Below are 72089 nucleotides of genomic sequence, written 5' to 3' on the forward strand. Positions count from 1 at the left end.
ATAAACCAAATAAAGTAAACATTGATAGCTTCTGGTTTGATAACTATCTTAGTGATAGATCACAAAGAGTGCATATGCATAATACTGTTTCCTCTGATGTAAAAGTGGCATATGGTGTCCCTCAAGGTTCAATCCTAGGCCCAATACAGTTCAATATATACGTCAATGATATGGCACAAAACTTTAATGACTGCACACTGGTCCAACATGCTGATGACACACAGTTCCTTCATAGTGGTACACTAAATGAACTAAATACTCTAATCAGTAAGGCAGAAGAAACTCTAAATAATGCCAGAAGATAATTATCAAGAAATGGACTTATGCTTAACTCAAACAAGTCTCAGTGTATCTTCATAGGGACCCGTCAGCTAATTGCAAAAATACCACCAAACACTACTGTTAATTTTGGTGATAGTCATATTAAACCAAGTAATTGTGTCAAAAACTTAGGAGTGTACATGGACAGCTACCTTATATTTGACACCCATGTGAACGAGATAAGCAAAAAGGTTACAGGGGCCTTAATGTATATTAACAGAATAAAAAATAGTTTTGATAGTTCGACTCGGCAAGTCATTGTTCAGTCACTTGTACTAAGCCTTCTAAACTACTGTATTACAATATGGGGCTCAACAAACAACACTTTACTCAGTAACGTCCAAAAACTACAAAATTTTGCTGCTAAAATAGTAGATGGGAGAGCTAGAAAATATGATCATGTTACCCCTATCTTAAAGGAACTAAAGTGGTTAAATATTCCTAATATAATAACCTTCAACCTAGCCGTCAAAATTTTCAAACAACTACACAATCAATACCCAGATTATCTTCTATCTCTCCCTACTGTAAATCGTGTAACTCAAAGTACTACCAGACAACAAAATGACCTGTATGTCCCCAAAGTAAACTCTAACACTGGTGCCAGATCCATCTCTGTAATGAGACCTAAGATATGGAACCAACTTCCATTAAATATCAAAGAAGCCAGTCATATATATTCATTCAAAGCAAAACTAAAGGAATTCCTTCTGACTTAGGCACATCAATTTATGCAGACAACTGTACACTATTGTATATACCATTGTCAATACTATGTATGAAGAATAACCACTCATGTGGAAATAAAATTTATTATTATTATTATTATTATTATTATTATTATTATTATTATTATTATTATTATTACTCTCTCTCTCTCTCTTTCAGGCAGTATTAGTCTGTGCTGTTGTTGACTTAGGAGTTTCACAAGCACCTCCTGTGCCCAACCTGCTGTATATGTTTTTTTATGCAATTTGTTAATATTCTTTTACAGATGATAGACAGATAGATAGACAGATAGACAGATAGATAAAGTTGGTAAGAAGATAGATAGATAGGTAGATAAATACTGTGTATAGGTAGGGAGAAAATAAATACGGATGTTATTTATGGAAGTATCAATCAATCAGTCATGAAGCGGTAAACGCTGCGAGGCGCTTAGCTTCACTCACTCTCCGACTCCATCCACGCGGTTCCCTCCGTGCAACCCTTCAGGCAGTGATTTTTCCTCCTCTAAGTATCTCCTGACAGGAGTGATCGGCCTGCTCCAGCCATGAATTACGTGGCCTTCCCCTTGGCCTCTTCGACCCTGGGTTAACACGTTCAGAAATCACCCTGTGATCAGGATCAGCCTCAGGAAAGCGGGCCACCTCCCCATATGGCAGGATTTGGGTTTGACATATTATGTGGGTAATAGACCTCTATTCAGTCTCACGAAGTAATCTTTCGTTACGCACCCGGTTGTACCAACGATATCTCATGATCGTACGAAGACACTTATTACCAAAGGAGTCAAATCACCACCTCAAGTCACTGTTTAGTGTCCATGTTTCACAACCATAAAGTAGGACAGGGAGCACCAGCGCCTTGATGAGAATTTTCGTCCTTCTACACAAATAATGACAGCACCGAATACCCAAACTGAGTGAATCCATAAACCCGTAGGCCAGACCAATGCTACGAGAGATCTCACTGTCTGATCTACCATTGTTATGGACCACACTACCAAGAAAAGTAAATATTTCCAAGACTTCCATATCCTCACCACGGGCTTGGACAGACTGAACCGCTTCATCCAACAAGGCACCAAATGCCTGGACATTGGTCTTTGCCCAAGAGACCTTTAATTCCAATAGCTTTGCATTCTCGTGAAATCTCTCGAGGGTATTCAGTAGTGTCTCCAATGACTCTGCTAGGATAACTGCATCATCAGCAAAGTCAAGGTGGGTGACCCTGAAATTGCCAACTGATACCCTACAGTGACTTCTACTCACAGCTCAGTCCAGTACCCAACCCAAACATGTGTTGAAAAGTGCAGGGGCAAGGACACATCCTTGTAATGCACCAGAACTTACTGGAAAGAAGTTGGATGTTCTTCCCCCGCACTTGACAGCACTCTCAGTGTTTGAGTACAAGCCAGCAGTCAGTCGGATTATCCCTGTGGGGATCCCAAGGAGTTACAAGGGTTCCCATAGTACCTCCCGATTTAATGAGTAAAATGCCTTCTTGAGATCCACATAGGCTGCTAACAGACTTGTCGAAACTGAAGATGGCATTTCAGAATATCTAGACGAACTAGGATATGGTCAACAGTAGACTTCTTGGACGTGAATACGGATTGCTCAGGTCTCTGAAACTTTAGCAAATTGTCCCAGATACGCATCGGGAGATTGTGAACAAGAACTTTGCAAAGCACACCAAGCACTGTAATACCATGGCAGTTACTACAGTCATGCTGGTCTCCTTTTCATTTACAGATAAAGGTGACCAAACCTTTGGTCCAAGGAGGGGGAATGATACAAGTCTGCCAAATGGCTTCTATGACTGCATGTAACCCCCTGATCATGGCCTCGCCCCCAGCTTTGATCAATTCTTCTGGGATGTTACAAACACCTGCTACTCTACCACTTTTCAACCAAGCCACTGCCTTCTTGATTTCCTCTAAAGAAGGCACGGCTTCGTCAATTGGTGGGGCACCAGTCAATGGTTGTACATCAGTTGATGCAAGCTCTTCACTGGGAGGTTCAGCCATGTACAGCTGCTCAAAATACTCAGCCCAATGAGCTTTTTGCTCATTTGCCCGTGACACAAGCCATTCATCTGCTGTCCGAACAGAGTTAACCTAAGAGGTGGGTCTGGAGTGCGTATTCTTCAGGGCTCGTTAGGTGGATCGAAGGTCATTTGCATGAAAACAGCCTTCCACCTCGTCAGTGATTTTCCTCACATAACTCTCCTTGTCCCTTCTCAGAGAAACTCATGCCCATCGAGACAGAAGTCTGTGCTGTTCCCAATCTTCAGCCAGTCTGGCAGCATGACTTTCCTCAATTGTGGTTAGTGTTGCCCGTGAGATGAATCCCCTCCTTGATCACAGGTGGTCTCCAGTACACTCATCAGCTGCTGCCAGGATAGCACGCTTAAAGGTATCCCATCATTCAGCAGGATCCTCAGCGGTACTGAGCACTTCAAACCGATATGAGATTGCCACTGCATACTCATATGCACACTCCTCATCCTAGAGTTTCTCAAGATGGAACCTTTTTTCGTGGCATCTTGAGAATCTCTCAGTTTTGATTTGTAGCCTTAGAGTAGCAACAACACGTCTGTGATCAGTAACAAAGAGCTTTGCACTCCTGAAACCTCTGTAGTTCCGAAGGATTTTCCACCAAGTACCAAGAAGAATGTGATCAATCTCCTCAGTAACCTCTCCTGTATTGGGATACTAAGTCCAGTGGTGAAGATTTGGCCACTGGAACCAGGATCCAGTAATTTTTAACTTACGGGATTTTGCGAAGTCCAGAGAGTAAGAACTATTGGATTCCCTGGTTCCAGAGCCAAGGAGACCTACATAATCCCTGAAGCATGCCCTCTCAGTGTCAGTAACTGCACTAAAGTCACCCAAAACCAAGAGGGGCACTGATCCACAACAGTCAAGTCTGGTGTAGAATAACTCTTTCTCTTCAAGATCACTCACCTCAGTTTGAGCTCACACTGCAAGAAGAGAGATGAAGCCCAAGGAGTGCTTCAGTCTCACCAGCGTTATACGCTCATCAGCTGGAGTAACTCTGTCGACACAAGACACAGTGAGTAGCAACTGCCACAGCGACACTCCTTTGATGGGCACCATCGTCACAGCCAAACTGACAGTGTGTGTAACTATTGCTACTGATTTCACCATGCCTGGGTTACCATACTTCAGAGAACAGCTATGTCGACCCCCAATCGCTCTAACTCTCGTGACAATAATGGCAGTCGATCATCCTTTGCAAGGCTTAGAACATTCCAAGCCCTCACCTGCAGCGCCTTACGAAAGTTAAACCTGCGCTTGGAGCCTCGGGCTCAAGCATCCTCTGCACCACCACAACATGATTCAAAAGAAGGGTTGGGGTTAGGGGGTCCGCCTCCATCATCTGGTTGCTGAGGTTCTGTAGGCTTCAGCAGCAACCGTCATGGTGGGCGCCAGCATTTCAGGGTCCAAAAGGCCCTGCCAAACCATCACCTGAGGAAGAGAAAGGACCCCCAGCAAAGCTGGGTCAGGGTCAGGCAACAAGCACTGACTCCTATCCCTCTTCCTTCTCTTGTTACACTCTTGGTTGTTTTTTACAGGGAGTGGATGCTAACCCCACCCCAACCTCCCAAGTCAGGAGACGGCTCACCACTAGCCTTCAGAGAGAGGCATAACATCACTGACAATGGCTCTCTAGATGTTAACTCAGAGTTTTTCTTCTCCTACTTGGATTGCCAATCAAGGCTAACGAGCTCCACCTACCATATTAGATGACCATTGGCATAAATTGCTCATCTGCCATTTGACAGGTCTTGTTTTTCATCCTGCAGGGGGGGTGCCGGTTTATTTGCTGATGATCTGACCATGAAGCAGGTAGTAGTGGATTACACTGTCCCAGTAGCAGAACAGTGAACCTGACATATGGAAATATGCTGCCATTATGAATCATAAAATGTGCCCAAGAAAAATAAAATAAATTGTGTAGTTTCCACAATCTAGGGTTCAGGAACACATGTAGATGATCCATCTCAGAGAGTTCCAACGTACTTGACCTTTTCCTTCCAACTAATCCTTCTGCTTATGGTATTAATTTTTTTTTTTCTCTCCATTGGGCTCCTCCAGTTACAATCTTATGACTTTAACCTGCCTTATTGCTCCAGTGGGGCCTGTGGACCCTCTCACGAAGCAACAGGTTTGGCACATTGGAGCAGCTGATTGGGAGGGTTTCAGACAGTACTTCTTTGATTATCCCTGGAAAGAATTGCTTCCATGGCCGAAAGCCATCTGAGTGTGCCTCGTTCAATTCCAAGATTATTCTCTCGGTCATGAAAGCAGACATTCCTTTCTCTTGTCGTGTAACTAATACAAAAAAAAAAAAAAAAGTTTAAATTACGCTTATCAAATTCTGTCCACAATAAAGGGAAAACCTTCAAAAGGTATCATAGCCAACCCACCCCTGAATCACATCTTTTTTAGGCGTCTGCCTAGAATCGTGCTAACTCTATCCTTCGCTCTGCTAAAAATAATTTTATTCATACGAAATGCTCTGAACTCTCCAACTCAGATTCTTCCAGCACCTTCTGGCACCTGACCAGAAGCCTTCAACAAGTTTACTTCATCATCTTTCCCCCTCTTTTTCATCTCTGATGACTCCGTAGCTGTTTCTTCTACTAATAAAGCAAACTCTTCGTTGAGATTTTCTCCTCCAATTCCAACCTACAGTAGATGATTCCGGTACTGTTCGTCCATCACTTCCCCCTTCTGACTTCCTCATGGCTAACATAAAACTTTCTGCATTTGATTTACTTTCTGCCATCACTGGCCTCAATACTAACAAGGCATGTGGGCCTGATGGGGCCTATCCTTTTGTCGTCAAGAACTGTGTTTCAGTGTTTATATCCTGCCTGCTTAAACTCTTGCCTTGGTCTGTAAACTTGTACCTTCCTTTCTTGTTAGAAGTTTGCTTTCATTCAGCGTTTCTCAAAGAAGGGTGACCATTCCAAGCCCTCTAACCCCATTGCCCTAACATCCTGTATTTCTAAATGTTTTTAATGTACTCATTAAAAAAAAAAAAAAAAAAAAACATTAAAGCAACTTTCCTAGGACGATCTTCTTTCCGGCCGTCAATATGAGTTCCACCCGAGATGCTCCACAGGCCATCATCTTACCTCTCATTCAGACTCCTGGTCATCCTCGTTTCGGGGCTTTGGCAAAAGCTTTGCCATTGGACTTGATATCTCAAGGGCTTTCGATCGAGTCTGGCATCAGTCATCAATTTCTAAATTGCCCTCTTATGGTTTCTACCTTTCAATTTGTGCTTTCATCTGTAGCTTCCTTTCTGGCCGTTGTATAGTTGCTGTTGTAGACGGCCACAGTTCCTCTTGTAGGGCTATCAATTGTGGTGTTTCTCAGGGCTCTGTCCTATAACCATCTATTCATAAATGACCCAATCTGTACATCTAACCCTACTCATTCATATGCTGACGACTCCACCCTTCACATTTCCGTCGGCTTCCAGCAACAGGTACTTCAACAAACAAGGGATGACACTATGGTACACGTAATGTCTGATTTGGCTCATATCTCTGATTGGGGTAGAAGTTATCATCTTGTATTTAATCCATCAAATAGTCATTGTAACAATTTTTGACACACGAAAATCTACCACGGGAATATCTAATATTTAACAATACTCTGCTCAATCGTGCATCATCTTTAAACATACTGGGGGTTTCATTCTCTCGGGATTTATCTTGGAAAGATCATATTGCCTCTAGTAAAATCTGCTTCAAAGATATTAGGTGCGCTAAGCTGACACCGGGCCTTCTTTGCCCTTGCTTAGTTGTTGATTTTCTACACGATTTTATTCGCCGGTGTGTAGACTACACCTCTCATATGTGGGACGGCTGCCCACATACAACTCTTTTCAACAATGTGGAGTGAAAGGCTTTTCGTATCACTGACTGTCCTTCTCTTACTGGCTCCCTTCAACCTCTCTCTCATCGCCACGCTGTTCCATATTTATCACTTCTGTCACCACTTGAATGGTCACTGCTCCTATGAACTGTCTGATAGCATCTCCCCACCACTGAACGAGGCACGTAGCACTAATCTAGCAGCAAACTCTCATCCCTTTTCTAACCAGCTCGCTAATGCATGATTCAACCTTTACTCCTAGTCCTTCATGTATGCAACAGGTCAACTCTGGAACTGTCTTCCTCTGTCTGCATTTCCTACTGCCTATGTCCTCCAGTCTTTTAAACACAGTGTGTCCAGGCATCTCGAAATGAACGGACCTTGAATTTGGCTCTCCATTATTTTTTATTTATTTTTTTCTGGAGGGAACAACTTGCGGGCTTGTCTCCTTTGGTTCCTTCTTTCTTGCATAACATAACGCCTCCGAGAATATGGTCCCTATTATCAAGCTTATCCTATGTTGGCCTTTTCTTATGATGCGAAGTATGTCGATACTACCCTTTTTAATGGTACAATTTTTCCGTCTCTGAGCATAATTGCCTGGTTCCTGTCAGCTAAGAGATGGTCGAGTAGATTGTTACAGGTTCAGTCGTAACCTGTAGCTCATTAGCAGTAAATAAATCAGTTAATTAATAAATAGTCAGGGAGCCCCGATAGTCCAAGGACAAGAGGTGGTACAAAAATATAGAACTCAGGCTCCCGTGACTCATTCTCATCTGAATAAAATTGTCTGGCATTAACTAAAGTATAACACTGCTGTTGCCAAACTATCGGAGGGTTAAATGTCGTATATGTAATAACAAATCGCAAAAGAAGACTCAGTGAGCCTGCAACTCCCACGGGAACACTGCACTTTATTTCTCTTCCTCCATTAGTCATTTCGTCGCTTCACTTCCTCATTAAAGGTGAACGTATTGCCTTAGTCCCGTCATGCTGCTGTTCTCGCTCCATTTATACAATGAACAATTACCTTTCAAATATAGGACATTTACGTCTATGACCCCTGATCTTTTGTTTTCATTATATATTTTGTTTTTATAGCTCTCTCACATCTATTTGTGCGCGCGTACATGCGTGTGTGCGTGTGCGTGTGCGTGTGTGTGCGCGTGCGCGTGCGTGCGTGCGTGTGTGTGTGTGTGTGTGTGTGTGTGTGTGTGTGTGTGTGTGTGTGTGTGTGTGTAGTCCCATTATATCTCATGAACGGCTTGTGCAATCAACATGAAATCTTGAGGGTAACAAGATATAGCCAAAATCGTGGACGAGGTCGAAAATCTGCTCTCCGGGTCAAGGTCAAGGTCACCAGAATGACTGCCAAAGGTCAATTAGTTTTTATCGCCCGCCTTTAGCACCATTATATCTCACGAACGGCTTGAGTTATCAGCATGAAACCTTCAGGATATTAAGATATGGTCTAAATCTTGGACTTGGCCAGCAGCATAGTCTGGCGGCCGATTAGCATTCGGCTCCAGATTGCTCTTCTTTCATTCTGTCTGAATGCTGGATTGAAACAGGGATGGTTCATGTCTCCATGGTTATTCAGTCTATATATGGATGAGGTTATAAAAGCGACATAAGGTAGGGCAGTAGATGTTGGAACGGCCCGAGTGAGTAAGGGCAGCGTTTCGAAACTTCCTATTTTGCTGTTAGGAGATAATACTGTATTGCTATATGAAGACGAAGGAGAACTGCAAGGCTTGGTGAATGATTTAGAGAGAGTAATAAACAGAATCTAAAGGTGAATGTAGCGAAGAGTAAAGTTATGGTCTTCGAGAGAAATGAAGTCACTGAATTCACAGAGAGGCTGGATGATGAGGAAATGGAAAATGTGAATGCATTAAAGTACGAGTTCTTGGGTAATGTGATGAGTAAGGATGAATGTTTGGTAGATGATGTGGTTAAAGGGGTGCAACAGGGAAGAAAGGTTACTGGTTCTTTGAATGCAGTGATAAGAAATAGGGAAGTGAGCAAAGAAATAAAAAAGTTGCTGCGTGACAGTAGTGTGATACCAACACTAACGCATGGAAGCGAAGATTGGACCATGCTGGAAGGCCACTAGTCAAGAGTGAGAGCCGTGGAAATGAGTTATATATTTGAGAGAAGCATGTGGAGTTACATGAAAAGAGAGAGAGAGAGAGAGAGAGAGAGAGAGAGAGAGAGAGAGCCTGAGACTGACAAATGAGGAAGTGAAGCAGCGTTGTGGCGTGGATGTGGATGTGATAGAAAGCGTTAGGAGAATTACACTGAGGTGGTTTGGCCATATACATTTTGTGTGTGTGTGTGTCCGACTCTGGGCCTAGACTTCACAGCCTGCTCTTAAGGCCCAGTAGTCCTCCTACATACATACACCTCTCTACATGTCACCACTTCGGCGCTAACACCCACCATCCATATTGAATACATGCTAGGGCTGTCTCATACAGGACTGGTTATTGGTATTAGCGGGGATATTTTTACGACATGTCGGCGGGTCTTCTGGTAGATCGGTAAAGTCTGATTTAATGAAATTCAAATCCTTAAACTGTTCCCTGCCCCAGCGAGGATTTGAACCTGGGTCCGGTAGGACTCCAGGTCACCTCTCTACCGATTGAGCCACCGATTGAGGGACAGACTAGGGAAAATAGTTTGTGTCACGTGAGGTGGGTGAGAGGGAGGGAGAGGCCGAGGATGAGATGGAGGGATGGAGTGGAGAGGGATGGAGTGGAGAGGTACTGTATATGAGAGAGGGAAGTGTGAGCTGGGGGGAGGGCAGAGAAATGGCAGGGGACAGTGAAACATGGAGGAGATTTGTTTGTGGCCACCCCTTACCGGATGAAGGCTTCTGGCAATAGACAGATAGATTTTTTTCCTTGGAGGGAACAACTTTCCTGGCTTCTCGCGTTTGGTTCCCTCTTTCTTGCAATTAAAAAATAAAAAAAGCTGAGACTTTGTATACAAGGAAACTAAACATTTTCTCATTGAGAGTCTAATGGAGAAGCAACGAATAATAAAAATGAATTGGTCAAAATAGGAAAATTTTATACCAAGGGTTACAATAGCATTACAGTGGTAAAAGAGTCAGTTCAGGATAGAGAAATAGTGGACACGGCCATCGCTAGCAATACATTATTTCCAAGCGTTTGAAAGAATTCATCAGAAGGTTGCTCGAATAAACTAATGTAATACGTCGTGAGTAATTATACACGTTACATCATCATGAAATGTGTGTCCAGGCATCTCGAAATGAACGAACTTTTTTATTTGCAGTTTTAAGAGAGCATCACAGCAGTTACATGGTTAATGAAGGCTGTATCTGTTCCAGACAGTGTGAAAAACCTGTCACAGGCTGAATACAATCGTATGTACGCAAAAAGAATAAGAAAAAAAAAAAGAAAAAAAAAAAGGGGTCCTCGGATGAAAGGCGTTAAAGCAACATCAATTAATGTTTTCAGTATCCTGCTTGAATATTAAATTAACTCTTCCTAACTCCAAGCTTTTCTTTCAGATACAGGGAAAGCTGTATTATCATTCAAATTATGGTTTCATTTTTCATTTCAGTCTTGCTAGTCGTAAACAATTTTATTCACGTCAAGGAAAGGAGCTTAGAAATAATCTCCATTATGCTTTGGAGTAGATATCATATAATTTTCCTTTTACCGCCACGTCCCCTTGTCGCGAAAGACGCTTCTCATACTTCAGAGAATAAAATAAAATGGGTCCCCCCCCCCCCAACTCTCTCTCTTACTCTCTCTCATATCAAAGCCTTATCTTACCCCAGACTCGATTCTGTTCATGCATTCACTTCTCCCACATTCTCACTCTTGAGCCTAGTTCATTTTTTTTTTTTTCAGTTGCGCTAAGAGTTCTCCCTCATTTATTTTTTTTATCATCCTTTTACCTTCTAACATTCCTTCCTTCCCTATCTTTTTTCCTTCTCTCTCTCTCTCTCTCTCTCTCTCTCTCTCTCTCTCTCTCTCTCTCTCTCTTCCTTTTCTCTCTTCTTCTCTCCCTCCATTTCCTCGTCGTTTTTGCTTTCTGTTTACCTTTCTCTTTCATTCTCGTCTCCCTCTCCCTTCTCATTCCCTCCCATAAATGCTTTGCTTGTGTTTCTCTCTCCTCTTTCCTTTAGTTTTCTCCTTTTTTTCCTTTCTCTCTCTTCCTCCCCACACTTGGGTTCTCTTCCCACTCTTCAGTCACGGTCATTCTTTCCGTCGCCTCCTTTCCCACCGTCTGATCTGTTCCCCTCCTCCTAACATCCTTTCCTACTTCTCTCGTTCACGTTTAGCTTCTCATTCTCGTACATCAGCCACATCACTTACTTTCCTTCCTTTACGTCCTCTCCGATAATCTCTTTCCCTTCCACGTTTTTTTTTCATTTTCTTCTTCCCTCCCGTTGGCTCCTCTCGCATCTCTCTCTCTCTCTCTCTCTCTCTCTCTCTCTCTCTCTCTCTCTCTCTCTCTCTCTCTCTCTCTCTCTCTCTCTCTCTCTCTCTCTCTCTCTCTCTCTCTCTCTCTCTCTCTCTCTCTCTCTCTCTCTCTCTCTCTCTCTCTCTCTCGTATAGTGGAACTTACTTTGTAGCTTACGATAAAATAAAACAGACTGATCGTAATACAGACATAAACACACACAGAGATAAACGTATAGATAATGGATATCTAGATAAATAGCTGTCTTTCCATCTGCTAGTTTAGTAAGCTAGATCTACGTCTGCCTGTGTTAGTGAAGCTAGCTGTCAGTCTGCCTGCTGGCCTGTCTGTCTGCCTGTCTCTGTGTTTGTCTATCTCCCTACTTCTCTATCTGTCTTACGGTGTGTTTGCTCATGTACATAGCAAGCTATATTATAACAAATGAAATAAGTTATGATATCTGGTAGATGACTGAGAGAGAGAGAGAGAGAGAGAGAGAGAGAGAGAGAGAGAGAGAGAGAGAGAGAGAGAGAGAGCCAAGTCAGCGCTATTTACCTCAATTCCTCCTAGTGGATGTATTTTCGTTGGCTTAGGAGATTCCCTGGCACCTCCCTTTTACCAGTTTGTTTCTGTTGACGGACGAAATTTATGTATTTATCTTATGTGCATCCGACTCTGGGGATAGACAGAGAGCCCTTTTTCTGAGACCTAGCAGTCCTCCCATTGGCTGTACACTTTCACATATACTTACTTTACATTACTTGGCTTATACTTAGTGGAAATGTATTCTTTCGTTTCACATGATTAAAGTTATTTTATCTATTCATTTATATACAAATGTATTTTACTGATTATAAAACAAAACATTGCTTTATTTACTCGTATGCCATGATGTTGGTCAAAGTGTATTTCAAGATATCCTTATAATATTTTGTATAATCGTGACTGGAATAGTCTTGTCTGATATATATATATATATATATATATATATATATATATATATATATATATATATATATATAAGGAACCTCTGTGGTACAGTGGTAGAGTGCGTTTCGTACACGGGTGGGCAAGGGTTCGCGCCCCGCCAGGGTAATAAACTTTGGGAGTGTTCACCCAGCCACGTACTGCACTGGCGGACACAAGGGGTGCTGTGGTTGAACCAGTGTCGCTTACTGTAAAGTATGCTTGCACCCAGTCGGCTTGCGCGGGCCGATTACACTTGGTTCACAAACTACACACACATCCAAAGCCACTCCAACATTACAGTTACACTTACAAGCACTTCTCATCCTACATCTCTACCAAACAGCCTAAGCCACTTGGTAGAGATACATTGGCCGTATCGTTCCGACTTCGGTCGGGATAGGCCGGTCCAGCAGTGGATAATCAAGCGACTGATGATTATATATATATATATATATATATATATATATATATATATATATATATATATATATATATATATATACGTGTCCGTCTCTGTGCAAAGGCTTCAGGGCCTGTTTCTCCTACACCTCCACTTGTCACCTCTTCGGCGCTAACACCCACCATCCATACTGAATACACGCTAGGGCTGTCTCATACAGGTCTGCTGTACTGGTATTAGCGGGGGTAGTTTTACGATATGTCGGCGGGTCCTATGGTAGATCAGGAAAATCTGCTTTTAAACAATTCTAATCCTGAAACTGTTCCCTGACCCAGTCAGGATTCGATCCTGGGTCCGTTACGACTGCAGGCCGCCTCTCTACCATATATATATATATATATATATATATATATATATATATATATATATTATATATATATATATATATATATATATATATATATATATATATATATATATATATACATACATATATATATATATATATATATATATATATATATATATATATATATATATATATATATATATATATATATATATATATATATATATATATATCCCGGTGACGACTCGAGGTGCCTGGAACCACTGTCTCTCTTCTTCATTTCTGCAACATTCGCGGCCTCTCCTCTAACTTTCGCTCTGTTGACCTCACCTTCTTTTTCTAACTGAGACTCAGCTGTCTCAGGCAACTGACAGCAAACCCTTTTCTGTATCCTCCTACTTTCTCTATACTCATTTCAAAGCCAAAAGTGGCTATTGTGTATATATACGCAACGACTTATCTTGCTCTCGTGTTCCTGAACTCGATTCTTCTGAATTCTCTACACTCTGCCTTCGCCTTTCCTGTCATTCTCTGACTAAATATATCTGTGCTGTTTACTTATCCCCTAATTCTACCGACTATCAAAAATTCTTCGACTATCTTACTTCTGCGATGGAACACATTCTATCTATTTCTCCTTTCTCTGAAATCTCCATTCTAGAAGATTTCAATGTTCACCACCACCTTTGGCTCTCCTCTTCTTTCACTGATCCACCTGGTGAACAAGCCTACATCTTTTCTATCCTTAATGACCTAGAGCAGCTTGCACAGCACCCTACCCGTATCCCTGACCGCCTTGGAGAGAGCTCCAACATACTTGACCTCTTCCTCACAACTAATCCTTCTGCTTACTCTGTTAATCTTTTCTCTCCGTTGGGCTCGTCCGATCACAACCTTATCACCTTAACATGTCCTATCACTCCGGTACATCCTGTGGACCCTCCAGGGAAACGTCGTCTGTGGCATTTTGGAGCCGCGGACTGGGAGGCCCTCAGGCAGTACTTCTTTGATTTTCCCTGGAATGATTATTGCTTCCATGGCCGTGAGCCATCTGAGTGTGCCTTGCGTATTACAGAGGTTATTCTCTCGGGCATGGAAGCATACATTCCTTTCTCATATCCTTTGACTAAAGCAAGAAAGCCTTGGTTTAATCACGCTTGTTCCAATGTTGTCCGCAACAAGGAGAGGGCCTACAAAAGGTAGCGGAGCCAACCCACCTCTGAATCACATCATCTTTACCTTTCTGCCCGGAATCGTGCTAAGTCTGTTCTTCGCTCTGCTAAAAATAATTTCATCCATACTAAATGCTCTCAACTCTCCAACTCGAATTCTTCCCGCTCCTTCTGGCACCTTGCCAAAAACCTTTCTAACAACTTTACCTCATCATCATTCCCTCCTCTTTTCTACTCTGATGGTTCTATAGCTATTTCTTCTACTGATAAAGCAGATCTCTTCGCACAGACTTTCTCCTCGAATTCCACCTTAGACGATTCCGGTGCTGTTCCTCCATCACTTCCCCTCTCTGACTTCCTCATGGCTGACATTAAAATTTCGTCAGCTGATGTATTTTCTGCCATCGCTGGCCTCAGTACTAACAAGGCATATGGGCCTGAGGGGTCCCTCCTGTTGTTCTCAAGAACTGTGCTTCTGTGCTTACATCCTGCCTAGGCAAACTCTTTCGCCTTTGTCTGCCAACTTGTACCTTTCCTTCTTGCTGGAAGTTTGCTCTCATTCAGCCAGTCCCAAAGAAGGGTGACCACTCCCAACCCTCCAACTATCGTCCAGTTGCTTTAACGTCCTGTATTTCAAAAGTATTCGAGTCAATTCTTAATAGAAAAATTTTAAGGCATCTTTCCTATCACAACCTTCTTTCCGATCGTCAGTATGGGTTCCGTCAGGGACACTCCACTGGCGATCTTCTCACCTACCTTTCAGACTCCTGGTCATCCTCCTTTCGGGACTTTGGCGAAAGCTTTGCCATTGCACTTGACATCTCAAATGCTTTCGATCGAGTCTGGCATAAATCTTTAATTTCCAAACTGCCCTCCTATGCTTTCTATCCTTCTATCTGTGCCTTCATCACTAGCTTCCTTTCTGGTCGTTCTATAGCCGCTGTTGTAGACGGCCATCGTTCTTCTCCTAGATCTATCAACAGTGGTATTCCTCAGGGCTCTGTCCTATCACCAACTCTCTTCCTTTTATTCATCAATGATCTAAGCTGTACATCTAACCCTATCCACTCATACGCTGATGACTCCACCCTTCACCTTTCCATTCGGTTCCCGCAACGCCCATCTCAACAGTTACTTCAACAAAGGATGAGGCTATGGCACACCTAATGTCTGACTTGGCTCGTATCTCTGACTGGGGTAAAGATAATATGGTTGTTTTTAATGCATCTAAGACTCAGTTCCTACACCTATCAACCCAACAAAATCTTCCACAGGTATACCCACTAATGTTTAATAATAGCAGCTTAATCCTGCATCATCCTTGAACATGCTTGGGGTTTCATTTACTCGGGACTTATCTTCGAAAGATCATATTACATCTCTTGTAAAATCTGCTTCCAAGAGATTGGGTGTGCTAAGCCTACTCCGCTCTTTCTTTACCCCTGCACAATTGTTGACTCTATACAGGGGTTTTATCCACCCCTGTGTGGAGCACAACTCTGATGTGTGGGGAGGCTCCCCACATACAGCTCTTCTCAATAGGGTGGAGTCAAAGGCTTTTCGTCTCATTAACTCTCCTCCTCTTACTGACTCCCTTCAACCTCTGTCTCTTCGCTGCACTGTTGCATCTTTATCTCCTTTCTATCGCTACTTTAATGGTCACTGCTCCTCTGAACTGTCTGCTTGCATTCCTCCACCTCAACGACGGGCGCGTAGCACCCGTCTGGCAGCAAACTCACATCCCTTTTCTGTCCAACTCTCTAATGCAAGAGTTAACTGTTACTCCCAGTCTTTCATCTATGCAACAGGTCAACTCTGGAACTGTCCCCCTCTGTTTGTATTTCCTGCTGCCTATGATCTCCAGTCTTTCAAACGCAGTGTGTCCAGGCATCTCAAAATGATCGGATCTTGAATTTGGCTCTCTATTGTATTTTGTTTTTCTCTTGGAGGGAACTGTTACTGTGGGCTCATGACCTTTGGTTCCTTCTTCCTCGCAGAAAAAAAAAATTTATATATATATATATATATATATATATAGAGAGAGAGAGAGAGAGAGAGAGAGAGAGAGAGAGAGAGAGAGAGAGAGCCTCTGTGGTACAGTGGTAGAGTGTGCGTTTCGCACGCTTGTGGATGAGAGTTCGCCTCCCGTCAGAGTTGTAAAAACTTTGGGAATCGTTCACCGAGCCACTTGCTGCTTTGGTGGACATAAGGGATGCTGTGGTTGAACTAGTGTCGGATACTAGTATGCTTGCACCCAATCGGCTTAAGATCGGGCCGATTACACTTGGTTCACAGACTACACACACATCCAAAGCCACTACAACACTACAATTACACTTACAAGCACTTCTCACCCTACATACTGTACAGTTTCTAACAGACAGCCTAAGCCACTGGATAGAGATACATTGGCCTGTATCGTCCCTGCTTCGGTAGGGATAGGCCGGTCCTGCAGTGGACCTCAGCGGCTGATGATGATGATATATATGTATATATATATATATATATATATATATATCATCATCAGCCGTTTGAGTATCCACTGCAGGACCTGCCTATCCCGCCGAAGTCGGGACGATACAGCCATTGAGTACCTCTACCAAGTGGCTTCGGCTGTATAGTAGAGATTGTATGTAGTGTGAGAAGTGCTTGTTAGTGTAATTGTTGTGTTGGAGTGGCTTTGGATGTACGCGTAGTCTGTGAACCAAGTGTAATCGGCCTGTGCAAGCCAACTGGGTGCAAGCATACTTTATAGTAAGCGACACTGATTCAATCACAGCACCCCTGGTGTCCGCCAGTGTAGTACGTGGCTGGGTGATCACTCCCAAAGTTTATTACCTTGGCGGGGCGCGAACACTGGCTCACCCGTGTACGAAACGCACACTTTACCACTGTACCACAGAGGCTATATATATATATATATATATATATATATATATATATATATATATATATATATATATATATATATATATATATATATATATATATATATATATATATATATATATATATATATATATATATATATATATATATATATTGGGGGAGGCGGTTGCTGAATCGGTAGAGAGGTGGCCTGCAGTCCTGATGGACCCAGGTTCGAATCCCGGCTGGGGCAGGGAACAGTTTGAGGATTTGAATTTCATAAAAACAGACTTTCCTGATCTACCAGATGACCCCCGACATGTCATAAAAATACCCCCGCTAATACCAATACACCAGTCCTGTATGAGACAGTGCTAGCATGTATTCAATATGGACGGTGGGTGTTAGCGCCGAAGTGATGACATGTAGAGAGATGTATGGTATGTAGGAAGACTTCTGGGCCTTGAGAGCAGGCTGTGAAGCCTATGCCCAGAGTCGGACATATTAAAAAAAAAAAAAAAATTGATTAACAAGATGCTAAATTATTTCTTTCGACTGAACGAATCATTAAGTCATACAGTATTTACTTTTCCAAGGGCCTTCTTTAGCCCAAAAGGCGACTTTTTTTTTTTCTTGATAATGAATGGAGGAAGAAAAAATAAAGGAAAAAAAAAAAAAGTTCATGTGCCTAAAGGCATTCTCCATTCATAAAATACTTATAGCAATTGGATTTAAAACTAGGAGGATTAAATATATGTGGGAAGCAACTCCCAGGAAGTGAATTCCAGAGAGTAGTAGTTCTGGGGATAAATGAATTGTGATAAGCAGAGGTTCTGCATTGTGGGGGAGAGAGTGTGAGTTTATGGGCGCTCCCAGCTGCCCGAGTATTTCGGGAGTAAATGTGAAAGGGAGGCACAATTGAAGCCAGTTCGTTAGAGCACTTACGGTAAAAATATCGATAAAATAATGCTAAAGAAGCAACATCTCTACGTACCGATAACGGAGGAAGGTCCTGTGTTATGGCAGAATTTTTGATTAATCTAATGGTTTTATTTTGAATTTTGTCCAACTGCTTCAGTACAACCGCTCCACATCCACTCCACAGTGGTGAACAGTATTCGATCTGAGAATGCACATGACTTGTATATTGTGGCCAACTGCTCGTCAGTGAAGAACTCACGAACTCTGTACGTAAGTCCCAGTTTTTTAGAAACATTTTTAGCAAGGGATTTAACATAAGCTGTCCAGCTTAGGTTGGGGTTTTGAATAACACCTAGGATATCAATTGTAGTGGATATTGGAATACTGACATCATCCATAATTATGTGAGAGTCTGAGGGACTCCTTCTATTGGAGAAATTAATGTATTTAGTTTTCTGAGCATTAAATGAGATCAGATTTTTTTGTCCTCATTGATTACTTTTAGAAAGGTCCTGGATCAGAGAAATTGCTGTGTTTATTTGGGAATTTATAATATCAAACTGTGTAAAGGAGGTACTAAATGTAAAAGAACTATGAAGGGTCGAATCATCAGCATAAGAGTGTATTGGGTCGTGCGTGACAGATAGGAGGTCATTTATATGTATGAGAAAGAGGGTTGGCGCCAAAACTGATCCCTGAGGTACTGCAGCATTTATGGAATGAAACTGAGAATAAATTCCATCTACCATGACCCGTATTTTTCTACTATGAAGGTAAGAAGAAATTATAGGAACCAGTGATGCAAGGCCATAGTGTGACATCTTAGACAATAAGGCCTGGTGCCATACTCTGTCAAATGCTTTTGAAATATCAAGTGCTACTGTGTATGTTTTACCATGTTGGTCTATTGTTTTGTTAATCTGATGGGTAAGAAGGCAAAGAATATCTACAGTTGAACGTTCCTGTCTAAATCCATACTGCCGATCATTGATCAATTTATTGATTTCTAGATGCTTGACTTTGTGTTTGTTAATTAGCGTCTCAAAAACTTTACCGAGAATGGAAGTTATTGCAATTGGTCTATAGTTTGATGGATCAGAAGTTCCCCTCCTTTAGGAACAGGATGGATATTTGCTTCTTTTCAAGGGGGTGGAAAAATTGAGGTACGGATGCATAAGTGGAAATATTTTGCTAATACAGGAGCCAACACTGAGGAGCAATTTTTAAGTACTATTGAAGGAATTTCATCTGGACCAGTGGCTTTGTCTGCTGATAGATTCTGTAATATGGCTTGTACGTGTCTGGTGTGAATCATCTATCTATCTATCTATTGCCAGACGCCTCAATCCCGTTTGGGGTGGCCACAAACAAATCGCCTCCAAGTCGCCCTGTCCCCCGCCATTTCACTGCCCTGCTCCCAACTCACACCCCCCTCTCTCATATACCTCTCCACCCCATCCCTCCATCTCATCCTCGGCCTCCCCCTCCCTCTTCCCCCCTCCACCTCACTCACATACACTCTCTTCGTCAGTCTCTCACCCTCCATCCTCTCCACATGGCCAAACCACCTCAGTGTGTTCCTCATAACGCTTCCTATCACATCCACATCCACACCACAACGCTCCTTTATATCCTCATTCGTCAGCCTGTCTCTCCACGTGACTCCACAGGCTCCTCTTAAATAACTCATTTCCACTGCTCTCACTCTTGACTTGTGTCCTTCCAACAATGTCCAAGCTTCACTTCCGTACGTTAGAGTTGGTATCACAATACTGTCATGTAGTAACTTTTTCACTTCCATGCTCACTTCCCTGTTTCTTATCACTGCTTTCAAGGAACCAGCAACCTTTCTTCCCTGCTGTACCCTTTCAAGCACTTCACCCTCCAAACCTCCATCCTTACTCATCACACTACCCAAATACTTAAACGTACTCACATTTTCCAATTCCTCACCATCTAACCTCGCTGTACATTCACTAACTTCACCTCTCTCAAAGACCATCACTTTACTCTTCCCTACATTCACCTTTAGGTTCCGTTTCTTACACACTCTCTCAAACTCATCCACCAAGCCTTGCAGCTCCCCTTCGTCTTCACTCAACAATACAGTATCATCTGCAAACAACAGTACAGGGAGTTTCCAAACACTATCCTCTCTCACCAGGGCCACTCCAACATCCACTACCCTACCTTGTACCTCTTTTATTACCCCATCGATGTACAGATTGAACAACCATGGAGACATGACACATCCCTGTTTCAAACCAACTTTCAAAGAGAAAAATTCACTTAGTTCACCATCCACACGCACTGCAGCCTTCGCACCATCGTACATACTCTTCACAGCATTCAACAACTTCCCATCTACTCCATATATTCTTAACACTTTCCACAATCCTTGTCTATCCACCCTGTCATATGCTTTCTCCAAATGGTGTGAATCATGAAAGGAGGTATTTGAGGGGAATCAAAATCAAGTACAGGAATATTATGATTTTCTGAATTTAGGGTTGAGTTTGTTGAAATAATGTCAACAGGAAGGTTGGCTTTTCCGCTTGGGTCACTTACTAGATTTCCATCGGGGGACTGTAACGGTGGAATGGAAGAAGTGGTAGTGATGTTAGTTTTGAATGAATTAAGGCTTGACCAGAATATTTTGTTATCATTTGGATTGTTTAGTAGTTTGTTAGCTTGTCTGTGTAGAAAGTTTGATTTAGAAAGATTGATAATTGTTTTGGCATGGTTTCTGATATTTTTATAATAGTTAAAGGCTTCTTTGGTTTTGGACCTTGTATAAGTGTTACAGGGTATTGTTTTATGTTCTGTTACTCTAGCACAATTGTGGTCAAACCATTTAGGAGAATTAAATCTTTTTTCTGTAACTATGATGGGGTATGAATGTTTCCATGCCGACTTTAATGAAATCCTGTATGTTGCCCAATGTGGAATTTGCATCATGGGAGAAAAAGGAGGTCCAAGGAACATCCATGAGAAAATTTTGAAGCCCCTCCCAGTCTGCCCTGTCGTAGTGCCATTTAGTCATCACGACAGGTTCAGAGCAGGAAGGTGTGGTAGGTATGAAACTGGTGGCTTGAATCAGAATATGATCCGAGGATCCGAGGGGGGACTTCACTTCGACATTATAAGTATCAAAATTGGTTGTTAGAAACAAGTCCAATAGGTGGGGATTTTGATCGGGGTTGTCTGGTACACGGGTGGGTTGACTGGCTAACTGGGTGAGATTAAATGAGTCTGCAAATAGCTCACATTCAAGACCAGAGTCATCAGTTCTGGGTGAATAAGTAAGCCATTCGACATTATGGACATTAACCCCTAGGGTACGCAATTCTCCAGCCTCGACTGTCCCCCAGGACGCAAGAACAGGCCAATTTGTCGACTTCCTCAAAGGTTAAAAGTTTTATGCCCGATTTATAAAGTTTGAATTTACACACCTGAAAACGCAAACCCCACCCTCCTAGACCCAATAGTTACCGAACTATGGTCCGTCAAAGTTTATAATCGTTACCCGTCGCGGCCCCGGCGAGAAAGAAAATACGCCGCTCGCACCTGTTTTCATCGCAACAATACGTACAAAAATCACCAAAATCAATTTTTTTTGGTGTGTATAGATGTTATAAACCATTGTAATGTGCTTAGGAAAAAAATGTAGTAACAAACCTCCCAAATAAATATGATAAATAAAAATTATCCTTCCCTCCTCTCCTCTCCTCATACCTCCAATCCCCTCCCTTCCCTTCCCTTCCCTAACCTCCCCTCCCTTTTCCTCTTCCCCTTTCCCTCCCCGCCGAGCTGTCAAATCTAGCAAGGGAAATAGGTCATGAATCCCCCAATAAAAATATGATAAATAGTAAAAATTATCCTCCCCTTCTCTCCCCTCTTCAAACCTCCAGTCCCCTGCATCCCCTTCCCTTCCCTCCCGTCCTCTCTCCTCTCCTCTCCTTCCCTCCCCTCCTCTCGCCAAACCTCCCCTCCCCCCTTCCCTCCCCTCCGAGCTGTCAAATCTAGTTTTCGTTTCGTTTCGTTTCGTTTTGAATGCTCCAACATGATTCCATGCGTCGGCATAAAATAAAATGTCTTTTTCAAGTGGGTTTCGACTAAAGACAGCTAAAGTAACTGTGGTGTGGATAATTTGTATGCAGGCACCAATAAATTACAGGTAATGATTAAAAAACACGTGCCGTAAAGCGTAAAAAATACGCAAAATATTCGAGGCCGGGGAGGTGCTAGGGGGTGCGGGTAGGGGGTGGGGGGTAGGGGGAGCTTGTAAGGCCAGGAGGGGGTGGATGGGGATCGAGGGATGGGAGGAGACCACCACAAGACACAAAGGAAGGGCCAAAGTGGAGTACAGGGACATGGATGGAGGGTAGGGGGGAAATACCCTCCCCCCAGTTGACTGGGGAGGGGGACGTGGGGGGGATCCACATGGGAGGGGGGGATTCATAAGGAGGGGGTGGGAGGGGTTGTTGTGGTAGTAAGAACAGTGGGAGGTAGGGCAGTAACAAGGTAGTGGAGCAGAAGGACGTGGCGAGAGGGAGGTGGGGGGTACACCCCCCACCGCCTGGTTACGGGCCTGGGCCCCCCTCCGGTGTGTCCAACACCTAGTTCTGATTGGTTAGAAGCCATCTACGTCACAGCTGGGGTGGAACCAACTTCCGCCAGTTTTTTGTGGATGTTGTACGATCGGTGTTGCTCGTCCCCTTACGATTTTTCGCAAAAAGCCCGATCGATGAGATTAGCACTTAAGGGGTTAAAATCACCCAGAATAGTAATTTCTGATGCAGTATTAATGTTGAGGACACTTAATTGTGAAGACAGAGTCAAATAAACTCGGCTCTGAAGGGACATTAGGGGAACGATAAACACAACAGACATACTGAATTTTACCAAAAGAATATAATTTGTATATGGAATAGTCAAAAAAAGGACAATTAAATTTAGTAATCTCCTCCAGGGCAATTTCTGATTTAGCAAGGCAACATACGCCTCCTTTGGGTCTGAAATTTTGAATCAAGATAAAACCAGGAAAAATTAAATCTAGCTAAATCAGAGGTGGAGCTCACTTGTGTCTCTGTCAGAAATATCAGATCAGGGGATTCAAGCTGAAGGAAATTTTGAACAGAGTTGATGTTGGAGTGAAGTCCTCTAATATTGCAAAAGAAAATTTTACTGTGCTGACAAGTAGGTTTAGGGGGCCACAACACTGGAGGTGGCACAGTCGCGTTATGACGACCAGGAGGCCCTGTGCAGACAACCCAACCCTGCCGGTGGTGGTCACCCGAGAAACCACCGCACTGATTCCCAGAAATAGCAGACTCCAACAGTCTACATAATATCCAGTTCATCATTTGCGCTGGTGAGTGAACAAGAACAGGGTGAAAACAACAGTGCCTGATAATCTGACCGGCTTGGCTGTTGGACAAATTTTATGTAGGCTAATGAAAATTCTTTTAATTCCTCCTCCAATCCTCAGTGAAGGGATTAAATATGGCGTTCATTAACACCAACGCTGATACCAATAGAATGGTTTGGTGGTTGACTGATTAATATCAAAATTGGGTCATCATGGTGAATGAGTTGAAGAAATCGCAATTATTATTTTTGTTGGAATATGCTCGGCTTCCATTCACATTTTTAAAACACTGAATATGCATATGTTGCAACAGAGTCGACCTTGATCATATGCAAATCATGGTTTTACCTTTTTATTGCTACTGGTATAATCCAAGATATAAACATTATTTTGGCCAGACTCTCCCAGTTATTTGTGTGGTCTGCTGATATGTTTGTTCTTTTGTCTGAACTGCTGCAATATTGAAAGAGTAATTGAGGATCATGATTAGTACGCTCACGTGATTTAATTATGGACGAAAATATAGTCATAGCTCATGGGTCAAGGATAAGGTCAACACAAATGGTTTTGATTAGATTAGGATAAAGAGGATGTGATGATGGTTACGAAGGAATGAAGTGCAACAACTATGAAAATAATTGGTACAAGTTAAAATTTTAGACTCATTACCTCAAACACGCCAACATGGTTTGTAGATTTTAGAGTAATCTTGGTGGGAGTTTAGTCAGCCTAGGATAAAGCGACTTTTTACTTTGAGAACATTAGGTCAATGGTCAAGGTTTAATGGCAGGGTCAACCTAAACATATTTAGTCCAATCTCATCCAAGCTTTAAGGAAGGGTTATGGGTCCGGCTAGGGTAAAGGACCGTAAGTGAAGTTTGAGAGCAAACGATCAAAACTAAGTCACAAGGCAAGACCAAATGTTCGGCCTCAGACCGATTACAAGGTACGGTTATTCTAATCTGTGAGTGTTCTTTCTTGTTTCTGTTTTATACTTGCTGTGTTTTAATGGCAATATTCAGCTTAGGATATAATATTTTATATGAACGCGGTAGGAAGAGCCTTTATAAACTTTTGTAAAATGTGCAGTCTTTCCTAAGTCGAATTAGGCCGTAAAATAGCAGCAAATTTTATCCTTTAAAATTTTCACCTGAAATGAAACTAGCACTAGACAATATTGGTAAAGAGAAATCCTAGCAGCCCCATGAGTAGCTACAATCTTTTTTGGTTTGTCTGTTCATATGGACCATTCTCGTATAGCATATCAATACCTTCAAGTAAGAATAATTATGTTTTACACTCAGTATTAACACTCTTAGACTCTTATGACGCACTTGGCTGAATAAAACCATCTAACGTAAACTTATATTAAACATTAGGGTTGTACTGATGATAAGAAGGTTAACAGTTGGATGTAAAGTGCCCTTAGTAATTCAGCAATTAGATATAACACTCATATACCGGCGGAAAAAATAGGAAGATACAACTGCAATTTACAGTTTATTAAGTGCATAAAACCGCGCGCGCGCACACACACACAAGCGCGCACGCACGCACACACACACACACACACACACACACACACACACACACACACACACACACACACACACACACACACACACACACACACACACACACACACACACACACACACACACACAGACGTAGACCAATTTCCCTTCCATCAGAGTACATGGTGCCCTAAATGTCACGGAGAGTGGATATACGTGTCCGGTGTCTCTTGGCTCTTTTCGTTGAGAGGTAGAGAGGTATGGCGGTTCTTGCTGTGAAATGAGTTGTGTTTGGTGGTGTGGTTGAGATAGGGAGGGGTGGCTTGTGGTTGGGCTTGGGGTATGCCGTCAGGGTTAGGGGTGGTGATAGGGAGGCTTGGTGTGTGTTATGGTGATGGTCTGTTTGTGGTGTGTTGATGATGTGAGATGTGTCGGTACGTTGGAGTGGGGTGTGTTGGTGACATGAAGCATGGTGCTCTTCTTGTGGAGTAACGTGTTTTGGTGTGTTGATGGCGTTGCGTGTAGTGGTGTGTTCATGGTGTGAATTGAGTTCGCTGTGTGATGTGATGTGCTGATGAAGTGGTGCTGTGGGGTATTGGGATGTGTAGATGGTGTGGGATGTGGTTATGTGTGGTAGTGTGATTTGTGAGTAGTGTGTGTGTTTAAAGTGAATAGAACTTTGTGTCTTGGTGTGTGTAGAAGTCTGAGTATGACTAGAGTTCTGTTGTATGGTTGTATTGGTGGTGGTGGTTAGAGTGATGTTCGGCTTAGTTTAGTTCGGGGTAGAATTTGAGTGGAGAAGTGTGTGATGCATAAATGTCTGTGGTGCATGGCGTGTTGAAGGATGTTGGTGTTCGTGGTGAAATGATCTGTATGTACTTTGGGTCGCATTCTAAGTAACTTTGGAGATTTCGTAGCACGTCTTTACAATCTGAATATTACACTTAACAGTCTCTAGTATGTTTTGATACAGTATTAATTTCGGAATACTTTGTCACCCCAAAAAATAGTATTGAGGTGTTATATGCCGAAAAGAAGCCAAAGAGGAGATGCTGCGAAGTCACTGAAGCCACTTAAAATACGCTGTTCATCGTGTACGAAGATGAGTGATTCTGGTGGTTGTGGTATATGTGACTGTGGTTGGGATAAGTGCGTGTCCCGTGGTGTTGGCAGTAGTGGTGGTGGTGGGATAATTGGTAGGAACAGGGATTAGGTGTAGTTCTGAGAGTGGGTGTTGGTCAGAGTTGCTGTTGTTGCTTAACCCCGGCCCCTTGACAAACCAGACCCAGACAAAGTAGATAAGCAAAAGCCCTCATGGGGTTGTCTGTTAGGTTCCCGACACCGTTAATGTTGTGTATGTGTCCTGGTGTAGCATGTGTTGTGAAATACTCCATTATGCGTGTTCTGTTCTGTGGGTCTATTCAACAAGCGGGGAACGTGTCACCTCTGAGTCCATCCAACTCAGACCTAACCTGTTAAGTATAGAAGAACTGGGAGCTCCCTTGATATATGCCTAGCACTGTAAGGATTAACTCTGTTTTAGGATAATCTGATGCATGGATGTCAGGAGGAGAGATTTAGCACAGTGTTCTGATCGAGGTGTTTACTGCCCTGCACATGAAGTGAGTATGTACTTGTTTCGTCATTGTTGGTGTGGGAATGTTTGGTGGTGCGATGCTGTTGAGGACGATCTGGTAGTGTTCGTTACTCCTTTATGTGCCTAGTTGTGTTGTATGACTGTCATACAGTGACAGGAGTGTTGTACGTTAGCACAGATTGACGTGTAGAATTGTGCGCCTATCTTATCAAGATATTCTCTTATAGAGAGGACTTTAGTTTAAGAGGTTTTGGAGCAGAATTGGTGTAACCATGGATGATAGGTGATTAATGTTCTGCATCGTATGCAAAATGATGTATTGGGAGGTTGATAGGATGTGAGCAGATTCTAAAGAATCATATGGTATTACTGATCTCTTTTATTAATTGTAGAGTGTTTCTTTTTGTTGCCCAAAGTCTGTCTAAGTTATCTCTGTGAGTTAAGTCTGGAGGGTCATTGTCTCTTTATGCTTTGCATTTGGTACTTGTAGGTGTACCCAGTGTCATATGTCACTCCATGGATCTTAGGGAGGGGTTACATGGCACAGGTACATTGTTAAATGTTAGGTGTTAATCTGTGCTCATGACTGTCGCTTGTGATGGGTATGGTGGTGGACTGGACTGGATTAATAGTCTGTCTGTCTGTTCTCGACCCATTCCTAAGGCATAATTATATACTAATATAATCTTGTTACAATGAGCAGGCTGTGTCTGCGAAGAAGTGTGCTGTTCATATGGTAATATACCCATATGAGGCAACGTTTATGAGAAGTTGCAGTGTGGGAATATCATGGATGTATAGACTGAAGAGTGTGGGTAAGAAAACTGTGCCGTGGAACCATGTTAGGAAAATTACATGTTCGTGATGATTTGTCCTACCTAGTAGATAATTCGTAAGGCAGAGTTTTTTTTTTTTTTTTTTTTTTTGGTTGGTATTGTTCTCATGTTTTCATTGTACTGAATGGTGATTAGTCTGCATCAGGGAATGGCATGATAAGCATTACTAATGTTTGTTGTCGTAAGAAGTGTATGTAGAGTAGATCTCGTAGACTGATACTGTCAGATGCGTGTTGTGTGAAGTTGGTTACTAAGGTGTTAGTAGACTGTCGTGTTCTTAAGCTGTATTGTGAAGGAGCAAGTGGAATATGAGGTGTGACTTTGTTGAGAATCAGGCGTTTATTTTCTTGGATGGAGTGCTGAGTCGTGTTGTGGGTCTATACACTTAGTTTTTATTTTGCTTAAGTATAGTGATGACTGTTCCATGTTCTCGAAAACTGGGAATGCTACAAGTAATGTTTGTGAACATTACTTGTTGTTCATTCCTTTCGTCGTTGTGTTTGTAGAGCTCTTTGTTTTCTCTATAAAGGCGTGTGTCTTTTATGACGTGAAGGGAGTTATGATAGCAAGAGGGAATGGACTGCCAATGCAGAAAAGATTAGTTTGAGACTCAGTGTTTCTTGGCGTAAGGTGACTTTGTCAGAATAGTGTTTCACTAGTATGGTTTGCTCGTTACTCGTCCCCGCCCCGGAGGGGCTAGGGGATGGGTATTGCTTTCACTCGGTTTGTTTGTTTGTCTGTCTGTTAACAACTTTACACGAGAACTACTGGTGCCATTTTCACTAAGATTACGGGGGTGATGGGCTATAACCTTCTGATTACATGATTATATTTCTGTCAAATTGGGCTAATTCAGGCTTTAGGCCCCCCTATCCACTCATACGCTGATGACTCCACCCTTCATCTTTCCATTCGGTTCCCGCAACGCCCATCTCAACAGTTACTTCAACAAACAAGGGATGAGGCTATGGCATACCTAATGTCTGACTTGGCTCGTATCTCTGACTGGGGTAAAAATAATATGGTTGTTTTTAATGCATCTAAGACTCAGTTCTTACACCTATCAACCCGACAAAATCTTCCAGAGGTATGCCCACTAATGTTTAATAATATTCAGCTTAATCCTGCATCATCCTTGAACATGCTTGGGCGTTCATTTACTCGGGACTTATCTTGGAAAGATCATATTACATCTCTTGTAAAATCTGCTTCCAAGAGATTGGGTGTGCTAAGCCGACTCCGCTCTTTCCTTACCCCTGCACAATTGTTGACTCTATACAGGGGTTTTATCCGCCCCTGTGTGGAGTACAACTCTCATGTGTGGGGAGGCCCCCCACATACAACTCTTCTCAATAGGGTGGAGTCAAAGGCTTTTCGTCTCATTAACTCTCCTCCTCTTACTGACTCCCTTCAACCTCTGTCTCTTCGCCGCACTGTTGCATCTTTATCTCTTTTCTATCGCAACTTTAATGGTCACTGCTCCTCTGAACTGTCTGCTTGCATTTCTCCACCTCTACGACGGGCGCGTAGCACCCGTCTAGCAGCAACCTCTCATCCCTTTTCTGTCCAACTCTCTAATGCAAGAGTTAACCGTTACTCCCAGTCTTTCATCTATGCAACAGGTCAGCTCTGGAACTGTCTCCCTCTGTCTGTATTTCCTGCTGCCTATGATCTCCAGTCTTTCAAACGCAGTGTGTCCAGGCATCTCAAAATGATTGGATCTTGAAAATGGCTGTCTATTGTATTTTGTTTTTCTCTTGGAGGGAACTGTTACTGCGGGCTCATGGCCTTTGGTTCCTTCTTCCTCGCATAAAAAAAAAATAATAATGTAAAAAAAAATGTAAAACTGGAAATGTAACACCTTTGACTAGATATCCTGTTTTGTTTATTCGTCAGCACTAAAATGACTTCAGGGGACGGGTTTGCTGTACCTTGGCACCGCTTTTTGTTCTTTGTATGTGAGGATGTGTTGAGTGTTGGATGTGATAACGGCGTGGGTTTTGGAGGAGCCTGTCTACTATTTAAAGATACGGTTATGTGTTTCGTAGAGACGGCAGGGTCTCCGGAGTAGCTTAGTGTTGTTATAAAGATCATCCTAATTTCTGTTGACTTTGTTCTGGTTTTGCTTTCCATTTCTTTTGGTTCATTGTCGGAGCCTTATGGCGGTGTCTTGTGTAAATATGGGAGAGGGGAGTTGTGTTTAGACATGTTGCTTGTTTTACGAGGCGGGCAGTCTTTGGTGTAATGTTTGGATTGTACCACCATTTGTTGCCTCGTGGAGTGAGGTGCTTGTCAGCGTTAACTATGATGCAAAGTTTCATAACGTGTCTGTCAGTGTTGGTGGTGGGTGTATTATTTAGTATGCCGAAGTGTTATTCGGTTGGCTTGTTAAATATTGTTCAGGATCCTTTCTTGATGTTTGTATAAGTGATGTGTGATCGCTAGTTTATCCCTTGTTCCTATGATGTTGGTAGGGAGGTGATCTGAAGAATGTTAGGTTACACTTTGTCAGGTAGTGATAGAGTGAACGGAGGGAAAACATAATGTGATGTCTGGTGACGACAAGAAGCTGTTTTCTTGGTATTAGATGGAAATGTAATGTATCACTGAGAATGAACTCGTTGCTGAGCTATAATACACTGTCAAGACCTTGTTGGAGTTTGCATTTTTTTTTTTTTTATACCAGTCAGTGTTTTTTGGCGTTTGATTCTCTAGCACTGACACTATTACTGTAAATGTCTGTGATGACGAGGAGCTGAGGTTTGCACTGCATTGTTACCGCGTGGCGGGTTTTGGGTTTAATGTAAATGTATAGAATGTTGATTTCTTGTTTGTGACTAAATTTATCAGAGTATTTCTATTGTGGTGTCATTCTGGAATAGTGATTGTGTTGTCTGTGTTGTGTGGTGTTAGATGACAGATGTCTTAATGTAGGTGATGAGGATATTTGAAAGATTACCTGTTTTATCTGAGAATTTATTAATAGTTTTCGATGTTTGGAGTCTTCGGTGTGCGTGTGAGATTTGTTTTTTGAAGGCGTGCAAGTTATCATGGAGTAAGAAAAAAAAAATATTATTTTTTGGTTGGAATATCATTATGCCGCTTGTCCAAGGCAATGTGCATCCAGTATGGATCTGTGATGTAGGTGTTGTGTTTGGTCTCCAAGGCTGAGTTGCGGGGGTATTTGTTTCAGTAGAGAGATTGATAGAGGAGGAGTGGAGGGGGACTGTTTGTGGATAAGTTACTCCTACCTTATACCCATGCGTTGTGGTGTTGTCAGGTATTTTTAACTTTAGGGCATGAGGTATTGGTTCATTCTTTGTAAAAGTTGCGCTGGACGAAGCCACGTGGTTGTCTTGTGTTTGTGATGTGTAGAGAGCATATCGGGTAAATGTACTCGTATCGTGTTTGGTGTCCGAACTGTTTTTGATATATCCGGGAAGTTTGAGGAGGAGAGGCACTACCAAAGAATCACTTCTTTTTATTAAAAACGGCACAGGGAGCAATTGTTTCCTCACGAAAATGGTGCCTCACTAGGTAGGCATGGGTTCTCAATGCGGGACGCAGGCAGGTATGAGTGTTTGATTCCCCAAGTAGAAGTTGATGTCGGTGTCGCTCCTCGTCACCAGTGTACACAGGGTGCCACAGGGGTGGGAGATGTTCAGTTGTGTGTGTGGCAGTGGTAGTGGTGGGGGGTCTGTGTTAGTGCGAGTAAGGGATGTGTAGTTTTATGTGTGGGTGATGTTCATTGGTATGTGTGGTGATGGCAGTGGTGGGTCTGTGTTGGTGGCAGTAGACATTATATGTAGTCTTCGGTGTGGGTGTGTTGTGTGTTTGGTCGTTTTTGGCATGTTTTTGCGTACCTCCCTCGCTTAGCGCTGTTTGTAGCAGTTTTGGAGATTACTATTCTCCGTCATGCTATCATGTTTTATCAGTACTGAAATAGATTGCGTATGCTACATAACAGACGAGATTAACGTGTCATAAGCAGAGATAAACTGAGAAGGACTAGGTTCCAGAGCACATCGCCGAAAAAACGGCCCTTAGTGTTGTGTGTGTGTGTGTGTGTGTGTGTGTGTGTGTGTGTGTGTGTGTGTGTGTGTGTGTGTGTGTGAGTGTGAGTGCGATGTGTGTGTGTGTGATGTGTGAGTGTGTGAGTGTGTGATGTGTGATGTGTGTGTGTGTGTGTGTGTGTGTGTGTGTGTGTGTGTGTGTGTGTGTGTGTGTGTGTGTGTGTGTGTGTGTGTGTGTTTTAGCAAACTCACTAAAACAATTTAACCTGATTTTATGCAAACTTGATTAAATGGCTGAGTGACAACATACGGGTAAGTTATTGTTTTCCTGTGCAGTAGGTTGACGTTAAGTTCACATGACAAGGTCAGCTTTGGCAGTTGTTATCCACCTTCGATCAAACTTTGTGGAAAGGTTCAGGGAAAAGGAAGGACCAGAGTAATCTATTTTGAGAAAAATTCAAGTAAGTTGAAGGTCACAGGACAATGTTCTACCCTTGGACTCTAAATTTTTTTATTCGGGTTTATCTGAACTTGGCGGCAGGATTAAGGGTCAGCCATGAATGATGAGCCCAGTTTTAAAAATAATACCTGTAAGGTCAAGATCACAGGCCAAGGTAAACTCAAACTGTTAGATGCTGATTTCACCTGACTGATAGAAGGGGTGGTAGAGCAGGAAAAAATGAAATAATTCGGTTTGGAGAATAACATGGCGAAAGACAAGGTCACAAATTATGTCAAATTTTTGGTCATTCTGCCATTTGTGGGACACGGGTGTTGCTAAGCGCTTTTAGTTTGTTACTAGACAATATTACCTTGACAAAAGGTTGGAGAGAGAATCTGTGCTGTTTGCAAAGTACTTCACTTGAAGCAAACTACCTCCTTTTTTATTTATTTATTTATTTATTTTTTTTGTCAGCGACATAATCCTGCACGACACTATATAAATACTTTTAAATAAGAAAAAGTTAGTCAAAAGAAGTTAATACTTGAGCTTTCCCTGCTTTCATCTCCTTTACTGCCTCCTGCACTTCCTCCATCGTGATCAAAGTATCATTCAACTCTACCAACACATTTATTCCTTGCACTCTTCCAACTGCCTCAGTCTTAGCATTCATTTTCTCTTCTACGTTTAACAATCTTCCAAAATGGTCTCCCCATCTCTTCCTTACTGCATCCATTTCAATTAACATCCTTCCATTTTCTGCTTTTACTCACTCTTCCTTCCCTGACTCTCCCCCTTGCACCCTTTTCACCTCCTTCCAAAACATTTTCCCAATTCTGTTGAAAATTCTCAGTCAACTGCCTACGCCACCTCTGATCTGCTGCCACTTTAGCATCACGCACAGCCCTTTTCATTCTATTCCTTTTCTCTATATACCTCTCATATGACACCTCATTCTTCCTCTGCAGCCACACTTCATACAGTATGCACATCTCTTCTCAGCTACAGCCATACCTACTTCCTTGCACCACCAGAGGAGTAGACTGTTGCACCAGTCGAGCAGGGCAGTACCCCCAAGGTAGATGGAAAGCTGATGACAGGGAGAGCTGGAGCTCCTGTTTCAACAGCCCTCGGGATTAGTTCCTGACAATCACCCTTTGCTGAACTTTTTCAGTGTCTCAATAACACAGAGAAGGCCAACATGCGCTCCAATACACTTTTCTCTATCAACACCAAACTACATGCGCAGCACACACTACACTTCCTTTCCAAAATGAAAAATGGAGCAATTAAATCTGGCCTCAGAGTCCCCAGGGGGGACAGACCATTAATTCCCCCACTATCTGCCCCTCTCCCGGTGACAACTCTGAGAGATGGCTGGAACCACTGTCTGACTCACTTCATTTCTACAACATTCGCAGCCTTTCCTCTAACTTTCTCTCTGTCAAACATCACCTCTCCTCCTCTCAACCTCACCTTCTCTTCCTGTCTTAGACACAACTGTCTGAGGCAACTGACAGCTAACCCTTTTCTGTTTCCTCCTACTTTCTCTCTATTCTCATTTCAAAGCCAAATGTGGCTGTTGTGTATATGTATGAAACGTTTATCTTGCTCTCATGTTCCTGAACTTCATTCTTCTGAATTCTCTACTCTCTGGCTTCGGCTTTCTTGTCATTCTCTGGCTAAGTATGTCCTCTCTGTTTACTTATCTCCTAATTCTATGACTATGAAAATTTTTTCGACTATCTTATTTCTATGATGGAACACATTCTATCCATTTCTCCTTTCTCTGAAATCTCCATTCAAGGAGATTTCAATGATCACCACAACCTTTGGCTCTCCTCTCCTTTCACTGATCCACCTGGTGAACAAGCTTACATCTTTTCTGCCCTTAATGACTTAGAGCAGCTCATACAGCACCCAACCCGTATCCCTGACCACCTTCGAGAGAGTTCGAACATACTTGACCTCTTCCTTACAACTAATCCTTCTGCTTACACTGTTAATCTTTTCTCTCCATTGGGCTCCTCCGATCACAACCTTATTACCTTGACCTTGGTTTAATAACGCTTGTTCTAATGCTGTCCACAACAAGGAGAGGGCCTATTAAAGGTACCAGAACCAACCCACCTCTGAATCACATCTTGCTTATGTTTCTGCCCAGAATCGTGTTAAGTCTGTTCTTCACTCTGCTAAAAATAATTTAATCCATACTGAATGCTCCCAACTCTCCAACTCGAACTCTTCCCGCTCCTTCTGGCACCTTGCCAAAAACCTTTCTAACAACTTTACCTCATCATCCTTCGCTCCTCTTTTCTATTCTGATGGCTCTGAAGTTATTTCTTCTACTGATAAAGCAGATATCTTCACTCAGACTTTCTCCTCCAATTTCACCTTAGACGATTCCAGTGCTATTCCTCCAGCACTTCCCCCCTCCTGCTTCCTCATGGCTGACATTACAATTTCTTCAGCTGATGTATTTTCTGCTGTCACTGGCCTTAATACTAACAAGGCATATTGGTATGATGGGGTCCCTCTTATTGTCCTCAAAAACTGTTTTCTGTGCTTACACCCTGCCTAGGCAAACTCTTTCGCCATTGTCTATCAACTTGTACCTTTCCTTCTTGCTGGAAGTTTGCTCTCATTCAGCCAGTCCCAAAGAAGGGTAACCATTCCCAAACCTCTAACTATCGACCAATTGCTTTAACATCCTGTGTTTCAAAAGATTTCGAGTCTATTCTTAACAGAAAAATCTTAAAGCATCTTTCCTATCACAACTTTCTTTCTGATTGTCAGTATGGGTTCCATCAGGGACGCTCCACTGGCAATCTTCTCACCTACCTTTCAGACTCCTGGTCATCCTCCTTTCGGGACTTTGGCGAAAGCTTTGGCATCGCACTTGATATCTCAAAGGCTTTCGATCGAGTCTGGCATAAATCTTTAATTTCCAAACTACCCTCTTACGGTTTCTATCCTTCTATCTGTGCCTTCATCTATAGCTTCCCTTCTGGTCGTTCTATAGCCGCTGTTGTAAACGGCCATCGTTCTTCTCTTAGGTCTATCAACAGTGGTGTTCCTCAGGGCTCTGTCCTATCACCGATTCTCTTCCTTGTATTCATCAATGACCTTCTAAGCTGTATATCTAACCCTGTCCACTCGTACACTGATGATTCCACCCTTGACCTTTCCATTTGGTTCCCGCAATGTCCACCTCAGCAGTTACTTCAACAAACAAGGGATGAGGCTATGGTAAACCTAATGTCTGACTTGGTTCGTATCTCTGACTGGGGTAAAAATATTCTTGTTATTTTTAATGCATCAAAAACTCAGTTGTTACACCTATCAACCCGACAGAATCTTCCACAGGAGTACCCACTAATGTTTAATAATGTCTAGCTCAATCCTGCATCATCCCTGAACATGCTTGGGGTTTCATTCACTCGGGACTTTTTCTTGGAAAGATCATATTGGATCTCTTGTAAAATCTGCTTCCAAGAGATTAGGTGTGCTAAGCCGACTCCATACCTTCTTTACCCCTGCACAGTTGTTGACTTTATATACGGGTTTTATTCGCCCCTGTGTAGAGTACAACTCTCATGTGTGGGAAGGCTCCCCACATACAGCTCTTCTCAATAAGGTGGAGTCAAAGGCTTTTCGTCTCATGAACTCTTCTTCTCTTACTGGCTCCCTTCATCCTCTGTCTCTTCGCCTCACTGTTGCATCTTTACCTCATTTCTATTGCTACTTCAATTCAATTCAATTCAAACAGTTTATTAGCCATATGTATATAAATATATAGGTACATTTTTTTTCTTTAATACAAGATATATAAACATGGCTGGGACCGTTAAATGAAGCATTTTTTACAGTCCCCTAAGAAAATATAAATAAAATAACGACGCCTTGTAAATGTTCAGTACTTATATACAGACAAACTTTTGCATATATTGTACATTGCATATATGATCAACATATAAATCGCAATAATTTATATTTACAATGAGCTTAAATTCCAAAATATATACATGAGATTCTATTAACGAATTAATACACATAAATATAGAAACACTTGTATATACACATACATACTCATATGAATGCCTAGTGGATGAACAATATATGAATGACTAATGAGCAATTAATATGTGCTAAGTATATATTTCTTTGTATTTATTTTAAACGTGGCTTTGTTATTAATACATTTTAAGTGTTCAGGCAGATCATTCCATTTTAAACATCCATAATACGTTACAAATCTTTTTTGAGATTCAGTAACTGGAAAAGGTGGTCTAATCTGATTTCTGTTTCTGGTATTTATATTATGTATTTGATATGCTCTCTGCAGTTCAACAGAATTAATTATATACAGTTGTTCATGGAAATATTTTAAACATTCAAGTACATAAATATCGCTAATTTTAAGGATTTTGTAGTTTTTAAATATTTGTTCAGTGTGTTCATAATAGTTAACCTTTGCTATAGCTCTTATTATCCTTTTCTGAAGCAACTGTAGTGGTTTTAAATTAGTCATGTGTGCCATACCCCAAACAACATTACAATAATGTAAATGAGGATAAATTAATGTGTAGTTTAGTGTGAGGAGTGTGTCAGTGGTTAATAAATGTTTTACTTTATGTAGTATGCCCGATAATCTAGAGACTTTATTGTGTATATATGCTATGTGGTATTTCCAATTAATATTTTGGTCTATCAAAACTCCTAAGTACTTAACTGAATTCGAACTTTGTATTGTTTCCCTGCATAATTTGATCGTAACATTTCTTTCCAAGATTTTATTGCCAGCAAATACTAGATACTTTGTTTTTTCAATATTTATAGATAGTTTGTTTGCTGTTAGCCAAGTTGTAACATAATTTAATTCAAGATTTAATGTCCTTGATAATAAGAGTATATCATATGCTGAATAAGTGATATTTGTATCATCAGCAAAGATAATAAATTTTAATAAGTCTGATGACTTAACAATGTCATTTATGTATATCAAAAATAGTAAAGGACCTAATATTGATCCTTGGGGAACTCCAGTTTTGATTTCTACATCTCCGGACAATATTTTATTTACTAAAGTATACTGCTTTCTATTGCATAAATAGCTCTGACACCATTTAAGACATGTATTTCCTATACCATAATGCTGCAGTTTCATAATTAAGATTTCATGATTTAATGTATCAAAAGCTTTTCTTAAATCCAAAAATACTGTTATTACATACTTGCCCCGCCCTAATTCCTGCAGCACATGGGTCATTAATTTTGTAATTGCTAATTTAGGAGAAAGATTCTTCCTAAATCTAAACTGAGATTCAGTTAGGATTTTATTAGTTTTAAGAAAATAATTCAGTCTATCGTACATAGCTCGTTCATAGATTTTACTTAAAACGGGAAGTATTGAAATCGGTCGATAGTTGGAAACCTCATCCATTTTTCCCCCTTTGTGAATAGGTATGAGTTTAGCCACTTTTAACCTCTCTGGAAAAATACCTGATCGAAAAGACAGATTAATTAATTTTGAGATAATGGGAGCCAAGATTGTTACGGTTAATCTTATTACCGTAACGTGAATACCATCATATCCAGGTGCTGAATCTTTTATAGATTTTATTATAGAAATAATTTCTTCCTCTGATGTATCCAGCAGTATAAAGTCTTGGTACGTGTTTGACATATAACACATGGGAGATAAATTACAGGTTGGAAGCTTACTAGATAACTGAAGACCGATATCTGAGAAGTAGTTATTAATGTAATCACTTATAATTTGTGGATCACTAGTATCACAGTTGTTGATGTTCATACGTTCTATGTTTTGGTTGCTTTTATCTTGAGAGTTGATCACTTCATTGATTAATTTCCACGTTCCTTTAGAATTACCTGCAGTGTCTTTAAATTTAGTATTATAATAACGCTTCTTGGCTGTTTCCAACATGTTGTTAACCCTGTTTCTGTATTCCCTATAATGAGCTCCAAATGTCAAAGGGCGTTTTATATATTTCTTGTATAATTTATGTCTCTCCTTAATATGCCCAAGTAGCTCGGATGTGACCCATGGTTTGTTGACTTCTTTTGCTTTAATTTTTATTGTTTTAAGGGGAATATTTTCTTCTACTACATTTGTTATGGCATCTGAAACTATATTGTATGCAGTGTTTGGATTATTATCCATGTGTATGTTATTGAACTCCTCTTTCATAGCCTGGCATAAAAGCTCTTGATTGACGTTTTTATAATCTCTATATGAAAATATTAATGGTTCTTTTTCAATCTTACTTTTACAATGAATAATTGGAGCAAAATGATCAGTCACATCGGTCAACAAAATACCGGATCCCGATATATAATCGAGGCTGTTAGTCCATATATGATCAATGATCGTGGCACTCTTCTTATTTACTCGTGTTGGTTTATTGATGCATGGATAATATCCAAAACTGGCTAGTAAATCTATGAACATTCTAACATTTGTTTGTGAATCATTAAGTAAATTGATATTAAAATCTCCTAACAAAATACATTTTTTACCAGTTGCAGCTATGTCCCTAAGAATTTTTTCTAATAATTCTATAAATGACAGGATGCTTGCATTTGGTCTCCTACACAGAACACCACAAATTATGCGTTTACTTAGGTAAGAGGCTTCAATAAATACTGTTTCAATAGTATCACTCATCATACATAAACTATCACAAACATGGCAGGAAATAATATTTTTCACATACCGACAAACCCCCCCTCCATAATGATTCCTATTATTAGTATATAATTTATATCCTTTCAGTTTATATAAATCCTCAGTATCTTTGGAAAGTCGTGTTTCACAATAAGCCATTATATCAATATTATGACAATTTGCAGAGATACCAGAATATAATAAAAACTTTTCTAAATTAGTGGGAATACTGTTTATGTTGTAGAGTAACAATGTGGGACAAGAAGTTTTACTGTTTAACAACTGATCAAAATCATCTTGATTATAATATTTAGAAACAGGCAATGAAATATTTAAACCACTTAATTCATCAGATTTACTTAAATCATTTGAATCATAATTTACACTAAAATGATAATGTAAAGTATTAAATTCATCGTATGTTAACACTGATGAACTCTCATGCAGCAGCTCAAGAATTTCATCATCATCCAAGTGAGGAAAAAAAGCCATTATAAATGAAAACTGTACATTATTTGAGTACTATACAATTTTTTATATCCATACAAGTACTTACAGGGCACCTCTTATCCTTTTCGATCTTGTACTTCGGACCATTGCGTTGTCTCTGAGCTCCTCATCCGCCCGGTCGGCTAAATGACTTGGAGGGCGCTGCACTGACGTAGCCTCAGCAGTAGCTGCACTCGCAGCTGAGCGGCTCCCATCTAGCTGATCAGCAGCCCCCAAGCAGTCAGCACCGGCCGGGACAGCATCAGCCACAGCACTCAAATCAGCCCGATGTTCCTCTGTGGTCTTCGTGTTGAATCCCTGCAACAGTGATATCCTTTCCTTCCTCTCTCGAATGATTAACTTAGTATGACTGAAGTAGGCAATTTTCCCTTCAGCTCTTGCCTTCTTTAGCTCCGGTAATTGGGCTCTTCTTGCTTGTACAGACGATTCACACAGGTCCTCACTAATATAAATGTTTGTGTTTTTAAGTTTGGCAGAGTTTCGTAGGGCAAGCTGACGATCTTCAAAGTTATTGAAGCGAGCCACCACAGTACGGGGACGAGTGACTCCCGAATTGGCAGTATGGCCCACTCTGTGAGCCCGATCAAGCTGAACTGGGCCCAGTTCCAGCTTATCTCGAAGCAGTCGCTGAATCTTGGCCTGAGTTTGTTCTCACGTCTCGTTTGGGTTTTCCTCGAGTCCGTCAAATCGAAGATTGTTCCGTCTCGAGTAGTCTTCCTGGTAATCCATCCGTTCGTTTAGCTTGTTTATCTTCTCTTCAAAGGTAGATTTGTTGTTTATTTCCTTCTTCAGTGTAGCCAATTCTTCTTTAAGAGTCTTATTATCATGCTTCAAGTTGTCCACTTCCTTCTGTGTGAATTCCAATGACTGAGTCAACTCAGTGTTTCGTAGCTCGAGTTGCCTCATTCTGTTAGTCATGTCATTCAGAATTAACTCCATTGCATCCTTATATGCTTTCTGTTGCATTTCTAGCATGATCTTGATGTCCTCTGCCGTCAACATTTTCTTTGTTACAAAGTTGTTAGTTGCCTACTTGCAGAAGTTTGTCTTCTCTAACAGCAGGCCAGGCACGGAGCAAAATGGTCACTGCTTCCCTGAACTGTCTGCTTGGATCCCTCCACCACTATGACGGGCATGTAGCACCCACATAGCAACAAACTCTCATCCCTTTTCTGTCCAACTGTCTAATGCAAGAGTTAACCGTTACTACCAGACCTTCATTTATGCAGCAGGTCATCTCTGGAACTGTCTCCTTCTGTTTGTATTTCCTACTTCCTATGATCTCCAGTCTTTCAAATGCAGTGTGTCCAGGTATCTCGAAATGAACGGATCTTGAATTTGGCTCTCTTTTGTATTGTTTTTGCTTTTTTCCTTGGAAGGAATGGTTTGTGGGCCTCTGGCCTTTGGTTCCTTCTTTCTTGTATAAAAAAAAAAAAAAAATCGCTTTCTTAAACTACCACCCACTCGTCTCACACCACACACCTCTTCCACATACACCACCTCAGAACTCTTAAACAACTGCCATTCCTCCTCCATGCCGCCATTTTCCTAATCTTTCACTACATTCACTCCTCTTTCAGCATCTCCCGATACACTTTTCTTTCTTTTATCCAACTCACTTCCAAACCTCCCTGCCACACCCTACTTTCCCAGCTCTCACCCACCTCATACCTACTCTCATCTCTCCCTCCACTGGGTAGTGGTCAGACATACCCCCACCCTCCCGGTATACATAGGTAGGGCATGATCCCACTGCTACCTGGCGCGTCCCCGGTTGGCGTATAGGGGAAGGCCTTGCAGGTATGCCACTGTAGGTATTGCCTTAGTCGACATGGACCATGGGACCCCCTATAGATATATAGGGCACCATCGAATGTACTGAAAAAGGTGGCACAAAAATTGCGTCTCATCAGACACTGTGGCAGGGAGGTGAGATTATTCACCACAGTCATCCCAACCATACATGAATTTTATTGCAAATGATTTGTTGGGAGTTCCTGTTGGGTCATCGTGTACTAAAGGTCCAGCTGCACCGCTTCCTGTGCTTACAGGCAGTGTGCCGTCGAAAGTGAGTAGGCAGTGTCTCGGCAAATTAGAGACCCAGATATTAAACAAACTTATATCCACGAAGCTCCATACGCACATTGTAAGAAGTCTCACAGAAGATAACAAACTTGTTACGTTAATGACTAGTATAGAAAACATTAGCTGGGATATTGTAGGTTTGAGTGAGATAATCAGCTTCACGACAGCAACCATGTATTTTACTACAGAGGAAGGACAAATGAAAGAGTTAGTGGTGTAGGATTTGTAATTAACAGAAATCTTGCAGACAACACTGTTAAATTCAAAAGCCTACCCGACACAGTAGCATGGATTGTAATTAGATTAGGTAAAAAATACAACCTGAGAGTAGTACAAAAGTAAACACCTACATTTCAAACTAATGTGAACAAACTGAAACATCTATTATGATATCTTCCAAATTATAGAAGAGAAGACCACATATCCAAGACTTCAATGCAAAAACTGGGAAACTGAAAAACGGAGAAACATGTGTGGGAAGATTTGGAGCGGGAAAAAGTAATGGAAGAGGACAACTGGTGGTAAATTTTGCTGAAATGTATAACATGAGAATAATGAACACATTCATTCACAAAAGAGCAGGGAGAAATTGGACTTAGAGAAGTCCAAGTGGAGAAGCAAAACATGAAACTGACTTCATTCTAACCGATAAGATTAACACAGTCATTAATGTCACGGTCATCAACACAACTATAGGAAGTGACCATGCAATGGTGGGTTCCACAGCCAGTTTCAATTTCAGATGTGAAAGAAAAGTGATGAAAAATAAAAACATATTCCCAATAAAAAATAAGCAAAAACAAAGCACCCTATAAATTAGACATAACTAACAGATTTCGGGCTCTAAGTTATGCTGAGTTTGACACTGATTAGTTGAATGACAGACTAACACAAGTGCTAAGAGAATCAGCGAAGGTAGTAGGGAAAGCTTTTACAGTCAAATCCAAGAAGTATTAAGAACAGAATCTCGAGTTCATGAAAAGAAGAAAGGAAATAATAATAAAAACAAAAAAAGTTAAAATAGAACGAGCGGAATTAAACAAGCTCAAGAGAGAGAGCGAAAGAATGAAATAGAAAGAGAAAGATGGATCAGACCAAAGAAACCATCAAAAATGGGAAAATCTGAAACAAGTCCGAAGTAAACTGGCACTAGGAAAGCAATAAATTATATTACTGAGACAAAAATCGTGACGTCATTAAATGCAAAGATAAGATTGTGAAGAGGGTGGAAGAATTTTGCAAAGAACTGTATGTGTCAAGAACAATAGTACAAATAGCTAACTTTTCAGGTGACACAAGTGAAATATGTGAGGTAACAGCAGACGATGTAAACATTTCTCTTAAAAACATGGAGAGGGAAAGCCCAGGAGACGATGGAATAGTAGCAGATTTACTGTCGAATACCAGAGTAGAAGTACAAAACAGGCTCGCCCACCTATTTACTCAGTGTATCAAAAAAAAAAAAAAAAAAAAAAGGAAAATTCCCATAAATGGTGTAATGCAAAAGTTATTTTACCCTACAAAATAGGCGACTCAAAAGACCTCAGCAACCATCGACCCATTAGCTTATTATTAGTTATTTACAAACGTCACTAATGTCCTTCTAAACAGCATAACAACAAATTTGAAAGAAAACAAACTTCCTGGACAAACAGGATTCTGAAGCGGGTATTCGACTACTGATCATCTACACACCAGGAATTAGATAATTGAGAAGACTAAAGAATATAATAAACCACTTTGCTTTGGTTTTGTTGATTACGAAAAGGCTTTCGACTCAGTGGAGCACATAGCAATTAAAATTCACTGTGAGAACAAGGATTAAACGTGAACATTATAAATCTGCTCGAAGACATGAATGAAGAGAGAACTGCTACAGCTAAAGTACATAAAGACTCGGGGAAATATACGAATGAGAAGGGCGTGCGTCAGGGAGATGAACTTCACCAAAAAATTTTACAGCATGCCTAGAAAGTATTTTCAGAAAGCTAGACTGGGAAAACAAAAGCGAAAACTTAGATGGAGAAAAGCTAAACCATTTAAGATTTGCAGGTGATATTGTCCTAATCTTAGAAACAGCAGAGACATTGCAAGAAACATTAAATGATCTTAACAGAGAAAATCTCAAAGTAGGGCTAAAGATGAACTGGAGTAAAACTAAAGTAATATCTTAATCCAAATACACGAAAGGGCGTCATCAGAATTGGCGAAGAAATTCTTGATGAAGAAGAGTTCAATTACTTGGGCCAAATACTAAAACTAACGAAAGAACATGATAGCAAAATAAAAAGATGCATTACAATTAGATGGAAAGCTTTCGGTAAACATAGAGGCATCATGAAGAGCAGCTTGCCAATACGAAAGGTATATAAAGCATGTAAAATTCCAGCTATGACGTACGATTGTTAGACCTAAAAACTGAAAAAAATCGATGGGAAATGAACTATTCCATTCTCAAACAGCAATGGAAAGGTCAGTGTTGGAATATCTTTAAGAGACAGGTAAAGATCAACTTGGGTGAGATATATATATATATATATATATATATATATATATATATATATATATATATATATATATATATATATATATGACACACAGTGGAACACTCCACAGCACATGTCAGATAAAGACCCAGGCACATCAACAATGATAGGAAATTATGGGACGAACCCATAGGTACAGTAGCTAACGTGCGGTAGACAGGTCTGCTCAGCTGTGCGGACCAGAGTTAAGCACCAACAACAAACATCACAGAAACCGGACAAATTCGGTATCTTGGACCTTTATGAGACAAAGGTCAAATTCGAGCCTATATGTGCCTTAGGTGACAATGGATAACTATATTAAAAAAAAAAAAAAAATCCAGCTACCTCTAGCATCTTCTAGCCAGTGAGAACACGGGAAGAAATTCACTCCATCTGGCTCTTTGAAGAACAACAGCACAACCACCGCCGTCGACACCACCACCAAATTCCCTCTATCCTTTTGTTTAGGGGGGCGGGGGGAGGCGCGATTCTCATTTTAGCCACCAATATATATATATATATATATATATACCGTATAGAGATAGATATAGATAGATAGATAACTTTATAACACTTTCCTTCCCCGTCGGGGTCTGGTAGGAAATGACCTGATCTGTGTAAGGAATGTCCCGTATAGAATAACATTTGTCTTCAGCTTCACTGGCAATTTGTGTGCAGAATGAAGCAATACTTGCGGTGATTCATTCTTTGAGGAGCAGGAGGAGGAGGAGGAAAAGGAGGAGGAGGAGGAGGAGGAGGAGAGAAAACAAGACAAAAAGGTGAAAGAGAAATAAACTGTGAGAATTAAACTGACGAGAAATAAAAACTAGAAAGTTGAGTACTGATGATGAGAAAGTAAATGATGATGAGCAGAGAATGTGTAGAACAAAACGATGATGATGATGATGATGATGAATAGGAGGAAGAGCAGGAGGAATAGGAAGAGGAGAAAGAGGAGGAGGAGGGGGAAGAAGAATAGGAGGAGGAGAAAGAATGAAAGAGAAGACCTGAAGCAATATTCGGTTTGATTTATTGTTTCATCTTGCCAGGGGCCGAAAGGCATTTTCCCGTGGATTGGAGGAAGAAGATGTAGAGGAGGAAGAGGAGGAGGAATAACAGGAAGAAAGTGGGAATGAAGAAGAAGATGAAAAGAAGACAAAGAGGAAAAGTAAGAGGAAAAAGAAGAAAGAAGAAGAGGAAGAGGAAGAAGAAGAGGAAGAAAAGGAAGAAGAAAAAGAGGAAGAATAGGAGGAAGAAGAGGATGAGGAAGAAGAAGAAAAGGAAGAAGAAGAAAGAAGAGGGAGGAGAGGAAAAAGAGGTGAGGAAGAAGAAACGACGAAGACGAAAAAGAGACGAAGACGAAGAGGAAGGAGAAGAGACGAAAACAAAGAGGAAGAAGAGACGAGGCAGAAAATTAAGGAAAAGAGACGGTGAGGAAGAAGAAGGAAAAGAAATGAAAAACAAGAAGAAGGAAGATGAAGAAAGAGGAGGAAGAAAACAAGACAAAGAAGAGACGAAGAAGAATGAAGAAGACGAGAGGAAGAAGAGGATGAGGAAAACAAGAGGAAGAAAAGGAGGAGGAGAAGAAAGAAGAAGAAGAAGAAGAAGAAGAGAAAGACTGAGATGCAAGAAAAGGATAAGCAGAAGACTAAGACGATGAAAATATCTGCAAGAGAAAATAAAATCGATAGAGGTGGAATATTTCCAAAGAAAGTAAGAAGGGGAAATGACAAAATGTAAAATACTCAAAAGAACCAATATTTGCATCATTTTTTATGAATTGTCAACAAAGAAACATTTAGTCTCTCTCTCTCTCTCTCTCTCTCTCTCTCTCTCTCTCTCTCTCTCTCTCTCTCTCTCTCTCTCTCTCTCTCTCTCTCTCTCTCTCTCTCTCTCTCTCTCTCTCTCCATTCATCTCGGGGCATGACGGAGGTGATCCATTCCCTGATGCCTATCAGTCCTGCAGACAACAAATGGCGCCACACACACCTTGTCATTTCACTAGGTGTCCGTTGTTACCCACCGTTCATAGAGAATACATAGTACGGCTGTCCCAGGAAGACTTCTAAGCCCTAGGGAAAGCAGAAGGGGTAACTGAGAGGGTCACAGCGTGTGGGGGAGGAGGGTTGGGGTGGAGCGTGAGTTGCGACATGTAATTCATGAAATCGATTGTGGATGGCGGGGTCATGCACCTTATTTGATGTGGTGTGGGCGTGACGGGGCGTGGGGGAGGGTTGGAGAAAGGAATGTAGTATAAAGGGGCCTAATATTATTTCTATAGTTATCATTACCATAAGTAGTTCTTGTTGCGATTAGCATTACAATCAGTATCACCATTTTTGTGTTCCAGTGCATCAGTATTAAATATATATATATATATATATATATATATATATATATATATATATATATATATATATATATATATATATATATATATATATATATATATATATATATATATATATATATATATACTGTATATATATATATATATATATATATATATATATATATATATATATATATATATATATATATATATATATATATATATATATATATATATATATATATATATATATATATATATATATATATATATATATATATATATATATATATATATATATATATATATATATATATATATATATTTGAATGGCTAACTTCAATAAACTGGACACTAGGCCATCATCATCATCATCTCGTAATAGAAACTGGTCTACATCATCATCGTCATCATCATCATCATCATCATCATCATCTCGTAATAGAAATAGGTCATCATCATCATCATATCGTAATAGAAAGAGGTCATCATCATCATCATCATTAGCAGCAGCAGCGGCAACAACAACAGCTGCTGCACCATTTCGAAATAGAAATATCATCATTATCATCACCATCAATATCATCATCATTATCTCGTAATAGAAATAGATCACCATCATCTCAAAATTGAAATAGATCATCATCTCGAAATAGAAACAGATCATCATCATCATCATACTTTTCTTCTTAGCGACGCCGAAGCCTTAACCTCTTTGATCGTGTCGGTTGCTGTGCAGTACATTGTTTAGGTATGTATTATACAGATGCTGACAAATTGAGCGAGGACACCATGTTCAGAATCGAGGTGGTAGAGTCCTCATCGCGCTTGTATCAGTGGCGCGTCGTCATGGAACTTTACCCAGTGGTTCATGAGATAAAACGTATCGAAACTTACAGATTCGTTTAACCTGGTTTGTATACTTGCCTACCGAAATGATAAAGTCGTGAAAGCTAAGAAAAAGAAAAACAATGGACAGGGTATATTTAATATCTGCCAATAGAGGGCAGGGTAATCGTCCATTCTCACGCCCCACCACCCCCGCCTTCCACCTCTTGAGCAGTGGTTTGATTGTCGGAAGGATCCTAGTTTTGAAGCATTCCTTGCTTTCATGCCTTGGCGAGTGTTCCATTTGTCCTTGTCTCATGTGTATACAGGAGCAAAACTGAACTGACAGTTCATACTGAAATAATGTTTTGACCTATATTTCACACGGGAAAAGTGATATTCAGTATATTTTGTTTTTCGAATTATTCCCTGTTTCCCCTAAGGCTTGTAAAAAAAAAAAAAAAAAACAGCGACTTATACTTTCTTCAAACTTGTATAACTAAATGTTAATAAGTTATGCATTATAAATTTCTATCTATCTATCGACAGACGCCATAATCCTGTAAGAGGTGGCTGTTTGTCTTTCAGTTAGTTGTTTTACAGAGAGGAGCAGAAACCCTCCGCCAACACACTTGTTGACACGTAGGGAACACATATGGGTTGGTTGTACGGTTACCAGCCAGCGTTGTAAATGGTTTCCTGGCTTACAGGAAACCACTACTTTTGTCACTCTATGTAAAGTCACCTGAAAAGGAAAGAAGAGTAACAAAAAGTGACAGGAAAGATGGGGGGAACAGGAAGAGATGAGGGCAGACAGAAAAAAATAAAATAAAGGTAAAGGAAGAAGTAGCTAGTACTACATCAAGTGAGTGGATGATGGTCGCCACCACTTACCTCCAATTACAGATTTGAATTTATGATAAGTATTAAAATTGGTTTGGGATGTTCTTTGTTTCTGTCTGTTTATTTTTGTTGATGGGAAACCAGGACAGGTAAACTAAGAATGACAACCATACGAGAGAATTAGCCCATAGTTACGCATTACGGATACAAGACTTTTTTTTTTTAATTCAGGTTACGAATCAGTCAGGCTGCTGTCAGACACACTCAGCTCTACTAGTGGATCAAAAGCAGAAGGCTTGCAAAATCCTGACTTATGTAAACTCGCATTAGCACCATATATCAATAAGTATTAGCTCTGAGTGCTTATGTCCAGTTATGTGTGAATGTGGACGTAGTTTATCTCTATCGTAAGGGTGGTATTAGCATGTTCTGATGCCGGAATCAACCTCACCTCAAGATCATGCAGGGTTACAATATGGCAACAAATAAAAAATCCCAGTTTCGCTTACTGACTAAGTGTATCTAGAGCATAAAACTGATTAACTAGTAATGAAAGAGACTCAGTACTACCTATGATCAGGGATTCAACAAATTCAGTGCAACCCCCCAAAAAAAAAAAAAAAAAAAATGAAGTTTTGAGAGTCCCTGGGCTCCACTAGATGAAGCATATCTACATTTCACTTTACCTATTTCATATGAGAATGCTATGGTGTCTGACAATTAGCACAGAAATATAAAAAAGAAAATCTTAAGAATATATATATATACTGTATATATATATATATATATATATATATATATATATATATATATATATATATATATATATATATATATATATATTTTACTATTCTTGCTATCACCCCACTTATTTTTATTAAGGAGAGAATCCTTGTTAGGAAAGGATTTATGCAGGCTGTAACAAAAACCTGAAGTTGTGAAATCGCATCTGAACTGAATACAATCAACCTGTGTTAGCAGGAGTAAAATGATATGAATGGTCGTGGGATTTCTGAGTTTAAGCGATGGGGTAAGGCAGAATCCAAGAGAGAGCAAAGTAAGAAATAGCGTACTCAGTAAAATGCACCACACAGCCATTCACACACTGCCAAGCCGTTTTAAATCTTGGTTACACATCTTCACAAAACGACCTGCATAAAATATGTTTTTCACGCGTCGTAAGCAACGTGGTATCTGAAGACGGTGTATACATTCTTTGTAGTTCTTGTTGTTGTTATTGTTGACCTTAATACTGTATACATAATTGAAGCAACGCTGTAGGAAATTCTCTTCCTCACTGAATATTATTATTTACAACAGCAATAACCTGGTGTTACTGTGTAGGAAAAAAATAATTCAACATATATATTGCAGAGTCCTTGTTCTTATTCCACATTATAAAATACTTCACCAACTCACAATGAATTACATTGCTGTTTTGTGTACGAATTTACCACCGTATTATATTGGTCGTAAACTGAGTTGGAATGATGATAACGAACTTTTGAAAGTAGTTACTTTCGCTTAATTGCCAGTGTCTATGACTTTATGTGCATAGTTCTCTATATACAGATATACACTGAGGTAGGAGCAGCGAGTAATAATGGTAACGTGACGGTGGCAATTATGAAAAATGCAAAAAACTAGACAAACCGTCATCTGTGAGCCGTGTAGACTGTAATAATGGGGTTAGATAAAAACTTGACTATTATGTATCCATCCTGGGTGGCTCCCAGTGCTGGTTGAGTGACACGTAAACTAAAGTTGTGACTCCAAACAACTTTTATTAATAACTTTTCCTTCAACAGTCAATACATTCTGAGATTTGAGTTTTCGACACAAGCAGACACACACAGATACATCTCGTACAAAAATAATGAATAGCGACTTCGTCTACCTGGACTTTCTGAGATCTGAGTTTTCGACACTGACAGACATACACAGATACATTTCGTACAAAAATAATGGTAATCGACTTCATCTACCTGGTTCAATAATTCGACCATTATGTGCGATCTGTCTCCTAACAGCAAAGCCATGTTGAGGTTACCCTCAGCCACCAGAACATCACACATGAAAAGCATTATACATTATCCTGGCTGTAAAGACAAGCAAATATGCATTCCAAGTTCACCACTACTACAGTCACCACTCATCCCCTGTGCTGCTTACTTTCCATTCTTGAGGTTGGTTGGTCTCAGGTCTTGAGTGTTACTATGATGGTTGAATATAGTGTGGATATTAAGTGAATTAAACTTACAAATTAGGATGAGACGAATAATTAACCCTTTTATTCAGGCACTTTAGGGACGAAGTTTAGCAAGGAAATCATTCAGTTTAATTAACGCAACCCTAGCAGAGCGGCAACGTATCAAACATACCTGATTTATTCATTTAATTATATCATGCAAACTAATCTGAAAACAACGATCCACTCTTTGTTCCTCCTTCTCCCGCTTTTACCATACCCATATCCTCCCCCTCCTCCTTCCCTCCCTTGCTCTCTAAAATACTCAGCTTCCCTCTCCTTGCTGCCCCTCTCCCTCCTCCTCCACATAACACAACTCTCCCCCCCCCAACCTCTCTCTCTCTCTCTCTCTCTCTCTCTCTCTCTTTGTATTTGTCTTCATCTTTCTCATTCTCTCTCTCTTTCTCTCTCAATATTTTCTCAATATTTTTCTGAAGCTCCGGCTCTCAGTTTTCCCACTTCTCTAACCCAGACTTTTACTTCCTTTATAAATAGATGTTACTCTCATTCATCGTCGCCACTCCTTAATAAATGTATCCTCCCTCGACACAACACACGCTGACACAAATCTTTGCCTGTCGTGATGAATCCAGGCATTTTTTTACGCCTCCGGGAAATGCAATTTTCATTTCTTTTCTTGCCGGTGATTTTCTCTCTCTTTTTATTCGTACCAACTCTCCCTACTTTTATTTTTGGGCCAATTTAACAGTAACCTACTCTATGATAATTACCTGGCCCTCCTGTCCCCTGAAAACTTCCTCACCTCTTCGAATAACTGTGTTGTAATGCCTAAATATGTGCAAGATGATGATAGCATAACCAAAGAAAGCCGGGCACAAAACCACCGCACACCAAAACAACGATTTCAGTTCAGGCTGTGTTCTGTTTTGTCTCCAGCGTGGTTACGGGTCGGAACAAGTTCTACTTGAATGGGCCCTCTAAACTGACTGTTCAGCGAATAGCTCCTTTCATATGCCACAAATGCACCAAATATATTGCTTTACATACTGTATAAGTATCAGGCTTCGCAAAATATATGTATTTACCTGTAAATGGTGCATTTCTTTGTGTGTGTGTGTGTGTGTGTGTGTGTGTGTGTGTGTGTGTGTGTGTGTGTGTGTGTGTGTGTGTGTGTGTGTGTGTGTGTGTGTGTGTGTGTGTGTGTGTGTGTGTGTGTGTGACTTTAGACGTAGTCTTCATAACCCATTCCCTGAACAACTGTAATCTTGCTATTTGTTATACACTTTCGTGTCAACACTTCGGCCCTAATATCCACCTTTTATCATAGATTCATGTTAAGCATATCTTATTCAGCACTAGGTTGGAGTTATTAGCTGCAGTGTTTGCGCAAGTCGATGGGTCTTGAGGAAAATCAGTGAACTCTGTTTTAATGACATTCATATAAATTAAACTGTTCCCTGCCCCAGCCTGGGATCGATATCTCTGGGATCGAAATCTGAACAGGATACAAGCTTTCATAGCGATTGGCTACCACCGTTTTAGAGCAATGTATATCTAAGTTTTGGTAGACATGGGTAGTCACTGCAACAATAAAATCTGCCTGTAGACTTTTTTTTTCCCTTAGAGATCTTAAACATCAGTTTTATGATATCTTTGGGGGTGTTTAATCTATTTAGTATGGTGTAAACAGACTCTTTTATTCTATTAAAAAGACGTGTCTGGCTTGCATTAGCCTGTTAAGTACCAGATTTTTTTTTATTTCCAAAGGCTATCTCAAGACGATTTTACTTACATAAGTAGAGACGTTTGGTAGTGAGGGCATAAGATGCATTTTTCATCAATGAGATTGAGGGATTGTGTGGTGAAATGCTGAAGCATGGGGGAGAGATAGTAGTAGATTGGATGTGGAAGATGTGCAGGTTGGCCTGGAAGGAAGGTAGAGTCCCGGAGGATTGGAAGTCCGGTATAATTATTTCCCTGTACAAAGGAAAAGGGGAAAATGAAGTGTGTGGTAATCATAGGGGCATTTGCCTGCTTAGTGTAATAAGAAGAGTATATGGTGCGATACTTATTGACAGTTAGCGAAATAACAGAGGAATTAGTTGGAGAAGAACAGGGAGGTTTTAGACACGGAAAAGGTTGTGTAGATCAGATATTCATTCTTAGATCTTTAGTGGAAAAGTTTCTAGAAAATGGAAAGAAGTTGTATGTGGCCTTCATGGATTTGGAGAAAGCATATGACAGGGTGGATAGACAAGGACTGTGGAAAGTATTAATATATAAGGTAGATGGGAAGTTGTCGAAGGCCGTGAAGAGTATGTATGAGGGTGCTAAGGCTGCAGTGCGTGTGGATAGTGAACTGAGTGAATTTTTCTATTTGAAGGTTGGATTAAAACAAGGATGTGTCATGTCTCCATGGTTGTTCAATCTGTACATGGATGGGGTTATAAAAGAGATGCAAGGTAGGGCATTGGATGTTGGAGCGGCCCTAGTGAGAGAGGAGTGTTTGAAAACTACCTGTACTGTTGTTTGCAGATGATACTATGTTGTTAAGTGAAGACGAAGGGAGCTGCAAGGCTTGGTGAATGAGTTTAGGAGAGTGTGTAAGAAACGGAATCTAAAGGTGAATATAGGGAAGAGTAAAATTATGGTCTTTGAGGGAAATGAAGTCAGTGAATGTACAGTGAGGTTGGATGAGGACGAAATGGAGAATGTGAGTGCGTTTAAGTACTTGGGTAGTGTGATGAGTAAGGATGGAAGTTTAGAGGGGGAAGTGCTTGAAAGAGTGCAACAGGGAAGAAAGGTTGCTGGTTAACAGCAGCTATACAACGACCAGAAAGGAAGCTCAAGATGAAGGCACAGATAGAAGAATAGAAACCGAAAGAGGGCAGTTTGGAAATAAAAGATTTATGCCAGGCTCTATCGAAAGCCTTTGAGGTGTCAAGTGCAATGACAAAGCTATCGCCAAAGCCCCGAAAGGAGGATGACCAGGAGTTTGAAAGGTTGCTGAGAAGATAGCCAGCGGAGCTTCCCTGACGGAACCCATACTGACGATCAAAAAGAATGTTGTAATAGGAAAGAGGCTTGATTTTGTTAAGAGTAAACTGGAAAAGTTTGGAAACAAAGGATGTTAAAGCAACTGGCCGATAGTTAGAGGGTTCGGAATGATCACTCTTCTTTGGGACTGGCTGAATGAGAGCAAACTTCCAGCAAGAAGGTAAGGTACAAGCTGATAGCCAAAGGCGAAAGAGTTTACCTAGGCAGGATGTAAGCACAGAAGCACAGTTCTGGAGAACAACAGGAAGGACCCCATCATACCCAGATGCCTTGTTAGTACAGAGGACAGTCATGGCGGAAAATAAATCAGTTGAGGAAATTTTGATGTCAGCCATGAGGAAATCAGAGGGAGTAAGTGATGGAGGAACAGCACCGGAATCGTCTAAGGTGGAATTGAAGGAAAAAGTCTGAGCGAAGAGATCAGCTTTATCAGTAACAGAAATAGCTACAGAGCCATCAGAGAGGAAAAGAAGAGGGAAGGATGATGAGGTAAAGTTGTTAGAAAGGTTTTTGGCAAAGTGCCAGAAGGAGAGAGAAGTATTCGAGTTGGGGAGTTGAGAGCTTTTAGCACAAATTAAATTATTTTTAACAGAGTGAACAACAGACTTGGCACGATTCCGGGTAAAAACATAAAAACGATGAGATTCAGGGGTGGGTTGGCTCCGGTACCTTTTGTAGGCCTTCTCCTTGTTGAGGACAGCATTAGAACAAGTGCTATTAAACCAAGGTTTGTTTGCAATAGTCAGTAGAGAGAGAGAGAGAGAGAGAGAGAGAGAGAGAGAGAGAGAGAGAGAGAGAGAGAGAGAGAGAGAGAGAGAGAGAGAGAGAGAGCGTTCTTCATACACAAACATATAATATTATATTTATGTAAATGCTTTATGGTGCGGACAGGCAAAAGTTGCTATTCACAGTGGTGGGCCTAGTACGGCAATTGTCTCCGCCATCACAGCACAGAGCCACTATTTGCCAGTGTGACTTTTTCCAGTTACCAAATGCTGATCTTGTATGTCTCAAAAATTACGCCTAACAATTGCAGAAGCAGACTTGCAATTAATTGCCCAAGAGTCTTGACTTGTTGAGAGAGAGAGAGAGAGAGAGAGAGAGAGAGAGAGAGAGAGAGAGAGAGAGAGAGAGAGAGAGAGAGAATCGATTATGCTAAAGGAGTAACCTGAACTTAATGCCTCCCAGTGAAAGCATCACATTGCCTGACAGAATGGTCGCAAATCCAGAAAGTAGCACATAACAAAGAATCTGCTTCACAAGGCAGTATATGTACAGTATGTATGTATGTATAGATAGATAGATAGATAGATAGACATATACATACATATATATATACATATATATATATATATATATATATATATATATATATATATATATATACGGTATATCTATATATATCTCTATATCTCTATCTCTATCTATCTATCTATCTATCTGTTTATTTATCTATCTATCTATATCAATCTATCTGTCTATCTATCTATCTATCTATATATATATATATATATTATATAGTCCGTTATATTGATTAACCAGGTCAATGCTATGAATGTCTTATTTGAGCAAACTAAAGCTGATTATGTCTCTTCCTTCGGTGAACAGAGAGCCAGTAGACAACCAGGGTATGTGAAAGACAAACCAGAGATATGGTGAGAGGAGGAGGCACAAAGAGAACGAAATGGGGAGAAGTGATTCGGTGGTCTGCTGATTATGGATGAATATTTTAGCAGCTGGTGGGTTAAAATAAAAATTAATCAAGTGAATAAATGATAGAGACCTTTGTCCTGTAGTGGACTGACCCAGACTGCTGATCATAATAACAAGACGACAATGACGATGATGATAATGATAATGACAGTTCATTTCTTCATAAGCAGATGATTATTATTTTCATATTTCTGGGTGTGTTGGAGGATTGCTGGGCCTTGGAATGATTATTTTTCTGGGTTGGTTCCAGACTATTTTATCCAACACAGATGAGACCTCATTGCCAATGATGGCTCGGGAACTGTGAATGTTGCTGGAAATAGCGTCCGGGACGCATGGAATGTACCACATAGAGCTGTTGTGTGGCTGCGATATCCGTAACTATGATTACTACCCCTAGTCTGAATTTGGACGATTTTATCTGGCTACAATGAAATTCCAACACCGTACAAAAACTACGAAACTATAGATGTTCATAGGAATTGGCTGTCTCTCAGGAACCTTACTAAAACACTGAATGGCACCGAGTAGATGTTTTATGTCAACAGGCATCCCATCATTATGACTATTGATTTTTGGTTGACTGCAAACCATTCTGTTCCATACAGAAGAGTCCTCATTGTCAGAAGGGAGACAGGAGCTGTGGGTAGTAAGGGAAATGGCTTCTGGAGTTATAACGAAGAAGCAAAATGGCAGTCGATAAATACGTTATGCGGCTGTGAACCGCAGACGCCCTGGCAATATTACTCGTATGCTGTCGAGACTAGAGTCACGGTCATTAATTCTCTTAATCTTTTATGTAACTTTTTTCCTGTTTTTTTTTCTTCTTTGCGGTACCCACTGGAAGGGCAAAATCCAGTGTGTGTGTTCCTGTTTGCGTCACTCACTCACACTCACTGAGCTACTGTATGCTTGAGACGAATGAAGTGTAGGCCTTATGAGATGTGTGTTAGGAAAACAAAAAAACTGTAGTTATAGAAATCCACACTGTGCATGCCTACAGTTTTTACCTATAGCAGCGAAATATTGTACACTGGTAAACCTTCATTCAGACCAAGTTTTAGAGAGAAAATGATTTCCTTGCCCAGAACGCGGGAGGAGTGGTCCCTGGGAGAGACAAAAACAGTTTTATTTTTTCCATACCTAGTACCACTAAACTTTACAAATTGGTATATCTTCATCTTGACCAGGTTTTAGGCAGAGGAGGACCGTTGAAGGCCACCATCAAGGGAGGGGCAGCACCCTGGGGTCCGGGCAAAGCTGTTCTGTATTACTATTTTTTTTTTTTTTTTTTACGTATGAAAACGAGATTTTGCTGTGGCAGACCTTCACTGGGACCATTTTTGAGGCAGGGTGAGACCGCCACGAATAATCGTATCTGTAAGTAATTATTTCCCCTTAAAATACTGCAGAGATGGGGGGATGATTGTAAAAGATATCCTTTTCCTTATTGTTTTTTTTTTCCTTTCTTCCTTTGTGTTTGTGTTGTTCCTCTCATGTACTTCACCACATTCGTTTTCCTCTTTCTCTTCACTACGATTTCCTTTCATCCCCCGCCACAACCCTCTTGTTTTCCTCTCATTATTCTCCTTCCGTTATTGCTCGTCTTCTCGAGATAGATGCTTTGTGTGGCCATGGACCTCGTTGCCTCACTAATATGTCGTCGAGTCCCAGGTGAAGGTCGGAGTCGTCTTGGTCGTCCCTTTCTCAGGGGAATCATGGGAGGGTAGGGGGGAGGGTGCAATTTCAATATCGCCTCTTTCCTGTCATTCTTTCATTTTTCTCTTCTTATCTCTTTTTCACCCCTTTTTTTGTTATATTTGGTTATCCATTTTCTCCGCTATCCTCCCGTTTTGCCCCCTTCTCATTTTTCTTTTTCCATCTCGTTTTCATTCTTCTTCTTGGCCTGTTTCTTGTCATTTTTTCTTCTGATTGATATCTTTGTCTCCCGTCTACCTTGCCAGTCCCACTTCAGTGTGTTTATTCATCATCTTTTTCTTCAAGCTACATTTATTAATTATTTTTTTTATGCTCACGAGAGTGCTAATTTATGTCCATATTGAAAAAAAAAATACTATAAAGGGCATAGATGTAAGGTGTTATGTAAGATAAATAGGTATGAGGTGCCAGATAGCCGCAGACCCTTATGAGAATGTGATTAATGGATTGAATTATCATCATCTTCATCATCATCATCATCACCATTAATGTAACTCTAATTACCACCTAAAACGAGGCTAATTAGGCTTCATAAACAATGGAAATGAGAGCACATTGGAAGGAGAACCGTCAAATAGCTTTGCTAGTGAAACTGGCAAACTGGCAAAACACGGAATCATGGAAGCTTAATTGGAAACGATCTTTAACTTGATATGTTTGACGTGGGTTCCTCTAGACTCAAGGGATCTTACGCTTGTGACAATGGCAAGATCTGACCGTCTAGTAGATTCCCACGTTTCCCTCCCTGTGGTTGTTTGGGATGGCCACTACTTACTGACTCAAAGCAGTGCTTCCTTTAGGTGACTCTGCACTGAGGTGCAACCCTGGTTTTTTATATATCCCCGGGCACCATTAATTACTCTGGGAGGTAACATAAAAACAAGAATTTGATGTTTGGTGGTACCTACACTTAGGGGAGGCCAGGAGACGCCTTCACCCAGCGTCATGAAGGCAGGATCACTGAGTTGCTCCTCAAGCACCTTGGCAGTGAATTCTCAAACTTGCTCAGCACATCTGATCCTCCCAGAGGCACCGATGGACCAATAATAACTCTGGTCCTGATGCCATTGTCACCCCACACTCCTAACTGAGTTTACTGTCCGTGGACAGATCATGAAATAAATATACAGTATATATATATATATATATATATATATATATATATATATATATGATTAACCTTTTCCCATAATTTGATCTTTTTTGCCGGAAGAAAAACTCGTTATTTTTTTCCATGTTTTTTTCTTCTACAAGCAACACAAAAAAAGAGCCCCCCCCAAAAATAAAATGAGCTAAAACAAATACTAGCAACGTGAGGAAATAGATTCATAATTTTTTTTTTTTTTTTTCAGGAAGACTAAGGAAAAGATTGCAGAAACATTCCTAGTTTCTTGTTTTTCCTTCAAATGAAGCACTTAGTTAGGCGTGAGAGTTCATCATAAAATAAGTATTATTTGTGAATGCTGACTATGTGTCACAGTCCAGCTTCAGACCATCTAGTTGTCCACTGGACGCTAAAAGTCTAATAATAACCTTAGTTATTATTAGGAAGAATACTGCCACCGTATTCCCTGCGTGTCGTAAAAGGCGACCAAAAGGGGCGGGGTGAGGGGACTAGGGACCCCCTTCTCTGTTTTTTAGTTCCTAAACAAGAGACAGGCCAGAGAAAGGGATGGGGGATGGAGTTATCCCCGTACCCTGAAGATTGGGTCTATGAATGTGCGTGGATGTAGTACGATTGAGGCTAAAAGGGAGGAGATTGGGAGAATGTTTGTGAGAAGAAAGTTGGATGTGTTAGCTTTGAGTGAAACGAAGATGAAAGGGAAGGGAGAGTCTATGTTTGGAAGTGTGAATGGAAGATTGTCAGGTGTTGATAGAGGAAGGGCAAGAGAAGGTGTGGCCTTGTTAGTGAGTCCTGAAGTACAGCAATGTGTGATTGAATGGAAGGAGGTGTCATCGAGACTGATGTGGGTGAAAGCGAATTTTGAACGTGAGTTGTGGGTGTTTGTGAGTGCATATGGGCCTGGTAGTGAAAGGGATGAACAAGAGAGGGAGTCTTTCTGGAACGATGTTGATGAGTGTCTGCAGAGTTTTGGAGCGAATGTGAATATGGTAATGATGGGAGATCTGAATGCTAGAGTGGGAAATGTAGCAGTTGAAGGCGTAGTTGGTATGCATGGTGTGCCTGGAAGAAATGAAACTGGGGAACGAATGATAGCGATGTGTGTTGAGCGGGAGATGGTGATTGGGAATACGCTGTTTGAGAAGAAAGATATTTATAAGTATACTTAGGTGAGATAGGAGGGTGGAAGGGTTGTTGATAGAGCTTTGATGGACTATGTGGTTGTGTCTAGGAATGTAATAGGAAGATTGTTGGATGTGAGAGTTCTGAGAGGGGCGGGTGGAGGTATGTCTGACCACTACCTGGTGGAGGGAAAGTTAAGAGTAGGTAAGAGATGGGTGAGAGCTAGGAGGGTTAGGTGTGGCAGGGAGGTTTTGAAAGTGAGTGAGTTGGATAAAAGAGAGAAAAAGATAGAGAATCAGGGGAAATTGAAAGATTAGAGGAACGCAGTGAAAGATCAGGAAAATGGCAGCGTGGAGGAGGAATGGCAGTTATTTAAGAGTGCTGTGGTGGGGTATGCAGAAGAGGTGTGTGGTGTGAGACGTGTGGGTGGTGGTGTAAGAAAAGGAAGTGAATGGTGGTGCGAGGAAGTAAGTATGGCTGTGGCTGAGAAGAGACGTGCATATGAAGTGTGGCTGCAGAGGAAGGATGAGATGTCATATGAAAGGTATAAGGAAAAGAGGAATAGAGCGAGAAGGGCTGTGCGCGATGCTAAAGTGGCAGCAGATGAGAGGTGGGGTAGGCGGCTGACTGAGAATTTTCTACAGAATAAGAAAATGTTTTGGAAGGAGGTGAAAGGGTGCGAAAGGGAGGGTCTGGGAAGGAAGAACGAGTAAAAGCAGAGGATGGAAGGATGTTAATTGAGATGGATGCAGTAAGGAAGAGATGGGCAGAGTATTTTGAAAGATTGTTAAATGTAGAGGAGGAAAGGGTGACTGAGATTGTGACGGATGGAAGGGTGCAAGGAATAAATGTGTTGGGAGAGTTGAATGATTCTTTGATCACGAAGGAGGAAGTGGAGAAGGCAGTAAAGGAGATGAAAACAGGGAAAGCTGCAGGTATGGATGGGTGTGCTGTGGAATGCCTGAAGGGTGGTCGAGTGACTATTGTTGACTGGTTAGTAAGATTGTTGAATGTGTGCTTTGTGAAAGGTATGGTGGCAGTTGACTGGGCAAGTGCTTGTGTGGTCCCGTTGTATAAAGGAAAGGGTGATAAGTATGAATTTATTAGCTTTAGGGGTATAAGTCTGTTGAGTGTTGTGGGTAAGGTGTATGGTAGAGTGTTAATTATGAGAGTTAGAGAGGGTACAGAGGGAGTGATTGGTGATGAGCAGTGTGGCTTTAGGAGAGGGAGGGGATGCGTTGATGAGGTGTTTGCTGTGAGACAAGTGTGTGAAAAGTATTTAGCGAAAGGCAAGGATGTGTTTTGGGCATTTATGGATTTAGAGAAAGCATATGATAGAATTGATAGGGAGGCTTCGTGGACTGTTTTAAGATTGTATGGACTTACTAAAAGGGGTGAAAAGTTTTTATGTAAATAGTAAAGCGTGTGTAAGAGTGGGAAATGATGTGAGTGATTGGTTCCCCGTGAGAGTGGGGCTGCGACAGGGATGTGTGATGTCGCCTTGGTTGTTTAATATTTTCATGGATGGTGTTGTAAGGGAGGTGAATGCAAGAGTTTAAGGTGGAGGTATGAGTCTGGTGAATGTTGATGGTGGAGAGTGGAATCTGAAGCAGCTGCTGTTTGCAGATGATACTGCACTGGTGACTGATTCAGAGGAGAGATTGAGACAGTTGGTAGAGGAGTTTGGAAGGGTGTGTGAAAGGAGGAAATTGAAAGTAAATGAGAATAAGAGTAAAGTGATGAAGTGTACGAGGTTGATAGATGGTAGGGGGATGAATATAGTTTTGAATGGTGAGTTGCTTGAGGAGGTAGATTGTTTTAAATATCTAGGGTCACATGTTGCTGTGGATGGAAGAATAGATGCAGATGTGAAGTTTAGAATAAATGAAGTAGGAAAGGCGCTGGGAGGAATGAAAAAAGTGTTTAAATGTCGTTCGCTTAGAATGGATGTAAAGAGAAGGCTGTATGAGGGTGTTGTGGTACCGACTGCATTATATGGGGCTGAAACATGGAATATGGGTGTAGCAGAGAGGAAAAGTTTGAATGTAATGGAGATGAGGTGTCTGAGGAGTATGTGTGGAGTGACGCGTATGGATCGGGTGCGAAATGATGAAGTGCGAAGGAGAACTGGAGTTGTTCGGGAGATGGTTGGTAGAGTTGAGCAGAGGGTGTTGCTATGGTTTGAGCACATGGAGAGAATGGATAATGAGCGATTGGTGAAAAAGATAACTAGATCTGATGTGAGAGGTGTAAGGCTGAGAGGAAGACCACGAATAGAATGGATGGACAGTGTGAAGAGAGCGCTGGATGCAAGAGGGATGTCTGTTGAGCAAGGAAGAGTGGCTGTGCGTGACAGAAATAAATGGAGAGAAATTGTGAATAAGTGATGACGCAGCCCTGAGGGGATATTCTCCCACATTTGGTCTGATCAGCTAGTCAGTTCAGGTGCGGGTAAGGGGATGGGTCTGTTATGATGTGGCAGGGGTAAAACCAGTTCTGCTGTCGGGCCCTGCTGCGGATGTCACTGATTGCATTGCGCAGTTGACCGTTGTGCGGTGTGGTGCGGTGAGGATCTGTCCGTTCTCCCCTTTGGGGCTAAGATGCGAATGAATGTGTTTGAATGGATGAGTAAATGGGGAGTGTGTCGTCCTGTCTCGGCTACCTCCATTTCCTTGTGGGAAGCAGCCTAGGTATATAGATAGATAGTTATGACTAATTCGTCAGACCACAAGTCTTCACCTAAAAACTATGTAAACTGCAGAAAATAAGTCTTACAAGTTTAGCTAACAAGCCTCTCCATTTTCCTTCCAGCACAGTGAGCGTCGTAACAGAGGCATTGTTTTCTCCCAGGAGTAGTTTAACCCTCTCATAAATATGTGGCTTTTAAATTTGTTGGCCAATTACCAGAGTAACACATTAAAATATTCCCTCATTTTGTATCATTATGCAAATTACTGTAATATAAATCAGAAAGTTTATTGTGGAGGGTTTTCTTACCCCCTTCTTAACAACCTTGCTCAGAATTCATTGTAAGATTGGCGAAAGTTACATAGATCGTGAGGTGCTGTTGCCCGTCCATCGTAAAGTTGCGGTCACTATAAAATACAGTACTTTTTTACTTAATCCACATGTATGGCATTCTTTTCAGACCATTTGCCGTATGCATCTTGGTTGAAAGCCAGCGTCGGAAAATGTAATACTTTTAATACTGAAATGTTGTCTGAAATGAAGGCCGGCCACCTGTCATTATATGTTCTTGACTATAGGAACCTAACCTCGGGTCCCTACACCGCGAAGGAGATAATAGATTATAAATGATTCTTTTTTTTTTTTTTTTTTTTTTGTCATTTAATGTACGCAATTTGTGAGAAAAAAAAAAAAAGTCTTTCTGGGAGAAACTCGTGTTAAAGAAGAAGAAGAGGAAGGACGAGGATGAAGATGATGATGATGAGGAGCAGGAGGAGGAGCAGGAGGAGGAGCAGGAGGAGGAGACGCAGGAGGAGGAGAGAAAATTAGAAGTAGGGGAAGAAGAAAATTAAAGTTTGAAGTTTATCCTGAACCTCCATTGATGCAAGAATGTAATTTGATCTGAAATCTGGTTTACAATCATTACTTACATAAGCCAGACTTACTCGGGAGTAATAATGCCGTGAATGCTGGCAAGTGAATAACTACTGCAAGACCAAATTAATCTTCTGCCATAGCTAGAATTAAATACCTGAATTATCTCACGTCATAAGAGATCCCTGACGTTGTAGTAAATTCTTGGAGGACAGAAAATTGAGTCTGGGATGGAAAGAACCCTTTATTAGTAGCTCGAATGAAATACTTATCACATACATAAAGAGTTACATGAGAATTATCATTCTTTTAAAATTGGGACATTGCTTCTAGACTTACTGAAATCCTGTTTCGTACAAAATAAAATATTTATGATTCTGACGTCTTCAAGGAGTTACATGGGACAATTACTACTCCTTCACGGATGGTAAGCCCCTCGTAGGCCAAACATTCCCTGGGCAGTAGCTAGAAAAAAATGTACACTTTCATTTTCATGATATTAAATCCATACAGGCTCCACCAGATCGCAGCGCCCTAACCCATGAAAACAACAGCGTCATTCAGTTTTATGGATAGCATTTGTCTTGTCAGTCAATGTAGACTCACCGGGAGAGAGAGAGAGAGAGAGAGAGAGAGAGAGAGAGAGACTGTCAGTACTACAGCCAGCAAGTGGAAGATGAGCGCCCCCCAATAATAATAATAATAATAATAATAATAATAATAATAATAATAATAATAAAAATAATAATAAATATTAATAATAATGATAATAATAGTAATTTATAATAATAATAATAATAAAAAAACCGAAATAATTACAATCCATCCATCCATCATCAAATCCTATGTCCCTCCATGAGGAGCGCAGGAGCCCGGGGCTGGGCAAATTGGTCCTGACATTTAAGATGAGAGTGATCAGACTCAATCAACCCTGAGTGGCGTTACGTGATCAATAAACCTCAACCATCCCTTGGATATAAACCCACACAGGCCCAATACGATTGGAGCGCCTTAATTACCTTAATTACCCACTAAACCACCATAATTACAATAATAAGAACAAGAATAGTAATAATAATAATAATAATAATAATAATAATAATAATAATAATAATAACACTAATTATAATAATAATAATAACAATAATAATAATAATAATAATATTATTATTATTATTATTATTATTATTATTATTATTATTATTATTTGAAAGTGAGAAAGTTGGATAAAAGAGAGAAAATGATAGAGTATCAGGAGAAATTAAAAGATGAGTGGAACACAGTGAAAGATCAGGAAAATGGCAGCTTGGAGGAGAAATGGCAGTTGTTTAAGAGTGCTGTGGTGGGGCATGCAGAAGAGGTGTGTGGTGTGAGACGTGTGGGTGTGGTGTAAGAAAAGAATGTGAATGGTGGTGCAAGGAAGTAAGTATGGCTGTGGCTGAGAAGAGACGTGCATATGAAGTGTGGCTGCAGAGGAAGGATGAGACGTCATATGAGAGGTATAAGGAAAAGAGGAATAGGGCGAGAAGGGCTGTGCGTGGTGCTAAAGTGGCAGCAGATGAGAGGTGGGGTAAGCGGCTGACTGAGAATTTTCTACAGAATAAGAAAATGTTCTGGAAGGAGGTTAAAAGCGTGTGAAAGAGAGAGTCTTGGAAGGAAGAGCGAGTAAAAGCAGAGGATAGAAGGATGTTAATTGAGATGGATGCAGTAAGGAAGAGATGGGCAGTGTATCTTGAAAGATTGTTAGATGTAGAGGAGGAAAGGGTGGCTGAGATTGTGACGGATGGAAGGGTGCAAGAAATAAATCTGTTGGGAAAGTTGAATGATTCTTTGATCACGAAGGAGGATGTGCAAAAGGCAGTAAAGGAGATGAAAACAGGGAGAGCTGCAGGTATGGATGGGTGTGCTGTGGAATGCCTGAAGGGTGGTGGAGTGATCATCGTTGACTGGTTAGTAAGATTGTTGAATGTGTGCTTTGTGAAAGGTATGGTGCCAACTGACTGGGCAAGTGCTTGTGTGGTCCCGTTGTATAAAGGAAAGGGTGATAAGTATGAATGTATTAGCTTTAGGGGTATAAGTCTGTTGAGTGTTGTGGGTAAGGTGTATGGTAGAGTGTTAATAATGAGAGTTAGAGAGGGTACAGAGGGAGTGATTGGTGATGAGCAGTGTGGCTTTAGGAGAGGGAGGGGATGCGTGGATCAGTTTTTTTTTTTTTTTTTTTTTTTTTTTTTGTTAAACGACTATGGGCATAGGCTTCACAGCCTGTTCCCAAGGCCCAATAGTCCTCCTATATATCATACACCTCTACATGTCACCACTTTGGCACTAACACCCACCGTCCATATGTTATGAGTCCATATTATAATTACAAATCATAATAGATAAATAGATAAATAGATAGATTGAGAGACAGATAGAAGCAGGAAGTCAGATGATGAGAAGGTACTGTGTCTGCAAGAATCGAACAATGCTAAACATGCTTACACACTCTTAACTCAAGGAATGCTTTATAGGCACACTACAGCGCCTAGTGACCATACACACACATACACACATACTCACACACAGGCTTCTAGAACTTTCCAACCACAGTGAACACACGTGACACGACCCCTGCTACACCAGAATTTAGGAGAGCTCAGAAGGAAGCTAGCCATTGGGTTCAGGTCCATAATATGAGCCTGAGGTTGCATCGCATCACCTACTACTACTACTGCTGCTGCTGCTGCTGCTGCTGCTGCTACCACCACCACCACCACAACCACCACCACCACCACCACCACCACTACTACTACTACTACTATTACTACTCACAAAAATATAACTGAATCATTCGTCCTATGGAAAGATTTAGATCCTCCATGTAACCAGCGACCAGACCGTATCTGGTTCCAGCAGTTAACATTAATCAAGTTATATCACCAAATGATTTTACAGAGCTTAGAAGAGACTTTCAGAAACGGCTGGGTTAAATTAAATCCCTCTACGACCAGGGGTGTTCTCTTGTAGATTAAATCACCACTACTGTAGCAAGAAATAAGTGCAGAAATATGTCATGGTTGTTTATTAGTTAACAGTAATCATTCCTAGAAAAAGTCTTTTGTATTAAACTATTGCTACCGTCCACTGAGTTTTCTCAGTAAAAGATATTTAAACAAGTATACTTTTTGAGCTGGAGGGATTACAAATAGTCTACAGTGCTGTCTACACTGTGTGTGTCTTCATCATCTGACAATGTAGAGGCCAAGAGGGTGTAATTTATATTTCATTTTTGCTACCTCCTTAAGACTGTATTCAACCGGCATGATTTTTTTTTTTTTTTAGAACTTGGGGTGTTAGATTTATTTTTTTTAAATTCCCGTAGGACAGTTAGTTATGGCTTTCCCTCAGATTTTAAAAATCTCATAGCGTGGGATAAAATTCGATTTCGTTTAAGTTTTGAGTAGGTTAATGGTGATACTCCTAACAATCATGCTTCTATGACATTTTTCCAATGCAAGGAAGAAGGAACTCCAGGCTAAAAGCCCGCAAATTGTTCCCTCAAAAAAAAAAAAAATAAAAAATAAAATAAATAAATAAAAAATAAAGATGATAGACGGCCAATTTCAAGATCCGTTAATTTCGAAAAGCCTGGACGCACAGCTTTAAAAAGACTGGACGTCATAGGCAGTAAGAAATACTGACAGTGAAAGATAGTTCAAAAACTGACCTGTTGCATACATGAAGGACTGGGAGTAGCAGTTAACTAATGCATTAGAGTTGGATAGAAAAGGGATGAGAGTTTGTTGCCAGAGGGGTGCTACACAGCCTTACTTAGGGGCAGAGGGATGGAAGCAGACAGTCCAGAGGAGCAGTGTCCATTGAAGTAGCGGTAGAAAAGAGATGAAGAGGCAACAGGACGACGAAGATATACAGTTGAAGGAAGCCAGCAAGAGGAAGTGAGTTAATGAGATGAAAAGACTTTGATTCCATCTTGTTGAGAAGAACTGCATGTGGGGAGCCTCTCCACACGTGAGACATTAACGCTACATAGGGACGAATAAAACCCGTGTATAGGGTAAACAACTGTGCAGGGGTAAAGAAGGCACGGTGTTGGGTTGGCACACCTAATCTCTTGGAAGCTGATATTACAAGAGAGGTAGTATGATCTTTCTAAGATTAATCGCGAGAGAATTAAATCCTAAGTATGTTCAAAGATGATTCAGGATTGAGTTGGGCAATGTTAAAAATTAAAGGATATTCCACTGGTAGATTTTGATGGGTCGAAAGATGTACGAACTGAGTTATGATGAACAAAAATCAACGAAGTTACTTTTACCCAATCAGAGTTATGAGCCAAGTCAGACATTAGGTGTGTCATAGCCTCATCACTGGTTTGTTAAAATAAATGCTGAGTTGGACGCTGCGGGAAGCAGGAAAGGTGAAAGGTGGAGTCACCAGCATATAAATGAATAAGGTTGGTTGTACAGTTTAGGTCACTGACGAATAGAAAGCAGAGAGCCGGTGATAGGACAGGGCATTGAGGAAACACCACTGCTGATAGCCCTAGGAGAAGAACGGTGGTCCTCTACAACAGCAGCTGTAGAACAACAAGAAAAGAAGCGAGAGAAGAAGGCACAGATGGAAGGATGGAAACCGTAAGGGGGCAGCTTGGAAATTAAAGATTCATGCCAGACTTGATCGAAAGCCTTTGAGATGTCAAGTGCAATGGCAAAGCTTTTGCCAAAGTCCCGAAAGGAGGATGTCAGAAGCCTAAAAGAAAGGTGAGAAGATCGCCAGTGGAGCATCCCTGATGGAACCCATACTGACAATCAGGAAGAAGGTTTTGATAGGAAACATGCTTTAAAAATTTTCTTTTAAGAATAGACTCGAAAACTTTTGAGACACAGGATGTTAAAGCAACTGGGGGACAGCTAGAGGGATGAAAATAGTTTCCTTTGTTTGGGACACACTGAGCCAGAACAATTTTCCAGCAAGAAGGAAACGTACAAATTGACAAAAAAATGTAAAGGAGGTTATCTAGGCAGGATGTAAGTACAGAAGCACAATTCTTGAGAACAACAAGAGGGACCACATCAGGTTTACTGTATATGCCTTTTCATTTTTGAGGCCAATGATGGCAAAAAACACATCAATTGAAGAAATTTTAATGTCAGCCATGAGGAAGTCAGACAGGGGAAATGATAGAGGAAGAGCATCGGAGTCGTCTAAGGTGGAATTGGAGGAGAAAGTCTGAGCGAATGATTCTGCTTTATCAGTAGAAGAAACAGCTACAGAGCCATCAGAGCAGAAAAGAGGAGAGAAGGATGATGAGGTAAAACTGTTAGCAAGGATATTGACAAGAGTCAGAAGGAGCAAGAAGAAGTTGACTAGGAAAGTTCAGAGTATTTAGCGTGAATGAAATTATTTCTAGCAGAGCAAGGAACAGATCTAACACAATTCTGGGAAGATACATAAAAAGGTTGAAATTCAGGGCTGGGTTGGGTCTATTACCTTCTGAAGGGCCTTTCCTTCTTGTGGACAACATTAGAACAAATGTGTTTAAACTTTTTTTTTTTTGCATTAGTCATTGGGTAAGAGAAATGAAACTATGTTTCCTTGCCCAAGAGCATAACCTCCGTAATGCAAGAAACACATTCAGCTGGCTGCTGGTCATGGAAGCGATAACCATTCCAAGGAAAATAAAAGAAATACTGCCTGAGGGCCTCCCAATCAGAAGGTCCAAAGTGCCACAGACTTCGCCTCCGGGGAGGTCCACAGGCCTTTCTGGAGTGATAGGACAGGTTAAGATGATAAGGTTGTCATTGGATGAGCCCAACGGAGACACAAGGCTAGCAGCATAAGCAGAAAAACTATTTGTTAGGCAAAGATTAACCCTTACCCTCCCTCCTACATTCTCTATACTCATTTCAAAGCCAAAGGTGGCTGTTGTGTATATATACGCAACGACTTATCTTGCTCTCATGTCCCTGAACTCGATTCTTCTAAATTCTTTACACTCTGGCTTCGGCTTTCCTGTCATTCTCTGACTAAATATATCTGTGCTGTTTACTTATCCTCTAATTCTACTGACTATCAAAAATTCTTCGACTATCTTACTTCTACGATGGAACACATTCTATCCATTTCTCCTTTCTCTGAAATCTCCATTCTAGGAGATTTCAATGTTCACCACCACCTTTGGCTCTCCTCTCCTTTCACTGATCCATCTGGTGAACAAGCCTACATCTTTTCTATCCTTAATGACCTAGAGCAGCTTGTACAGCACCCTACCTGTATCCCAGACCGCCTTGGAGAGAGCTCCAACATACTTGACCTCTTCCTTACAACTAATCCTTCTGCTTACACTGTTAATCTTTTCTCTCCGTTGGGCTCCTCCGATCACAACCTTATCACCTTAACCTCTCCTATCACTCCAGTATGGCCTGTGGACCCTCCAGGGAAACGTCGTCTGTGGCATTTTGGAGCTACGGATTGGGAGGCCCTCAGGCAGTACTTCTTTGATTTTCCCTGGAATGATTATTGCTTCCATGGCCGGGAGCCATCTGAGTGTGCCTTGTGCATTACGGAGGTTATTCTCTCGGGCATGGAAGCATACATTCCTTTCTCATATCCTTTGACTAACGCAAGAAAGCCTTGGTTTAATTACACTTGTTCTCATGCTGTCCACAACAAGGGGAGGGCCTACAAAAGGTACCGGAGCCAACCCACCTCTGAATCACATCATCTTTACGTTTCTGCCCGGAATCGTGCTAAGTCTGTTCTTCACTCTGCTAAAAACAATTTCATCCTTACTAAATGCTCCCAACTCTCCAACTCGAATTCTTCCCGCTCCTTCTGGCACCTTGCCAATAACCTTTCTAACAACTTTACCTCATCATCCTTCCCTCCTCTTTTCTACTCTGATGGTTCTATAGCTATTTCTTCTACTGATAAGCAGATCTCTTCGCACAGACTTTCTCCTCCAAGTCCACCTTAGACGATTCCGGTGCTGTTCCTCTATCACTTCCTGCCTCTGACTTCCTCATGGCTGACATTAAAATTTCTTCAGCTGATGTATTTTCTGCCATCACTGGTCTCAATACTAACAAGGCATATGGGCCTGATGGAGTCCCTCCTGTTGTTCTCAAGAACTGTGCATCTGTGATTACACCCTGCCTAGGCAAACTCTTTTGCCTTTGTCTGTCAACTTGTACCTTTCCTTCTTGCTGGAAGTTTGCTCACATTCAGCCAGTCCCAAAGAAGGGTGACCACTCCCAACCCTTCAACTATCGTCCAATTGCTTTAACATCCTGTATTTCAAAAGTTTTCGAGTCAATTCTCAATAGAAAAATTTTAAGGCATCGTTCCTATCACAATCTTCTTTCTGATCGTCAGTACGGGTTCCATCAGGGACGCTCCACTGGCGATCTTCTCACCTATCTTTCAGACTCCTTGTCATCCTCCTTTCGGGACTTTGGCAAAAGCTTTGCCATTGCACTTGACATCTCAAAGGCTTTCGATCGAGTCTAGCATAAATCTTGAATTTCGAAACTGCTCTCTTACGGTTTCTATCCTTCTATCTGTGCCTTCATTGCTAGCTTCCTTTCTGGTCGTTCTATAGCCGCTGTTGTAGACGGCCATCGTTCTTCTCCTAGATCTATCAACAGTGGTGTTCCTCAGGGCTCTGTCCTATCACCAACTCTCTTCCTTTTATTCATCAATGACCTTCTAACCTGTACATCTAACCCTATCCACTCATATGCTGACGACTCCACCCTTCACCTTTCCATTCGGTTCCCCCAACGCCCATCTCAGCAGTTACTTCAACAAACAAGGGATAAGGCTATGGCAAACCTAATGTCTGACTTGGCTCATATCTCTGACTGGGGTAAAAATAATCTCGTTGCTTTTAATGCATCTAAGACTCAGTTCTTACACCTATCAACCCGTCAAAATCTTCCACAGGTATACCCACTAATATTTAATAATATTCAGCTTAATCCTGCATCATCCTTGAACATGCTTGGGGTTTCATTTACTCGGGACTTATCTTGAAAAGATCATATTACATCTCTTGTAAAATCTGCTTCCAAGAGATTGGGTGTGCTAAGCCGACTCTGTTCTTTCTTTACCCCTGCACAATTGTTGACTCTATACAGGGGTTTTATCCGCCCCTGTGTGGAGTACAACTCTCATGTGTGGGGAGGCTCCCCACATACAGCTCTTCTCAATAGGGTGGAGTCAAAGGCTTTTCATCTCATTAACTCTCCTCCTCTTACTGACTCCCTTCAACCTCTGTCTCTTTGCCGCACTGTTGCATCTTTATCTCTTTTCTATCGCTGCTTTAATGGTCACTGCTCCTCCGAACTGTCTGCATGCATTCCTCCACCTCTACGACGGGCGCGTAGCATCTGTCTAGCAGCAAACTCTCGTCCCTTTTCTGTCCAACTCTCTACTGCAAGAGTTAACCGTTACTCCCAGTCCTTCATTTATGCAACAGGTCAACTCTGGAACTGTCTCCCTCTGTCTGTATTTCCTGCTGCCTGTGGTCTCCGGTCTTTCAAACGCAGTGTGTTCAGGCATCTCAAAATGAACGGATCTTGAATTTGGCTCTCTCTTGTATTTTGTTTTCCTCTTGGAGGGAACTGTTATTGCGGGCTCATGGCCTTTGGTTCCTTCTTCCTCGCATAAAAAAAAAAAAGTTTTTTCGGCCCCCCCCACCCCCTGAAAAACCCAGTTAATATTCGATTTTTTTTTATTTTGCTCAAACATTCCCTTTTTGTGAGAAAATAATGCAAATCACTAAGAACGTTGCTCCCGTCACCCCTAAGTGCTCCTAAGGTGGGTCCTCCCTCACCTCAGCTAGATGTTCTGTGGCCGGGCCAGTGCGACTGCTCTGATTTCTACAGTTGGAAGGAGGATTTTAACTAATCAAAACCACCTAAACACATATATTTACATTTATTTGGTACAGAAGTACAGTACTCATACAGCAACAATATTGTGGTATATATATTAAAAAATGGGTTATAATAAAAGAGGTTCATAATGGTACCACCCATAAATCGCCGATTTCTGGCACACTTGACTAGCTGATACTGTTGTTTCCAATAACATACACTTTGAAAACTTTGATTAGAGATATGTACACTCATCACAGCCCTATAATAAGTAGTGCGGGATTGCTGTGTGGTGGGAGGTGAGCATGGGAGACGCTCCACCTCACCTCCGCTCCACATCACCTCCCACTCACCTCGCGCCACACACCTCCCACTCTCCTGCCAACACTATATGTGTCTCATACTCATTGAGTTTTCACACACATGATCAGTATTGTTATTTTGTTCACATTGCAAAATATACAAAGATTAACTTATTATCTGTAATACTGATTGAATATTGTCGCAAGCACACTGTTCCTTACACATTCCCTTTCCCCTCTCTTCCCTCTTCCTACGTCACAGGCCTGTGTACAAAAAGTGCCAGAGAAGTGTGTGGCTGTGTCATTCGTCACTTAGGATCCCACCACTTGTACACCGACGGCTCCAAGTCGAGTGAATGTGTGGGTGCAAGTGTGTGGTCGCCTGAATGTGCCCTCAGGTATCGGCTGCCAACTCATATATCTGTGTTTACCTCAGAACTTTTTGCTATTGACAAAGCCATAGGCTATGCTCTCAATTCTAGGCATGACTCATTTGTCATATTTTCGGATTCAAAATCAGCCCTTCAGGCAATTGCATCTTGTACTACGGACTCTTACGAGATCCAGGGCCGCATCGTTAATAAGTTGCATTAATGCAACAAGTCATTCACGCTGTTCTGGGTGCCTGGTCATTGTCGTATCTACGGCAATGAGCAGGCTGACTTACTTGCAAAGTCGGCTGTAGAGCTCGAGGAGACTTGGGACGTTCCTCGTGATGTGCGGTCGAGTCT

The sequence above is a fragment of the Coenobita brevimanus genome, chromosome 53 (assembly GCF_032717465.1).
Source record: "Coenobita brevimanus isolate Jiangsu-jjx chromosome 53, ASM3271746v2, whole genome shotgun sequence".
NCBI lineage: Eukaryota > Metazoa > Arthropoda > Malacostraca > Decapoda > Coenobitidae > Coenobita > Coenobita brevimanus.